This window comes from Prunus avium, chromosome 1, assembly GCF_965620075.1.
Source record: "Prunus avium chromosome 1, drPruAviu1.hap1.1, whole genome shotgun sequence".
Lineage (NCBI taxonomy): Eukaryota > Viridiplantae > Streptophyta > Magnoliopsida > Rosales > Rosaceae > Prunus > Prunus avium.
Window position 1 is genome coordinate 15,783,987 of NC_142284.1, and position 56,546 is coordinate 15,840,532.

The following is a 56,546-nucleotide window of genomic DNA, read 5'->3' on the forward strand; positions in this document are numbered from 1 at the left end:
AATGGTGATCAATCATTCAAACTAGCATATTAACTTATAAGCATAATGAATAAGAACAAAAACCATAATTGAAACTTGGAAACTAATCAAACTTGAAACTAAAGAAAAGAATTTACATAACAATGAAAATTAAAGTAGAACTTGGAAAGACTTAAAGGAAAATTTCAGCACAAAGATCTCATTATAACAATTGAAAACTAGAAAATATAACTAAGAGAATTTGAGGGAGAGAAGGGAAGGGAGCTCTAGAGAAGTGTTTGAGAGCTCCCCCCCTTGGGGTGTGTTTACAAGCTTGGGAAACCTCACTATATATAGGCCTAAGGAAGCTGAAAATCTGAATTAAGTATGGCTAATGCATACAACACTTGTTTTATAAAATCTGAAATGGTTGATGCACTTCACTAATAAATCCCACCAGCAGCCCTAGCTCATCTTCATGTCACCATGACCAAGCTTCCAACGAGAAATAATAGCTCATCCTGAGGTCAGCATGACCAGCAACTTCAAGGGCTTACGAATTGGGCTTCCCTTAAGCAAATTAAGACTTTAAGCACTCAAACTTGAAGTTCAGAATGTCTTCTTTCCAGCCATATATCATTTGGGCCAATCCAAGGTCGGAGGAGGAAGTTAAGGCCAAAACAAATTGCTAACTCATTTTGCGCGCTGATAAAATCCATCCTGAGCATGGCTCTGTGTTTGCTAGGTAACAGACTCCATATTTATCCAATGAGGCTGAATTTTGGATATGTTATATTACACACCCATTGGAACAACTTTCATGAAGAATGTGGCCTCATCCGAGCTATGTAGGTTGCTGAAATAAAGCTTGCAATATGACCTACGAAACTGGGCTGGCAGGGGACTGTAGCCAAAATTGAGTTTGTCTTTAAGCTCTTCATCCATTCATCCAAATTAGGCCCTAACATGCATGGATTGCATCATTTACTATCCAAAGCCCTCATTATTACCTAAAGCTCAATGAACTGAAAGATAAACACAAAAAGGATTAAAAGCACAAGTTTAACTCAAAAACATAACCAAATCATAAGCTAGAAGGGTACAAAATGATATGTAAATATGCACCGATCAGGGCTCCCTAAACCACTTTCTTAGCTAAAATTTCGGGAGGAATTGAAAAACCCACCTCCAACCATGCTTCCTATCTAGCTCCTAAAATAGGGAGATCTCCAGGTGCTCCTAAATCTGAGGAAAGAGAAAGGACTCCTAGTGACTCCCTATAATTAAATGCTTCTATATTTAATATTATTTTCAGCATTTATTTAATGACAACTATTTTTTATTGTTGCTTTTGTGTCTACACTTTATTCAAAATTTGAATTAAAAAATATTAAAAACATTTATGACTCTTTAAACTATAGAGTATGGTTGAAGTTGAAATTTTTTATAGAGCTCCTAAAATAGCTTTCTAGTGTTTTTAGCTAAATTTTAACTAAAAAATAGAGAGTGTGATTGTGGAAGCTCTAAATTGACTATATTACAAAAAGATAAAATGAGTAGTTATTCCATAAAAATAGGACTCATTATCAGATTTTAATTTTAATTTTAATTTTTTAATATAAAAATATAAATTGACCATATTATCCTCATTTAATTAATAATTTCAATTTTTAATATTTGCATTAACCAAGGACATTTTTTTGGTATTTTGAATATTTCATCATTCTCTAACTTTTGCTTTATATATATATATATATATATATATATATATATATATATATATATATATTTGTACCACGACCTTCTAGTTCGGGAAACATGGTCTTGTTGTCATGATTTTTTTCTGTTTGGTCCTCTTGGAATAATTTATACTACTTTACAGGGAGGAATGAGGGAGGAGAGAAGAGAGAGAGGGACAGGGACTTGTCGGTGACAGAGAGGGGTTTGGCAGTGGCTCCCCATGGAGGGAGAGAGGTAGGGACGCTGAGCGGTTGGGTTCTTCTAGTTTTTCTTTTTCTTGGGTTAATTACCGCATTATGACTTGGCATTTAGTTGGGCGAAGATGATGGGTTGATGTCGGCATAGGTTAGGTTGGTTTTGGTCCTAATCCGTAATCCAACTCATACATAGCGGCTTATGATTTCTTGGGAGCCGCTTATTATTAGGCCAACCCAATCCAACTCTTTTGTGATCAAGTTGGGCCGTTTGATTAGGTTAACCCAAAATTATGCCCACTCTTAAGTTTTGGTTACAACTCGTACATAGTGGTTTATGATTTTTGAACCCAATACCCACTCATTACTAGGCCAACTCTCTTATGACTCAGGTTGACTTATTCAATCAAGTTGACCCAAAATTGTAACCACAGAGTTAGGTTAATTGCACAAAGCAGGGTACCCATTCCTTTTCACCCACCTCCGATCCCCTCCTCGTACATTAGAATAGTATAGATATTGTATTATCAAAATAGAAAAAAAAAAAAAAAAAAAGAACCAAAATGTTGAGGGTTCTAAAGGAACGGTTGCAGCTTCTAATAGAAATGTTATTGCTGCCAAGGGAAATGATGTTCAGTTAGTTCCAAAAGACATGTTGTTGGATCTTAAGGATAGGAAAAAGGGGATGAAGGAGGTCTTAGAGGTAAGGAGAGAGTAGAGGAGTTTGATCTCTTAAAAATTGCCAGTGACAAAGAAAATTAAGTCAGAAATAAAATGAAAAACTTCGTTTGACCCCAGATTATTTCATACTTTCGGATACTCATACAACATGATGAAATCTGCTTACAATATGACGAACGTCTCAAAGTCAGTCATTACATACCACTTCCCATGAACTACTTATTCTCATAACGGTAAGGAAATTTACAGAGTTCATGAGATACAAAGAAGCATTATGACATGACAAAAGGCACATGCTCATGTGGCTTTCCATGAAGACACTGGAGGAGTTTCAGAGTTCTTCCAAGTACTAAAGTCATTCTGATATCTGTCACCTTTAACGGCATCAGCAGAAGCAAAAGATTCAAGCTCAGCCAGTTCTTCTGGTGTCAGTTTCACAGAGAGAGCTCCAATATTCTGGTTAAAATTCTCAATCTTTGTGGTTCCGGGTATCGGACACACATCATTTCCTTGGTGATGAACCCAGGCCAGTGCTAGCTGAGATGGGGTGCACCCCTTCCTTGCTGCAAGTTCACTAACCTTCTCGAATATTGTTTTATTATGCTCTAGGTTTTCGGCTTGGAACCTGGGTAGATACTGCAACCAACAAAGTAATCAAGGTTAGAATGACTTTATCCAAATGATATGATAAAGAGGAGGCACAATTCAAAGGCCCTGATAAGAAGTCAACATAACTTTGTAACACTACAATAGAGACTCCTTCAGATGTTGTTCAGAAATCCATTCTTTTCATGGCATTACAAAATATTTGAGGATTGCAGTGAAGAAGTCAACTAAGGCAGGTTCATAATGATAATGATCATAACATGTTATTCCTTTGTTTTTCTTTTTTCAACTCGAGTAACACTGTCAGACAGTGCACTGTCAATTACCAGATAATTTGTCTACCTGGGGTGAACACAAAAATACAGTTAATTTCTATGAAATAAGGAGAAGCTGATGGGCAACCTGGCTTGCATGTTTGTTTCTTCAAATTATAACAAGGGTGGGAAGTGAATTCCAAAAACAAATAAATAAATAATATTAAAAGAAATCATTCTGATTTGGCCTAATTCAACTCTGAGAATTTTTTACCTTAGAACAGGATTATATTAAGAATATTTAAGCCTTGGGACTATCTGGATAAATCAGGGATACTTGGATACAGCAATTCTAAAAAAAATTCTTTTTTCTGTGTGAACTCAACAAGAGGGTTCTAGCCTGCAAGGAGAGATTACTAAACCTAGTGAAGATCAATAACTAATTTGAGAACTTTCTAGGAGATACAAGGACATTCACAATGCTATGAATTTTCTCTAATGCGCATGCACTTGTGCACTTGAAAATCAATATCTATGTGGCATATCAACACACCTTTCGGACATCATCATTGGGAAGATTTTCAAATAACTTAGCTCCTGATGAAAAGAATCCTCTTGCTAGAGGACTGTACGCAACAATGCCGATGCCAAGTTCCCTGGGAAAATCGAAAAATGAGATTAGCATGAAATTTTACCTACTTTATAAACAAATCAGTTAGTTCCATTAAGACTCACCGGCAAGTAGGAATTATATCTTCCTCCACATCTCTTGACCACAACGACCACTCCAACTGCACAGCTGTTATTGGATGAACAGCGTGTGCTCTTCTTATTGTGGAAGCAGAGGCCTCAGATAGTCCAATGTACTTTACCTTACCTTCTTCAACTAGTTTCTTGAGTTCCCCAACCTTGTAAATGACATGATAAAGGAATTTAAGGAATGACATGCATTTCTCAAAATAATGAATCATGATGCATGCCAGTACAAAAAAGAATAATACTAACAGTCAAGCATATAAGGAAAGTAACATAGCTACTGCCTATATCCAGTGCAGAGTTCAGACATATGATAAAGATAACACACACACACACAGAACACAGCCCAAACAATTAAGACCTTTTCATCTAGTGGGGAGGGAATGGCGCAGATTGTAATAACTGAGGGTCAAACAAAGAAAAAATCAAGATGAAATGTTTTTCAGTTAAAATCAGTAAGAGGATTTACACAAACCATCATCTAAAATTGTTGATAAATAACTGAGAGTAATTCAAACTTTTATAACTAGTTCATCATCACTTGACGTTTAAAGATATAAAAATACACTCATCAATGACAACCTTTTCACGCTTGAACAACTCAACACAATGTAGTTTAGAAAATGGAACTAAAAAAGGGGTTCCAGTCAAAAGATGTGGTCAAACACAAAAGAATTGAATGGGGAATTGATAAAATTGTGAACTAATAAAATGATAGAAGAAGTTGTAGATCTTTGAATAACCATGACTTCAGTAGACCTGCGGATGCTTAGTTACTAATTTCAATTAGTCCTCCTCGAGCACCATTCTTACTAAACACACATGTCTTGTTTTCTCCATTCAATGGAAACTATATTATCATATGAAGTTATCAACACAATTGTTCTGCGATTGTAATTAAAAAGATATCAAAATTCAAGAGAGAAGAAAACAAACCGTGACTTCAATGGGTACACGGGTATCAATTCGATGCTGATAATAGAGATCAACAGAATCAACACCAAGGCGCTTCAAGCTGCTCTCAATAGCAGCTCTCACATATGCAGGGTCACCTCGAACCTCCGGCTTGTTGTCAGCAAAGCTGATACCAAACTTGGTGGCCAATTCAACCTTCTCTCGTGCCCCTCCCTTCAGAGCCTGTTCTCATCAATCCAACAAAATCCAATTCACTTCATCATCAACTCATCCAATTTAACAGCCCAAACAAACCCTAAAAGCAATTGATATAAATTAAGAGCGATTATAAGCAAAGTCAAGGTTAGTGGCGTACCTTGCCAAGAAGAATTTCGTTGGTGAAGGGGCCGTAGATGTCAGAGGTATCGAGGAAGGTGACGCCGGAGTCAATGGCATGGTGGATGAGACTGATCATGTCTGCGTCGGGCTTCGGAGCGCCATAGAAGGCAGACATGCTCATACATCCCAGGCCTTGAGCAGAGACCTCAAGGCCTTGTGAACCCAACTTGATCCTCCTCACTCCTGCCATTTGCTATCTGTGGTTGTTTCAGTTTGGTTCGTACATTTATATCTGCGGAAAGTGGAAACTTCAAACGTGCCGGCGCCAGAGCATCTCTCCCATTGACTTTTCTTGCTTTTTTTTTTTTTTTTGGATCGAAAAGATATTCATTCCACCAAAACAAAGAGGAAACAAACAGACAAGGGCTGAAGGCACATTCACACCTCAGCAAACGCAAAAGTAAAAGCAGAAACTAGGAATTAAGCAGCTAAGAAAGGAAATACAACTAACATAAACTGCGCAGGAAGCAACAGGGTATGACGTTCCAAAACAGGATGTCAAGCTCACTGAACAGTACGGGAGATCCTTAGCATCCTGGAAGGCAAGGAAGGCCATCGTTGTTAAGTACATGCACAAGAGAGGTCGGGGGTCTAGATTCCAAGACTTCCGGGCTCGACCTCGAGAGTGCCAGCGACGCCAAATGATCTGCCGCTTGGTTTCCAATTCTATTGATCCACCGCCAGGAGGACATAGCAAAGGAATTTCTAAATTCCTTGATTTTACTGAGGATGGGATATAAATTCCATCTCCCCCTCCTAATATTTCCGTTAATACATTGCACCACCTCCCTGGAATCAGATTCGAAGCAGACCTTTGAGAAACTCCTTTCAATAGCGAACCTGCACCCCTCCACTGCTGCCTGAGCCTCAGCCATAGAAGCTGAGTCCGCGAGAAAAGGGATAGCCTTAGCCCCAAGAAACTCACCATTAGCGTTTCTAGCAACAATACCAGCTCCTGCACAACATGAAGAAGATTGCCAGGATGCGTCGACATTAATTTTGACCATGTCCACCTCGGGAGCAGACCAGCCCACCGGGGAGGATAAGGGGACGACCCTTGGATTACCATTGTTCACATCAAGGGTTTCAAAATCTTTTATGCACAAATACCACCTAGACTATTACAATAGAATGTCTGGTGAGCCTAGCTACGAATATTTGGACAAATCATGCATCCACAGAGGTGCAGCAAATTGCCTAATTGCAACCTCCATGTTTCTTCACCATGACAAGCCCAAAACCAGAGATGAAGCCAATAACCCGCCAATTTGTAAACAACCACCCAGCTTAGTGTTAGTACCAAGTGCACCACAACAGTAACTGCAGGTATTTAAAGAGGTGGCTGTCGTGGGTGGAGGGGAAGATCCTAGATGGGCAGACAAATTCTTGTCCTTTTTCATTTTTTTAATTATTATTTTAGGAATTTTATTAATTTAAATTAAACTAGCCTCTCCGCACCGCACCCGATACTGCAAGAGACTTTTTTTAAAAAAAATTAAATTTATTTTAGAATTAAAAAAGATAATGGGTAATTGTGTTCTATAAAAATAAGATACATTATCTGATTTTTCTTTTAATTTTAAATTTTTTTAATATGAAAAAATGTGAATTTACCATTATTTTCTCATTTAACAGCAACCGAGGAAGGTGGTACATTAGCACTAAAAGTGAAGTATTGGTGGTAAATAGCTAAATTTGTTTTATTATGTGGTAAATGCCCACACCCCTAATAGATAGTTTAGGTGGTATTTGTACAAATTTCACTTTCTATTAATATTTGGGGAACATGGTCTTGTCGTCATGATTTATTCGGTTTGGTCCTCTTGGAATAATTTATACTACTTTACAAAGAGGGATGAGGGAAGAGAGAAGAGAGAGAGGGGGAAGGGGACTTGCCAGTGACGGAGGGGGGTTTGGCATCGGCTCCCCGTGGAAGGAGGGAGGTAGGGGCATTGAGCAGTTGGGTTCTTCTGGTTTTTCTTTTTCTTGGGTTAATTACAGCATTAGGATTGGGCATTTAGTTGGGTGACATATGGTAGGCAAATGTCGGCACAGGTTGGGTTGGTTTTGGTCCTCATACATAGTGGTTTATGATTTTTTGGGTACAAGACCCGCTTATTATTTGGCCGGCCAATCCTACTCAACTCAACGATTTTGTAATCGGGTTAGGCAGTTCGATCGAGTTAACCCAAAATTATGTCTACTCTTAAATCTTGGTTCCAACCCGTAACCCAACCCATACATAGCGGTTTATGATTTTTTGAACCCAAGACCCACTCATTACTATGCCAACCCTTTTATGATCGGGTTGAGCGATTCAATCAAGTTGACCCGAAATTGGGTCCACAGTACAGAGTTAGGTTAATCGCGCAAAGCAGGGTACCCATTCCTTGCACCCACATCCAATCCCTTACTCACGTCCGATCCACTCCTCGTACATTAGAATAGTTTAGATATCGTATTGTCAAAATACGAAGAAAAAAAAAATGGTGAACGAAAATGTTGAGGGTTCTAAACGAAATGTTGATGCTTCTAAAGGAATGGTTGCAGCTTCTAATTGAAATGTTGTTGCTGCCAAGTGAAATGATGTTCAGTTAGTTCCAAGAGACAGGTAGTTGGATCTTAAGGATAGGGAAAGGGGGATGAAGGAGGTCTTGGAGCTAAGAAGAGAGTGGAAGAATTTGACAATCTCCTTGTCTTCCCCAATTATTTGAAAAAGAACTATACCATATATACACTAAATGTATGTTTCAACCCACACGAAAAATTAGAAAGCAAAACCCTAGTTCTGGTTTCGTGGCAGGCAATGTCATTCTTTGTTGTAATCTCTTAAAAATTGCTAGTGACAAAGAAAATTAAGTCAAAGAAATAAAATGAAAAATACGGTTGGCCCCAGATTATTTCATACTTTTGGATACTCATAAAACGTGACGAAATCTGCGTACAAAATGTCAAACGTCTCAAAGTCAGTCATTACATACCACTTCACATGAACTACTTATTCTCATAACGGAAAGGAAATTCACAAAGCTCATGAGGTACAAAGAAGCATTATGACATGACAAAAGGCACATGCTCATGTGGCTTTCCATGAAGACACTGGAGGAGTTTCAGAGTTCTTCCAAGTACTAAAGTCATTGTGATATCTGTCACCTTTAACGGCATCAGCAGGAGCAAAAGATTCAAGCTCAGCCAGTTCTTCTGGTGTCAGTTTCACAGAGAGAGCACCAATGTTCTGGTTAAAATTCTCAATCTTGGTGGTTCCAGGTATCGGACACACATCGTTTCCTTGGTGATGAACCCAGGCCAGTGCTAGTTGAGATGGGGTGCACCCCTTCCTTGCTGCAAGATCACTAACCCGCTCAAATATTGTTTTATTATGCTCTAGGTTTTCGGCTTGGAACCTGGGTAGATACTGCAACCAACAAAGTAATCAAGGTTAAAATGACTTTATCAAAATGATATGACAAAGAGGAGGAACAATTCAAAGGCCCTGATAGGAGAGTTCTCGCCTGCTAGGAGAGATTACTAAAACCTGTGAGATCAATTACTAATTTGAGGACTTTCTAGGAGATAGAAGGACATTCACAATGCTACTAATTTTCTCTAATGTGCATGCACTTGTGCACTTGAAAATAAATACCTATTTGGCATATCAACATACCTTTCGGAAATCATCGTTGGGAAGATTTTCGACCAAGTTAGCTCCTGATGTGAAGAATCCTCTTCCTAGAGGACTGTATGCAACAATGCCGATGCCAAGTTCCCTGGGAAAATCGAAAAATGAGATTAGCATGAAATTTTACCTACTTTATAAACAAATCAGTTAGTTCCATTAAGACTCACCGGCAAGTAGGAATTATATCTTCCTCCACATCTCTTGACCACAACGACCACTCCAACTGCACAGCTGTTATTGGATGAACAGCGTGTGCTCTTCTTATTGTGGAAGCAGAGGCCTCGGATAGGCCAATGTACTTTACCTTACCTTCTTCAACTAGTTTCTTTAGTTCCCCAACCTTGTAAATGACATGATAAAAGAATTTAAGGAATGACATGCATTTCTCAAAATAAGTGAATCATGACGCACGCCAGTACAAAAAAGAAAAATACTAACAGTCAAGTATACAAGGAAAGTAACATAGCTACAGCCTACAAGAAATTTATGCTAAAGTTAGTGTAATTTGACTAATTTAGATATGATATATGCACTTAAATAGATACAAAAGAACCTAGTGCTCAATCATGTTAATCAAATGGTGGTTCACAAATCTCCAAACACACTTGCTTAATTCAAGATTCAAAATTTAAAAGATATGGACTCTAGATGTATAAAATACAAATTTCTCCTATATCCAGTGCAAAGTTTAGACATATGATAAAGATAATAACTGAGGGTCAAACAAAGAAAAAATCAAGATGAAATATTTTTCAGTTAAAATCTGTAAGAAGATTTACACAAACCATCATCTGAAATTGTTGATAAATAACTAAGAGTAATTCAAACTTTTATAACTAGTTCATCGTCACTTGACGCTTAAAGATATGAAAATATACTCATCGGGAGATTCTCCAATAAGTATTTTATATTAAGGATTGGTTACATACTTCTAATCTTGGCCGTTGGATTGCCTTCATTAAATATGTTGGTAGTCTCCTAGATGCAATCCAACGGCCAAGATTAGAAGTATGTAACCAATACTTAACTTAAATACTTATTGGAGTATCTCCCTACACTCATCAATGACAACCTTTTCACACTTGAACAACTCAACACAACTTAGTTTAGAAAATGGAACTAAAAAGGGGGTTCCAATCAAAAAGAGATGTGGTCAAACCATACTTCTACATTGTAGAACACAAACGAATTTGAATGCGGAATTGATAAAATTTGAATGCGGAATTGATAAAATTGTGAACTAATAAAATGATAGAAGATATTGTAGATCTTTGAATAACCATGACTTCAATAGACTTGCAGATGCATAGTTACTAATTTCAATTAGTCCTCCTCGAGCACCATTCTTACTAAACACACGTCTTGTTTTCTCAATTCAATGGAAACTATATTATCATATGAAGTATCAACCCAATTGTTCTGCGATTGTAATTAAAAAGAGATCAAAATTCAAGAGAGAAGAAAACAAACCGTGACTTCAATGGGGACGTGACTATCAATCCGATGCTGATAATAGAGATCAACAGAATCAACACCAAGGCGCTTCAAACTACGCTCAATAGCAGCTCTCACATAGGCAGGGTCACCTTGAACCTCCCTCTTGATATTATCAGTATAACTGATACCAAACTTGGTGGCCAATTCAACCTTCTCCCGTACCCCACCCTTCAGAGCCTGTTCCTCATCAATCCAAAAAAATCCAATTCACTACATCATCATCAATTACAATCAATTGAACAATCTAAACAAAACCCAAAAAGCAATTATGTGTATCATTGTCTCTCTCAGTCCTTGTGCTTCGCTTAGTAACTTAAATACAGGAACAATAGTAAACACAACCCAATTCACTTCATCATTAGTTCATCCCATTCAACAATACAACAAAACCCATAGAGCAATTTTACAAATTATTGTCTCTCTCAGTGCTTGTGCTTGATTTAGTAACTTAAAGACAAGAACAAGACTGAACAGAACCCAATTCAGTTCATCATCAAGTCATCCAATTTGAAATCTCAAACAAACCCAAAAGGCAATTGATACAAATTAAGAGCGATTATTAAGAAGCAAAGTCAAGGTTAGTGGCGTACCTTGCCAAGCAGAATTTCGTTGGTGAAGGGACCGTAGATGTCAGAGGTGTCGAGGAAGGTGACGCCGGAGTCAATGGCATGGTGGATGAGACTGATCATGTCCTCGTCGGGCTTGGGAGGGCCATAGAAGGCAGACATGCCCATACAGCCCAGGCCTTGAGCCGAGACCTCAAGGCCCTGTGAACCCAACTTGATCCTCCTCACTCCTGCTGCCATTTTGGAACTGTGGTTTTCTGTGTTTTCTGAACTCAAGCAGCAAAGTGAAGGACTGATAATACCTCTTGCTTCTCACTAGTTTTTATATATAAAGATATCTCTATCTGAAGAACAATGGGCAATGGCAGTTTGGTCAATCAATGAGCACAAACAGTTGGTGAAGTGGAGTGGTGCGTAAGGGAGTGCTTTTGCATTGATGTTTCAGCCTGACGAAGGATTATTTAAATATGAGAGATCCTCATTATTTAAATATGAGTGCAATTATGGACTTTGAATTATTGCTGCTTTCCCGCTTTATTTTATAGCTAAATTTTACCGCTTTGGTCTCAAGTCTATTGTTGGAAGGGGCAAATGTGTAACTTTCTCATACCCCATTTCTTTCCAAATTAAAGATGGAAGTTCGATTAGGGATGAGAAATTGCATTGCAACTTAAGAAAATGGGAGGAGAGAGGTTAGAGAGGTACGGACAACGAGGGTGGACATTTTGACCTCTAAATCTTGACAGGAAAAGCAAATGAACTTGGACATTTTTACCTCTAAAAAATCCAAGGAATAAGATAAAAGGCATTCAGAAACAGATCATAGCCATAAAATGCGACAAATCATATCACATTACAGTTTACAATACCTTCATTATTTCTACATAGGAATGTCAAATTTGTAGATTGCATTAATAACTCGATATGATATTGCCATGTTGGTGTTCTTTACAGGGATGATATACATGCTTGATCAAAGACTTATCTGCAACAGAACAAGAATTATAGACTCAAATCTAGAAACTAATATCATTCTGTAGATTGGTTTCATCCAATGGGCGTCATGTTCGAACGGGCTTTCCACCCATTTTATTTTGGAAATGGTCAACAGTTATAGGAATGGGCTTTCAAGAGTCATATTGCCAAAACGAACATTGTAATGGAGCTTTCAATAGCAATGATTGCATTCCATTGCAGTTAATTCCTTTGAATCAAACACCACCTAAGGGAAATTGAAGCCAATCATGTTGCATTTTCACCAGCTAATGATGCCAGCAATTGAGCTAGCATTGTAAAACTAGCATGTGTTCATATGCATAGCCAAAAACAAATTGGCTCACATATTCTCCTGCCCTTACCCCCTACACCCTAAACATCCCCACCTATTAATACACCAACCATTTAAAAATGTGAACAAAATTTGTCCATCACAATAAACTGCTTTCTATGTAACAATTCTCATTGGTCCCAATGCAAGAAGAAAAAAAGATCTTAAGGATCTCCAGTAGTTTTACATCTTCGAGTAGTAACATAGACCTTGTTCGATTTTATCATCAACAAAACAAAAAGCTCCCCTAACATAAACCTTCTTCACTTATGCATTTGTTATTTAATACTAAACATACCCAATTATAAACAGAGTGATGAAGATTATAAATAAATAAATAGAAGTATCATCACCTTTCCAGTTCACTGTATTTGATTTTCAGGCTGTGAAAAGAAATCTTTGGCATTGCGTGCTACCTCTGCTTCAACTATTGCTTCCAACACAATGTCTGATCCCTTAACATTCTCTGCCATCACAACCACTGGTTATTTATTTGGACATATATATCTAAGATGAAAAGCAAAACTATTTGCGAATTCACTGGAAAAGTTGTGGCATGTTCAGTTATACATTGGAACAATATTTGTGTGTGTCAGAACATAGGTTTATAGAAATAATTTAATGTGCAAGAGTTTTCATACTGTGCAATCAAGGATTGTATTTTCAAACATTATTTCAAGAGTATTCCTAGGGCATGTTTAAGCCAATAGCCCACCAAGTGAAGCCTCAACAATCCAGATACAGTTACCTTTAATAGAAACCAATTATATAGGGGAAATCATACACAACTAGACTAAGAGCATGAGTGACACCTTTGTTGACCAATTATACAAAGGTACACATAAAAAATGGCTAGTAATGACAACATTGATATGAAAACCATAATATATGTGCATCACACACATTCATGACCTCTATAATCAAAGATAATGAGGGCAATACACAGAATTAAATAGTGTACTTGAGAAAATTTAAATATTTGTTGTTCCTCAAGATAATGAAAAGGAAATGTCCATTCCTGGCAGCTCCCAGCAGAGTTCCCAAATTGAGACAACAAAGTAAACTAAATGATAACATCATTAAGTGTCATAACTCAGAAGATTATAACCTTTGCGATTTGGTAGCATCCCAGTGCTTTCAGCTGAAACTGGGAGGACAATGAAAAGACCACTTTCATCTTTAAGGTTTTCTTGCTCTGCACTGCTCTTTAAAGAGCCAGTCTTTACAGCATCAGATTCAGCCAACTTTGCATACGCAATTGCTTGACTATGCAAATTAGGTGAGTCTGAGGTTCTGAAAGTATCATCCTGTCAAAGATATGAATAAGGAATTCAAGATGATGCAACGTGGGCCATTTGTATGAAGAAAAGTATTATTCAAACCTTCACCACAGTATTTCTTGACTTCAGCTCCTCCTTAGGCTTCTCAAGTGAACTGTTGGCCCCTAAGAATACATATAAACTGGTAGTTAGGAGAGAAACAAAACATTACTTGCCAGCAATGTATGGCTACTAAGAATACTACCATCAATCAGAGAAGCTGGGTCTTGAGGATTATCCATCAGCCTTCGAGCCATAGGACCAGGATTCATAAGTGATATACTCCGGACTTCATAAGGAATCGACTCTAGTTGTGCAAATGCATCTTGAAGTTCTTTATGAACCTAAAGGTCAAGCAAGGGGCATAAATGAACAGATAAATCATTTGGTTCAAGGACATTGAAATTCTAATCATTACTCGATTGTGCACAATGCATGTTAGCTCACAAAGAATTGACGATAGAATGATAATTATCAAACTATCATTAATTAAGTAATTAGAAAATGTACCTGGCGGGCTTGCGACTGCTGCATAACATTATCGAATTGGCCTCTAGCTAACTGAACATACCCGATTGACCGACCCACTAACCTCCCTGCTAGCAATTCTAGGCAAATCCTTTGGTCCTACAATTTACAACCCATTAAACATCAAACCCGGTTCAATTTTTCAGTCAATATTTCCAATAAAATTACCCAATTTTTGACCTTGGCAAAGAAAAATTCTGAACCAATGCTGACAATGATAACGCTACAGCTATAACAGCCCAACTCTCTCACATGGGTACCCAAACATTTAGGTCCCATCCCATGCGAGAGAAGTCAGAAAAAGATTGAGAGTATAAAGCATTTTTCTTTTGAGATAAACACAAATAGAGAGAGAGAGAGAGAGAGAGAGAGAGAGAGAGAGAGAGAGATTGGCTGTATACCGACTAGAGCAGCTGTGGCTCTGATCAAGAGGAAGAGCTCTCCGTACGAAATACCAAACATTTTGCGCCTTACTGTATAAAACGATTTGTCTGGGTAGCTGTGGCTGTTTACATTATGATCCTGTCGTATACACAGGAACTTTTCCTATTCATCTATAATCTAAATAAATCAAAATTAATTACAGGGAAAACAAGTACAGAAGGGAGGGGTTTAACTCAGTGGTGAAAAATTTGCAGGAACATGGAAAAAAGAATTAAAGAAACATTTATGAGCTTTTTGATTCAATCCGAGAGCAGAATTCTTGATACAAGTCAAAGCTCTTTTGCCATTTTAAGAATTCCCCCTTCAATTTACAATACGCCTCCAATTCCTTCTGTTCAAACTTCAAGGAACAAGCATCAAATCTCAACTCTACAGGGCAAAGATCATCAAATAGTTCTAGTCCGACATTATCCTGATTGTCATTGGATACATGCTTCTTATCAGACACTTTAGAAATTAAGGTGTCAAACCTGTCATCCTTATAAACAGATTTCCCATGTGTATGATCCAGTGGAGATCCTTTAGCCACAACTGGCTGATATGAAAAGAAAGGTTTTGACTTTTGAGAGCTTCTCCATGTCTCGTCTCCATCATTAGCAAGGGACGTCACTGGATTATCGACAATCTCAGCCTCAGAAATAGAAACAGCCAGTTCACCGGTGACCTGCATGACCTCATCACAGCTGCGATTGATTTCTGCCTCTACTGAAAATCTACCTGAATTTTCATCTGAATTCGGACATCCATTGCGATATTCATGAAGTGCAAGCAAAACAGGAAGAGGAAGAACTGGACCCACAAGGGCATCACCAGGTTGCACTTTCTGTGACCACTTATTGCTGCGGCGTGAAGACTTCCTTAAAATGAAAGGAGGCAACTGAGATAGGTCTGGTACTACAGAGAATTCCAAAGCCACCCTATTTTTGTCCACAAGCACTTCAAGGATTTCAGAGTTGTTATAAAAGGCCAGTTGCAGAAGCTCAATGGGCAAGTCTGACCACAATCTCTTCAAAACAACCTCGTGTATGCTTGCGGGCAAGCTAATGTCATTTAAAACACTTGTAACTGCAGGAGATGATCTAAACTTACCAAAACCACAAGCATGTAACTTCTTGCATAAAGTTTCATGAAACTCTGAGCTAAAAAGTTCCTTCCCTTGATCATTATAGGGAATTTTTATTTTGTCATCTAAGACTTCATCAAGATTACCATTCAGATAACCACAGAGGTAGTCAAGTTTAAGGTACTTAAATCTCCTAGGAAATTTGTATTCCTCATCAACTAGGGAGTACAGCAAATAATCCTTAAAAAGCAAATGTTCTCCATGTGATTCTTCTACTTTTTTTACAGAATCAAATGATGCACAATATCTCTGTAATTCAAGCTTCCCTGAGGACATAAGCCTTATCAATGTAAAACCACCAAATTCATCTGGCTCAGAAAGCAGAGCAGACAGATCTTTGTTTACAATGCCGAAGCCCAAAACAATTTCTTTCTTCTGCTGCCAATCAATCCATTCAGGAAGAGCGTCTTTTGAAAACTCTTCTTTTACAAGATAGCTTCCACAATGGCACTCATGGCCTGACAATAAAAGATCTGAAGGAAGCTCCCATGCATAGAAGGATTTCCGAAGTTCTGCTATTTTCGAAGCTACTGATCCTATCGGAGCTGGGAGGGAAGGTCCATAGCAAAAGATATTAAACTCACAATTCCAAAACGACCCCACTATAATGCAAAAACCCGAGTCAGAAGCCCAATTAAATTTGTCATCCCTCGACTGTGACCTCAACTCTGACAGTCTTAAAACATCAACATAGCTTGGTTTATCAAGGCCATGAGCCCATTGCAACACCGGCATCAATGGCTTGCGCACATCACAAACAACTAACAAAGTGTCAGAAGCCAAAACAAAGTGAAAATCATCAGAACCTGCCTTCGAAAGCACAAGGAACTGCTCCTTTTCAATGGAGGCATACATATGCAACATCTCAATTTTCATCAAACACCTCACATTACACTCATGGGCCCTCAAATCAACTAAGAAAACTGCATCTGAACGTGCAACTATCAAAACTCTAGGGTGCCAACTGAACTCACAACTCAACCACCTATAATTTCGTGAACAACCCGAACCATCATCAATATCCCAGGGCACTTTCAATCTGGTCCCATTAAATTTAAAATTTGCATTCAAAGTGTGGGGGTTTTTTAGACGAGAGTCCAAATCAAACAAGAATAAATCACCATTCTCTAACAAGACCACACTCTCTTCCAATAAATGTGGACTCCAACAAGCATGTACAACACAGCAAGTCTTGAAAATCTTACTACCCAAATGAACTAAACTAACCCTACTATCTGAATTTGGACCAAAATCTCCAACCTTTACAATAAACCAATGCACAGAGTACATAGTAGAAGCCAATAAATACCCAATTGTCACACAAGAACCATTACCTCTTAAACTCGAAAACCCAGGAATCGGGTTCACCGAAATCCTCGAAATCCGATAACTAAACCACCGCCTGGAAGCGAAAACCCCTCCGTTTTCATCCACTTTGACATCAAAGGTCGAACCTTTTAACACCAACTGCAAGAACCCAACTTGGTCAAAGTTTTCACCGGTGGGGAAGAATACAACGACGGTGTTAATCTGCGGGCACTGTAGGAATTCAAGACGGTTGTAGAGGAGAGACGAGGAGACGTCGCTTTTGGGGTGGTGGGGGCCCAAGAAGGAGGCTACGGAGGGAACGGAGGAGGGAAGAGGGGCAGAGTCAGGGGGGGAAGTGAGGAGAAAACGAGGGAGAGAGAGATGAGGTAAATGAGGGAGAGGGGGAAGGAGAGAAGAGGAAGAAGAGAAAAGGAGGGTTGTGGAGTTGGGTTTAGGGTTGAAGATCAGAGGACCCAGGATGGGTTTTAGAGAAGGGTTTGAAAGGAGGAGGGGAGGCTTGAAGACTGAGGAAATTGGAAAGAGAGATTTCCATTCTTCTGGGATTATGTTCATGTCCATTGAATGAAACAGCTTTACTTCTCACGAGCCAGAACGACTGCTTGGATCTTGGAGAACTTCTGTGTGCATCGGTTGTACTGATACAACCACGCACATGACGACTGCCTGGCAAAGAAGACGATGTCTGGCTTGTCTCGGTGCCCATATAAACGAAACACACCGTTTTGTGATTAGCCTCCTTTAGTGAAACGGTGGGTTTAACACTTGGCTGCCTCTTGTCATCGTCGATGGCAACGATGGGTTTAATGGGCTAGTTTTGGTTTTATCGGTTTTATGAGGTTTGGCTTCATGGCAATGGGTGAATTATTTAAAAACTTTATCCTATGGGCCAATATAATATAATAGAAGATTATCTAACAAACAAATAAATTATTTTAATAGTATATATATAATGTTTTAATTCGATAATGCAACGATAATTGAGGACTTTAAAGCTTCTAATCTAACCTTTGCATTGTAAAATTTTAAATTTAAATAGTGTTCATTTGTATTGTATTGTATTGTATTGTATTGTATTTATTTGTGATTTTTATTTTTAGTTTTTATATATTTTTAAAGTTTTTATTTATGTATAGAGATGCATTTGAGGTAAAGCCCATTATATTCTCATGAATAGATATATCTTTTTGTGTTTATTAATGAATTCACTCGTAATCTTTAGTTTAATATGTAAGTTTTGCCCAGCCGACTTTCAAATCCTGGATCTGCCACTACATGACAAGCGTGATGTTTTTTAAAAACAATGGGAACCGGCTGTTTTGGGTAACATGTTAAAAGAAGGGAAAAAAACTACGCACGCTTTCTTCAACTTGCTCTGAACGCTTGCTCGTCCTACTCCTCTGTATTGTGGAGTTGGATAGTCTCAACGATGCAAGCCAATGGCAGAGGAGGGTCGAACCCGCTTGAATCGTCTCAGAGCTGCGTCGGCCTTTTGGACCTGCGATTGTTGTGTCGTCGTGGGAAGATGCGTTAGAGTTGTTGGGTGGTGGGCGGACACACGTTGGGACAAGAGCCCTTGGAATGCCTGAAATTTGGTTGTGGACTCTATGGACGACCCCTTGGACAGCTGCGGAGCAACCCCTTGTATGCACACCAGGTGCTCGAAGAAAGTCCCAGCTTGTCTCTGAGTCTGTGATGGCTCTGTTACACGAAGCAGAGACCGAACGCACCAAAGCTTGGTAGGGGTAGAGGAGGCAGGGGCGGTTCTACACAGGGGGCAGCTAACCATAAAAAACAAATAGGTAAATGTGTTAGCCAAGCCAACAAAGTAAACTAAATAATAACATCATTAAGTGTCATAACTCAGAAGATTATAACCTTTGCGACTTGGTAGCATCCCGGTGCTTTCAGCTGAAATTGGGAGGACAACGAAAAGACCACTTTCATCTTTAAGGTTTTCTTGCTCTGCACTGCTCTTCAAAGAGCCGGTCTTCACAGCATCAGATTCAGCTAACTTTGCATACACAGTTGCTTGACTATGCAAATTAGGTGAGTTTGAGGTTCTAAAATTATCATCCTGTCAAAGATATGTATAAGGAATTCAAGATGATGCAACATGGGCCATTTATATGAAGAAATGTGTTATTCAAACCTTCACCACAGTATTTCTTGACTTCAGCTCCTCCTTAGGCTTCTCAAGTGAAATGTTGGCCCTAAAAAGAAAACAAAACATTACTTGGCAGCAATGCATGGCTACTAAGAATACTACCATTTGATATGTATTATAATTTTTTTTTTGTGTAATTTTAATAAATTATTTTTACACATATGTTAAATTGTGATTTTCAGGAAAAGGAATATCTTCTTTCGAAAAAAAATATAATCAGTATTCATATAATTACTTAACAATATTTTGAATTCTAATACTAGGTAACACATGTAACAAACCAATACCATTATAAATGGAAACACAAACAAGTTACAACCCACCATTTCGACACATAATTTGCTTCTTCCAAGTCTCCATTTTAACACATAAAGCCAAGCAACGGAAAACTCTACTTTTCCCAATAATTCTGTCTTTCCTTCTGTTCCTTATCTTTATTTTTTCCCTCTTTTGTCATAAAAAAAAGATATATGGAAGCAAAATAGAAATGTCAGACCCAAAAAAAAAAAAAAAAAAAAAGCAAAACAAAAATGAGTATACAAAAAAAAAAAAAAAAAAAAAAAAAAAAGAAAAAAAAAAGGTGAGGAGGTGCTTTGATTTGATGCTTAACGCATCTCCAATAGTGACACATGCAATACAACTGCACTGCACAGCATGGCATTCATTCAACGTGACTCCAAAGCGTATCAACTCCAAGCTTGCACTTCACACATAAAAGCACCAAATCAAACCCAAAAAAACCAAAAACACAAACTTAAAACTCCAAATTTCCAAAACCAATAATGAAAATTACCTCAGATTCAAATTCAACAACCTGGGCCTCCCACAACCACCACCACCACCAACCCATTATCTATTGAATCCATTGAAGCCTCAATCCAAAGCCTCACGAGGAGCTGGCATAGAAGGCAACAATGGCACATGTTTTTTATGGTTTGATAATAATAACTCCACACAACCTAAATTTAGCCCCATGAGTCAAACAAAGTACGACAAATATTCAATTATGCTCATATATGCTCATATTTTTATTCTTCTCCAATATGGAGGTATTTATACAAGTACAAAGAAGTGTTAACCCTAAATAAAATAGGAAATATATCTAAATTACAATAAGGAATAAATCTCTATTACTATAGGACTAAATAATAATTGGTAAATAACCAAAATTCTAACTAAATAAGGAACCAAAATCATAACTAAGTAAGGACTCGACAACACTCCCCCTCAAGTTGGGGCAAAGATATTTCACACGCCCAACTTTACAAGCGAGTCATAGAAAACCATACTCGACATTGACCAATCAAACAATTGTAGAGAAGGCATTGTCATAAACCACGAGTGAAACAACTAACAAACCCTAACAAATAGGGCACATAGAAGAACACATAAAAGCAAATACTGAAACCCCGTGAGCACAATAGTAGGTAATGCAGAACACAGATACCTTATGAGCACAACAATAGGTAAGGCAGAACACAAGCCCTGTGAACAAGACAATAAATAAGGCAGAACACAGAAGCCCTGTGAGCACGACAATAGATAAGGCAGAACACCAGAAACCCTGTGAGCACGGCAGTAGGTAAGGTAGAACACAGAAACCCTGTGAGCACGGCAATAGGTAAAGCAGAACACAGAAGTCTTGTGAGCACGGCAGTAGATAAGGCAAAACACAGAAGCCCTGTGAGCATGACAGTAGATAAGGCAGAACACAGAAACCCTGTGAGCACAACATTAGGTAAGGCAGAACACAGAAGTCCTGTGAGCACGGCAGTAGATAAGGCAAAACACAAAAACCATGTGAGCACAACAGTAGGTAAGGTAGAACACATAAGTAGGTGAAGAAATAAAGGCATCAACATTCAGAATGGTGATGGATGGCGGGGTGGCAGCAAGGGCAGCAATAACAAGGTAGGCGGCAGCGACAGTAGCAAGGTAGACAGCGGCAGTGGGCTAGGATTATAGGCTAGATGTATAGTGCAGCGAAAATAGGTAGTGTTTAGGGTTAGGATTTTTTATGTTGTGGAGACGGATCAAAACACAACAACATGGCATCAGCAATGACCATAGCAACAGAAACCAAAGCAAACAAAGGCAACATCAACGGTGACAGTAGCGGCAACGGCAATAATAAATTCTTCCATATAAACTTTAGCTAATTCACGCAGACACAACTTCTCTTCACTCCTCCTCTCCCCTTGAAGAGAAGAGGTCTTCGGAGTCAAGAAATAAGCAACATCTTCATGGGAATATGTCAAGGTAATGGGGATACGTCGATAAACATATCCTTTTCACTCCCCCTCCCCCCCTTTGAAGATGAGGGGATGAGAGTACTTAAATTTAAAGGAGAATGCAAGCACAGGTCAGAGGAGAACCTGGCTCTAATACCATGTCAAACAAAGTAGGGAAAATATTCATATATGCTCATATATAATCATATTTTTATTCTTCTCCAATATGGAGGTATTTATACAAGTACAAAGATGTGTTAACCCTAAATAAAATAGGAAATATATCTAAATTACAATAGGAAATAAATCTCTATTACAATAGGACTAAATAATAATTGGTAAGTAACCAAAATTCTAACTAAATAAGGAACCAAAATCCTAACTAAGTAAGGACTCGCCAACACCATGGAGAACCCACTTGGCCAATTTTCTAGAGTCCACACCAATCCATGCAATTTCTATCTCCCTCCTCATTGTAGATCTCATCCTCACCATCCTTGAACTCTCCTTATCTTTTCTAACCAAGTGCAACAACTCACCAAACAAGAACAAAAAAACCACACCAGAAATTTGGTACCATTGGGTGGGCATTGCTATCCTCGCCCTGCTTTTGGTAAAGATGGTGGCTCAAGCTGTGGGGCTTGGCATGCGTACATTTCTCCTGCGGCATCATGGTTATGCCATTGACGGCGTCATTTTGATGGGTGTGCTGGTTTTAGAAGCTTTTTTTGGAGAGGAAGGGAGGGGGTTGCTTGTTATGGTAAGTTTGTGGTGTGTTGTTAGGGTTGTAGAGAGTGCCTTTGAGTTGAGTGATGAGGCCATTAAAGCACAGATTCAAAGTGTTGTTTGCCAGTATGATGAAAAGGAAGGTGGCAATCCTTGGCCTTGGAGTCACACACGCTTTTTGCGTTCATTTATGGATACTAATGGATTGTTGGAATTGAGAACTATTAGACAATTCTTTACATGGGAAAACCGGCATGATCCTGCCTCTCTTGTTAGAATCAAATTGGATCGTGGGCTTATTAATGCTCCGTGGCTCCATTTGTGGACTGACTCTTGTGTTCATGTGGAGCCTAGGATCGGCTTTGACAACTCTCCTCTGGTGCTTTATTTTGCTCCTAGAACTAGGAGGAAAAGAAAAGGCTTTCAGTTTGAAGCATATTGGGCCGATGACCCTGATTGCGATACTATTATTCAAAGGGGCTGGAATTGTGGCCAAACTGGGGATTCTTTATCTGTTTTTTCGGCTAACCTCGGAGCTTGCAGATATGAACTCCAGAAATGGAGCAAGGGGAAATTTCCACACAATCTTACTCACATTAACTTCTTGATGAAGGAGCTGGAGTTCCTGATGAAGGAGTTGGAGGTCCTTCAGTCATGTAAGTATGGGGATAATTATCGACACCAGGAAACTGCCATTTGGAATGAGTTGTTTGGCTTATGGAGCAGGGAGGAAAGCTATTAGAAACAACACTCTAGATTGAACTGGTTGACTGCAGGAGATGCGAACACAAAGTTTTTCCATATCTTAACCCTTCAGCGCAGACAACGTAACAGAATTGAGACTCTACTGAATTTGGAGGGGAATTACATCGGTGGGGACCAGGCTGTTAGGGAAGAGTTTTGTACTTTTTTTGGTGACTTGTTTAAGTCCCGGGGCCCTAGAAACTGGGGGAATATTCTAAACTGTATTCATCGTAGTATTTCTGAAGCCCAAAATATAAGGTTAACTCACCCTTTCTCTATGGAGGAAGTTCGAACTGCGGTAAAGCAACTTGGTTCTTTGAAAGCACCTGGACCTGATGACTTGCCTGGCCTTTTTTATGATTGCTTATGGGAGATTGTTCAGTGTTCTATTAATGACTTGGTATATGAGTTTTTCTCGGGTAAATGTAGACTGGATCTCCTAAATCACATGCATATTGTCCTCATCCCTAAGGTTCCCAAGCAGACCTCTATCAACCAATTCAGACCTATCAGTTTGTGCAACAACTCTTATAAGATTCTGTCTAAACTCCTAGCAAACCATCTCAAGCTCTTCCTCTCGAACTTGATTAGCTAGCATCAGAATGCCTTTGTCTCGGGGCGGCAGATACATGACAATATCCTGTTGGCCCACGAGGCTTTCCATTATTTGCACTTCAAATCATCCAGGAAGTCTTTTGAGTTGGGGTTGAAACTCGACATGAATAAGGCGTATGACCATGTGGAATGGGACTTCTTGGAGGCCACTCTCTGTCAATTTGGTTTTGACATTGGATTTCTTTGGTCATGATGTGTGTAAAAACTATCTCTTTTTCAATGATGCTGAATGGTTCCCCTGGCAATCACTTTACCCCACTAGGGGCTTGAGGCAAGGAGACCCCTTGTCTCCCTATCTATTTCTACTTGTCTCTGAAGTTTTATCTCTTAATATAATTAATTCTTTCGATATTGGTGTGATCAGGGGTATCAAATTAAGCAGGGGTTGCCCGGGTTTATCCCATCTTTTCTTCACGGACGACTCTCTGTTTTTTTTTTTTGCGAGCTACCCCTTCAAATTGTATTGCTTTCAAGGCTATTCTCGATGACTATTGTCTTGCTTCGGGCTAGGAGGTGAATTTTCACAAGTCCAGTTTATATTTTTCACCCAACACTGATAATGGCACTAGAAACATCTGCGGCAGCATCTTTAGTATCCCCGAATCCTGTGATCCGTAGCCATATCTTGGCCTCCCTACCTTCTGGGGCCGCTCAAAGGTTGATGCCTTGGCCTATGTCCTTGATCGAATCAATCAAAAGATCGCGGGTTGGAAACTTAATATGTTATCTCAAGCGGGCAGGAAGGTCCTTATCAAATCAGTTGCTACGACTATCCAGGCTTACCCCATGTGTTGCTTCTTACTGCCAACCACCCTATGTAATACAATCAATGTTGATTTGGTGAGATTTTGGTCGGGTTATGATAGGGATCATGGCAAAATTCATTGGCACTCGTGGAAGAAGCTTTGTACTCATAAAGCAGTAGGAGGAATGGGTTTTCGCGATTTACACGCTTTCAATAGGTCCTTACTCGCTAAACAATGTTGGAGAATTTTGCGAAACCCGGAGGCTCTTTAGGCTAGGATCTTGAAAGCTCGCTATTTTCCTGATTGTAGTTTCCTTGACGCAATTAAGGGTGGTCATGCGTCATAGGCCTGGAGTAGTCTCTTAGTTGGTCGTGAAATTATTGAGAATAGTGCTCACTGGCAAATTGGCAATGGTCGTTCAGTAGATGTGTGGAAGGATCGTGGGCTAATTAGCTACGGCTCTGGAAAGATTTCCCCCCTCCCCACCAATAAGCGTTTCACCCCTTTACTGGTTTCATATATCATCGATGTGGACAACATGACCTGGAACATCTCCCATATTGAGCCTTTCATTCCATCTTGTGAGGCTGCTAAAATCTATGCTACTCCCATTGGCACACCATTCACCAGTGACCGCTTGGTGTAGCCTGAGGTGAAATCAGGCAACTACTCCGTTAAAACTGGTTATTATCATATCCTCAAGGGCTCTCCTCCCATCTCTAGGGGTAGAGCATCTGCTTCTCATCTCGTGAATAAGGAAGTTTGGAGGGTTATGTGAGGGGCTCGCACCACTCTAAAAATTCAAAATTTTATGTGGCGAGCTTTATCGAACTCCATTCCCACGGGCGCTAATCTCTTTATGAGGAGACTATCCCACTCTCATATTTGTCGCTTATGTGGTCCTTTCCCTGAAACGGTGGAGCACATGCTTCTGCTTTGTCCTTGGACGAGGGCGGTTTGGTTCGATTGTCCCTTTGGGTACTCTCTTGACTTGGCTTCTATTTCTACCCTGGACTCTTGGTTAACTGGTTTTCTAAGCAATACCTTTGTTGATGGGGATCAAAGGGATTAGGGAGTCTCCCTTTTCATGTTTTGCTCCTGGGAAATTTGGAAGGCTCGCTGTAAGGCGTTATTCAAGGATCTTAGGTCCTCTCTCCAACTGGTTCTCACCCAAGCCATCAGCTGTTTGGAGAAGTTTTACCGGGCCAAGGATTTGGCAACTGTTGCCCCTCTTATTAACAATGGTGCTCCTACTTGATCGTACTGGTCTTCTCCACCGCTCCCTTTTGTCAAAATCAATATTGATGGCGCTTGGGAGGCCCAATCGGGTTTGGGTGGTATTGGAGTGGTTATCCAGTATCATACTGGCTCTTTCATTGGTGCCACTGCGCAACACTGTTATTTCTCGTCTGCGGCGGAGTGTGAAGCCCGTGCTGCGATAATGGGCCTTTCCTTTGCCTCTTCCTTACAATTGCAACATGTTGTAGTGGAAAACTAATTGTTTTGAGCTTTTTTCGTGTGTTAAGAATGGTTCTGCAACTGGTAACTGGAGATTTTATCCTTTCCTTGCTGAGTTTCATCGCTTGGAAGCTTTCTTCACCCAATGTGATTAGAACTGGATTCGTCGTGAAGCTAACGGAGTCGCTAATGATGCCGCCAAGCTAGCCAAACTGAGGTTGCACTTTTGCAATTGGGTTAATACTCCCCCACCCTCCTTGGTTTCTATCCTATCGCGAGATGGCATGCCTGCTCCCCCTGAATGTTTGCTTCGTGGTGGCTGGGGATCCAGTGTTTTACTAGTTCCCTTTGGATGTTTTAGTTTTCGTTGTTGTTAGCCTTTTTGCTTTCCCCTGTGGTTAGCTGCTCCTTTTGTGTTTGTTGTTTGCCTGTTTTGGGCTTTCTATGAAAGTATCTATTTGATTTTTATAAATTTTAAATAAAAAAAAACATCCGTATTTTAAACGAATGGAAAATGTAGCTTTTGAAGCTTTTGAAGATAATATTAAATGAAAATGTAGACATTGCTGTAATCGATTTTGGAAGCAACCGGGGGTGGTTCTAGACCATATCCTTTATGGCGGCATGGATCCGATATATGCAAATAAACCATGGACGATGCATGGTGAGTCGTTGGCTAGACCAGCAACGGAAATTCTTGATGCAACACAGGGTGATATGTCAACTATGTTGCAGGATGCTTTTGGTGTTCATGGGTTTGATGGCCTAGAGTCTCACCAAGAACCTACCCATGATGCTAAAAACTTCTATCGTTTGGTTGAGAAGGGTGAAATTGAATTATACCCTGGTTGTGACAATAGTAAACTATCATTCTTGGTTGGGCTCTATCAAATCAAGTGTTTGAGTGGCTGGTCAGATACCTCTATGCCAACCCTTTTGGCCTATCTAAAGAAGCTTTTGCCCAAGGGGGAGACTTTGCCTTCTTCATTTTTTAAGGCAAAAAAGATCATTACTGACTTGGGATTGAGTTATGAAAAAATTGATGCATGCGAGAATCATTGCATGTTACATTGGAAGGGTCATGTCAAAGATACAAGTTGTAAGGTGTGTGGGGCTAGTCGATATAAATTTAGTGTTGGTTCTAAAAGTGTTACAACCCTAAAAGTAGCAAATAACGTGTTACAGTACTTAACATTATGACCATGACTACAACGTCTTTACATGTCACGACATACTGTTGAGTCAATGGTATGGCATGCTGAACTTAGACTGGAAAAATGGGGTCCTTTGGTGTCCTGCTCACACCCGCTTGGGAAAAGTTAGACACCATATACCCTGAATTTGGTTCTGAGTCATGCAATGTTCGTTTTGGTTTGGCTTTTGCTGGGTTTAATCCTTTTGGTTTGATGAACCTATAATATAGTACTTGACCAGTTGTAATGACACTCTACAATCTTCCATCGTGGTTATGTATGAAACAACCTTATCTTATGCTCTCATTGCTTATCCCTGGTCCAAAAGCACCTAGTAATTATATAGATGTTTATCTTCAACTTTTGATCGATGAGTTGAAAACTTTGTGGGTACATGGGTTACAGACTTTTGATGCTTTCAAGAAAGAGACATTTATTATGAGTGCTACTGTGATGTGGATAATCAATGACTTCCCTGCATATGACATACTTTTCAGTTGGAGCACTGAAGGGAAGAAAGCACGCCCAAATTGTGCATATGGCACCGACTCTTCGAGGTTGAAGCATGGCAAAAAAATTTGTTACTTGGGACACTTGGGACACCGTTGATGGCTGCCGATCGTTCATAAGTATTGGACATATACTCGTTCTTTCAATGGGCACACTAAGTCATGGTTACCCCTTATTGTTATGTTAGGTGCACAATATTTGGCTTCACTAAGTGGGTTGAGGTGGCAATTTGGAATGGGGAAGCAAATACAAACTAAGCGTAAGAGAGGTAGTACAAAGGATGTTTGTGTTAGTCCTTGGAAAAAAAAAAAAAAAAGAAGCATATTTCTTTTATCTACCTTATTGGAAGGATCTTCTTATACGACACAATCTCGATGTCATGCACATCGAGAAAAATGTTACTGAGAATGTCCTTGGAACTTTATTGGGAATGGACTAAAAGAACAAAGATTCACTTAATGCCCGATTGGACCTTAAGGAGCTTAATATTAAGGAGAAATTTCACCATAAGACTATTGGGGAACGTATTGATTGTGGTACAACATTTACACTTACAAAAAATGAGAAAACGTTATTGTGCAAAGTACTAGCATCAATTAGGCTTCCAGATGGGTTTTCATCTAATATTGCTAGATGTGTGAGAGAGAAAGAGAATATACTTGTGGGGATAAAGAGTCATGACTGTCATATCATTATGTAGTACTTACTTCCAATTGGTGTACGTTGTGCCCTCTCCACGGAAGTTGTTCCAATTTTATTAGAGCTTAGCTCATTTTTTAGAATTAAAAAAGATAATGGGTAGTTGTGTTCCATAAAAATAGGATCCATTATCTAATTTTTCTTTTTTTTAATATGAAAAAGTATGAATTTACCATATTATTCTCATTTAATTAATAATTTCAATTCTTAATGTTTGCATTAACCAAGGACATTTTCTAGTATTTTGAATATTTTACCATTCTTTACCTTTTGCTTTATATATATAGATAGATGTATTTAAAAAATTAAAAAATTAAAAACAAGCCCACATCTAAGAGAAAATTTAAATGTAGCTGAGGAAGGTGGTACATTAGCACTAAAAGTGAAGTATCGGTGGTAAATAGCTAATTTTTTTTAATTATGTGGTAAATGCACATGCCCCTAATGGATAGTCTAGGTGGTATTTGTACAAATTTCCCTTTCTATTAATATTTGGGGAACATATTCTTGTCGTCATGATTTATTCGGTTTGGTCCTCTGGGAATAATTTATACTACTTTACAGAGAGGGATGAGGGAAGAGAGAAGAGAGAGAGAGGGACGGGGACTTGCCAGTGACAGAGGGGGGCATTAGGATTGGGCGTTTAGTTGGGTGACACATCGTGGGCAAATGTCAGCACGGGTTGGGTTGGTTTTGGTCCTAATCCATAATCCAACACAAACATAGCGGTTTATGATTTTTTGGATACAAGACCCGCTTATTATCAGGCCGGCCAATCCAACTCAACTCAACTCTTTTGTGATTGGGTTAGGCAGTTCGATCAGGTTAACCCAAAATTATGTCCACTCTTAAATCTTGGTTCCAATTCGTAACCCAACATGTACATAGCGGTTTATGATTTTTTGAACCCAAGACCCAATCATTACTATGCCAACCCTTTTATGATCAGGTCGAAAGATTCAATCAAGTTGAACCGAAATTGGGCCCATAGTACAGAGTTAGGTTAATCGCGCAAAACAGGGTACCCGTTCCTTACACCCACATCCGATCCCCTAATCACATCCAATCCCCTCCTCATACATTAGAATAGTTCAAATATCGTATTGTCAAAATAGAAAAAAAAAAAAAATGGTGAACGAAAATGTTGAGGGTCCTAAAGGAAATGTTGATGCTTCGAAAGGAATGGTTGCTGCTTCTAATAGAAATGTTGTTACTGCCAAGGGAAATGATGTTCAGTTAGTTCCAAGACACAGGTAGCTGGATCTTAAGGATCGGGAAAGGGGGATGAAGGAGGTCCTGGAGCTAAGAAGAGAGTGGAAGAGTTTGACAATCTACTTGTCTTCCCCATTTATTTGAAAAAGAACCATACAATATAGACACTAAATGTATGTTTCAACCCACACGAAAAATTAGAAAGCAAAACCCTAGTTCTGGTTTCGTGGCAGGCAATGTCATTCTTTGTTGTAATCTCTTAAAAATTGCTAGTGACAAAGAAAATTAAGTCAAAGAAATAAAATGAAAAACTTCGCTTGACCCCAGATTATTTCATACTTTTGGATACTCATAAAACGTGATGAAATCTGCGTACAAAATGTCGAACGTCTCAAAGTCAGTCATTACATACCACTTCACATGAACTACTTATTCTCATAACGGTAAGGAAACTCACAAAGCTCATGAGGTACAAAGAAGCATTATGACATGACAAAAGGCAATTGCTCATGTGGCTTTCCATGAAGACACTGGAGGAGTTTCAGAGTTCTTCCAAGTACTAAAGTCATTCTGATATCTGTCACCTTTAACGGCATCAGCAGAAGCAAAAGATTCAAGCTCAGCCAGTTCTTCTGGTGTCAGTTTCACAGAGAGAGCACCAATGTTCTGGTTAAAATTCTCAATCTTGGTGGTTCCGGGTATCGGACACACATCGTTTCCTTGGTGATGAACCCAGGCCAGTGCTAGTTGCGATGGGGTGCACCCCTTCCTTGCTGCAAGATCACTAACCCGCTCAAATATTGCTTTATTATGCTCTAGGTTTTCGGCTTGGAACCTGGGTAGAGACTGCAGCCAACAAAGTAATCAAGGTTAAATGACTTTATGAAAATGATATGATAAAGAGGAGGCACAATTCAAAGGCCCTGATAGGAGAGTTCTCGCCTGCTAGGAGAGATTACTAAAACTTGTGAGATCAATTACTAATTTGAGGACTTTCTAGGAGATAGAAGGACATTCACAATGCTACTAATTTTCTCTAATGTGCATGCACTTGTGCACTTGAAAATAAATATCTATTTGGCATATCAACATACCTTTCGGAAATCATCGTTGGGAAGATTTTCGATCAAGTTAGCTCCTGATGAGAAGAATCCTCTTCCTAGAGGACTGTATGCAACAATGCCGATGCCAAGTTCCCTGGGAAAATCGAAAATGAGATTAGCATGAAATTTTACCTACTTTATAAACAAATCAGTTAGTTCCATTAAGACTCACCGGCAAGTAGGAATTATATCTTCCTCCACATCTCTTGACCACAACGACCACTCCAACTGCACAGCTGTTATTGGATGAACAGCGTGTGCTCTTCTTATTGTAGAAGCAGAGGCCTCGGATAGGCCAATGTACTTTACCTTACCTTCTTCAACTAGTTTCTTGAGTTCCCCAACCTTGTAAATGACATGATAAAGGAATTTAAGGAATGACATGCATTTCTCAAAATAAGTGAATCATGATACATGCCAGTACAAAAAAGAATAATACTAACAGTCAAGTATATAAGGAAAGTAACATAGCTACAGCCTACAAGAAATTTATGCTAAAGTTTGTGTAATTTGACTAATTTAGATACGATATATGCACTTAAATAGATACAAAAGAACCTAGTGCTCAATCATGTTAACCAAATGGTGGTTCACAAATCTCCAAACACACTTGCTTAATTCAAGATTCAAAATTTAAAAGATCTGGGCACTAGAGGTAAAAAATACAAATTTCTCCTATATCCAGTGCAAAGTTCAGACATATGATAAAGATAATAACTGAGGGTCAAACAAAGAAAAAATCAAGATGAAATATTTTTCAGTTAAAATCAGTAAGAAGATTTACACAAACCATCATCTGAAATTGTTGATAAATAAATAAGAGTAATTCAAACTTTTATAACTAGTTCATCGTCACTTGACGCTTAGAGATATGAAAATACACTCATCGGGAGATTCTCCAATAAGCATTTTATGTTAAGGATTGGTTACATCTTCTAATCTTGGCCGTTGGATTGCCTTCATTAAATATGTTGGTAGTCTCTTAGATGCAATCCAACGGCCAAGATTAGAAGCATGTAACCAATACTTAACTTAAATACTTATTGGAGAATCTCCCTACACTCATCAATGACAACCTTTTCACGCTTGAACAACTCAACACAACTTAGTTTAGAAAATGGAACTAAAAATGGGGTTCCAATCAAAAAGAGATGTGGTCAAACCATACTTCTACTTCGTAGAACACAAGCGAATTTGAATGTGGAATTGATAAAATTGTGAACTAATAAAATGATAGAAGATGTTGTAGATCTTTGAATAACCATGACTTCAATAGACTGGCAGATGCGTAGTTACTAATTTTAATTAGTCCCCCTCGAGCACCATTCTTACTAAACACACATTTCTTGTTTTCTCAATTCAATGGATTATGGAAACTATATTATCATATGAAGTATCAACCCAATTGTTCTGCGATTGTAATTAAAAAGAGATCAAAATTCAAGAGAGAAGAAAACAAACTGTGACTTCAATGGGGACGCAAGTATCAATCCGATGCTGATAATAGAGATCAACAGAATCAACACCAAGGCGCTTCAAACTACCCTCAATAGCAGCTCTCACATAGGCAGGGTCACCTCGAATCTCGCTCTTGTTATCAGCAAAACTGATACCAAACTTGGTGGCCAATTCAACCTTCTCCCGTACCCCACCCTTCAGAGCCTGTTCCTCATCAATCCAACAAAATCCAATTCACTTCATCATCAATTACAATCAATTAAACAATTTAAACAAAACCCAAAAAGCAATTATGTGTATCATTGTCTCTCTCAGTCCTTGTGCTTGGCTTAGTAACTTAAATACAGGAACAATAGTGAACACAACCCAATTCACTTCATCATTAGTTCATCCCATTCAACAATACAACAGAACCCATAAAGCAATTTTACAAATTATTGTCTCTCTCAGTGCTTGTGCTTGATTTAGTAACTTAAAGACAAGAACAAGAGTGAACAGAACCCAATTCATTTCATCATCAAGTCATCCAATTTGAAATCCCAAACAAACCCAAAGGCAATTGATACAAATTAAGAGCGATTACTAAGAAGCAAAGTCAAGGTTAGTGGGGTACCTTGCCAAGCAGAATTTCGTTGGTGAAGGGACCGTAGATGTCAGATGTGTCGAGGAAAGTGACGCCGGAGTCAATGGCATGGTGGATGAGACTGATCATGTCTGCGTCGGGCTTGGGAGGGCCATAACAGGCAGACATGCCCAGACAGCCCAGGCCTTGAGCCGAGACCTCAAGGCCCTGTGAACCCAACTTGATCCTCCTCACTCCTCCTGCCATTTTGGAACTGTGGTTTTCTGTGTTTTCTGAACTGAAGCAACAAAGTGAAGGACTGATAATGCATCTTGCTTCTCACTAGTTTTTATATATAAAGATAAAAAGAAAGTGGATATAAAGATATAAAGATATAAAGATATCTCTATCTGAGCAACAATGGGCAATGGCAGTTGGGTAAATCAATGAGCACAAACAGTAGAGTTGGGGATGTGGAGTGGTAGGTGAAGCCAAAAGGGAAATTGGATTGCGTAAGGGCGTGCGTTTGCATTGATGTTATTGAGCATTCCGAACGGGGAGAGAGTGGAATGTGCTTTCAGCCTGACGAAGGATTATTCCCTGCCAATAGCGCAATGACGCGCGAAAAGAGAGAGAGAGAGAGAGAGGAATGTTCTTTCAGTCTGGCGAAGGCAGCAGCGGGTCAAGATGGGAAGGAAACAAGTGAAACAAAGTTATTTGACTTTGGAGCGTAAATTTAAGCCTAGATGACATTTTGCACTCTTGTAGTTTAGTGCCTCCTCTCCTCTGACAATGTCGTTGTCTTCCTATAAAATAAAATTAGACAACAATGTGATTGTCTTAGAAAAATTGAACAAAAATTTTCTCCCCAAAAAAAGAAGCACAAAATCATTTAAAACTACAACTAGAGATCATTGTCTGTCCGTAACTTCTATTTCTCAAGTGACATATGGCAGAACAATTTTTTGCTCCGGTTCTCACCCCAAATGGAAACCAACACTGTTCATTCTTTCTGATTCTAACAAAAAAAAATTATTCAATCCAATTTGCCCATAAGTCGGTTGGATTTCTGATTTTGGATCCTTTTTTTTTTTTTTAATACATTTTTTAAACTTTTTTGTTTTGGTACAAAACCCAATTAAAATTTTACTTTTTGGGGATTAAAAATTCAGAAATGGTCCAATTTTATACAAAGAGAGGTGATTGGGCCTAGAAAATAGAGGTGATTTGGTGTTGAGCTTGGGGATACATTAGTTATGGGTTTAGAAGTTTAGTATTGGGGTTAAATATTTTATTAAAAATACACATCCGGTCCCCTTTTTTCACTAGAAGAACCTAAATTGGAACCGAATAAAACTGGTTTGGTCCAATTTTTGATCAACTCAATTCGATTTTTGGTCAACCCAATTTGTTTTTTTTCCCAATTCGGCTCAGTTTTTCGATTTTTTGGTTTGCATGCCCACCCATACTCTATATACACAAAAAATTAAGGTTTCTTTAAAAGAAATTTTTTAGTATAAGCCATTGAGGAAGAGGGGTTTGGACAAATTCATTGGGTGTCTGGGGTCTATCCTCACATGAGTGGAGGTGGAAGAGCTTAATTAACTGAGTTATACCCTAATGGCTTGTGAAAAGTACTCTTACTTATTGTCGATATGGCATATTTTAATTCATCTGACATTGACTTGGTTTTTATGTAATGTAAGAAAAACATGGACTCACTAGAATAACGTGTGACTTTATAGTAAGATAGAAGAAGGGATCAATGGTGTGACAATTTGTAAATTTAAGGTTGCTGTTGTCATTTATATTTATTTATTTAAATAAAATAAAAAAAGAGGGACTAAACTGTTAACGGATCGAAATCAGAATGGTGGAAAGTGTAATTAACCATTATTTAAATAAGAGTGAAATGTAGTGCAATTATGGACTTTGAATTATTACTGCTTTCCCGCTTTATTGTATAGCTCTAAAAAAATCCAAGGAATAAGATAAAAGGCATTCAGAAACGGATCACGGCCATAAAATGTGACAAATCATATCATATTACAGTTTATAATATCTTCATTATTTCTACATAGGAATGTCAAATTTGTAGATTGCATTAATAACTCGATATGATATTGCCATATTGGTGTTCTTTACAGGGATGATATACATGCTTGATCAAAGACTTCTCTGCAACAGAACAAGAATTATAGACTCAAATCTATAGATTGGTTTCAGAGTGTTGATGACAGAATCCTGTTGATCAGGTCTTCAAAATTCAAATGGGAACCCATGAAAGTGAACTGGTTGAGCTCGAGGTGAGAGACCCAGAACTGAAAACCATGGAAGGGAACTCCTAGAGCTTGAGGTGTCGGCATCCAATGGGCGTCATGTTCGAACGGGCTTTCCACCCATTTTATTTTGGAAATGGTCCACCAACAGTTATAGGAATGGGCTTTCAAGAGTCATATTGCCAAAACGAACATTGTAATGGAGCTTTCAATGGCAATGATTGCATTCCATTGCAATTAATTCCTTTGAATCAAACACCACCTAAGGGAAATTGAAGCCAATCATGTTGCATTTTCACCAGCAAATAATGCCAGCAATTGAGCTAGCATTGTAAAACTAGCATGTGTTGATATGCATAGCCAAAAACAAATTGGCTCACACATATTATCCCGCCCTTACCCCCTACACCCTAAACATCCCCACATATTAATACACCAACCAGTTAAAAATGTGAACAAATTTGTCCATCACAATAAACTGCTCAATATAACAATTCTCATTGGTCCCAATGCAAGAAGAAAAAAAGATCTTAAGGATCTCCAGTAGTTTTACATCTTCGAATAGTAACATAAACCTTGTTCGATTTTATGATCAACAAAACGAAAAGTTCCCCTAACATAAATCTTCTTCACTTATGCATTTGTTATTTAATACTAAACATACCCAATTATAAACAGAGTGATGAAGATTATAAATAAATAAATAAAAGTATCGTCACCTTTCCAGTTCACTGTATTTGGTTTTCGGGCTGTGAAAAGAAATCTTTGGCATTACGTGCTACCTCTGCTTCAACTATTGCTTCCAACACAATGTCTGATCCCTTAACATTCTCTGCCATCACAACCACTGGTTATTTATTTGGACATATATATCTAAGATGAAAAGCAAAACTATTTGCGAATTCTCTGGAAAAGTTGTGGCATGTTCAGTTATACATTGGAACAATATTTGTGTGTGTCAGAACATAGGTTTATAGAAATAATTTAATGTGCAAGAGTTTTCATACTGTGCAATCAAGGATTGTATTTCCAAACATTATTTCAAGAGTATTCCTATGACATGTTTAAGCCAATAGCTCACCAAGTGAAGCCTCAACAATCCAGATACAGTTACCTTCGATAGAAACCAATTATATAGGGGAAATCATACACAACTAGACTAAGAGCATGAATGACACCTTTGTTGACCAATTATACAGAGGTACATGTAAAAAATGGCTAGTAAAGACAACATTGATATGAAAACCATAATATATGTGCAGCACACGCATTCATGACCTCTATAATCAAAGATAATGAGGGCAGTACAGAAAATTAAGTAGTGTACTTGAGAAAATTTAAATATTTGTTGTTCCTCAAGATAATGAAAAGGAAATGTCCATTCCTGGCAGCTCCCAGCAGAGTTCCCAAGTTGAGACAACAAAGTAAACTAAATGATAACATCATTAAGTGTCGTAACTCAGAAGATTATAACCTTTGCGATTTGGTAGCATCCCAGTGCTTTCAGCTGAAATTGGGAGGACAGTGAAAAGACCACTTTCATCTTTAAGGTTTTCTTGTTCTGCACTGCTCTTCAAAGAGCCAGTCTTCACAGCCTCAGATTCAGCCAACTTTGCATACGCAGTTGCTTGACTATGCAAATTAGGTGAGTCTGAGGTTCTGAAAGTATCATCCTGTCAAAGATATGTATAAGGAATTCAAGATGATGCAACATGGGCCATTTATACGAAGAAATGTGTTATTCAAACCTTCGCCACAGTATTTCTTGACTTCAGCTCCTCCTTAGGCTTCTCAAGTGAACTGTTGGCCCCTAAAAAGAAAACATATAAACTGGTAGTTAGGAGAGAAGCAAAACATTACTTGGCAGCAATGTATGGCTGCTAAGAATACTACCATCACTCAGAGGAGCCGGGTCTTGAGGATTATCCATCAGCCTTCGAGCCATAGGACCGGGATTCATAAGTGATATACTCCGGACTTCATAACGAATCGACTCTAGTTGTGCAAGTGCATCTTGAAGTTCTTTATGAACCTAAAGGTCAAGCACGGGGCATAAATGAACAGATAAATCATTTGGTTCAAGGACATTGAAATTCTAATCATTACCCAATTGTGCACAATGCATGTTAGCTCACAAAGAATTGACGATAGAATGATAATTATCAAATTATCATTAATTAAGTAATTACAAAAATGTACCTGGCGGGCTTGAGACTGCTGCATAACATTATCGAATTGGCCTCTAGCTAACTGAACATACCCGATTGACCGACCCGCTAACCTCCCTGCTGTTCTAGCAATTCTAGGCAAATCCTTCGGTCCTACAATTTACAACCCATTAAACATCAAACCCAGTTCAATTTTTCAGTCAATATTTCCAATAAAATTACCCAATTTTTGACCTTGGCAAAGAAAAATTCTGAACCAATGCTGACAATGAAAATGCTATAACAGCCCAACTCTCTCACATGGGTACCCAAACATTTAGGTTCCATCCCATGCCTAAGTCAGAAAAAGATTGAGAGAAAAATTGGAGTATAAATCATTTTTCTTTTGAGATAAACAATAAAGAGAGAGAGAGAGAGAGATTGGGCGTATACCGACTAGAGCAGCTGTAGCTCCGATCAAGAGGAAGAGCTCTCCGTACGAAATACCAAACATTTTGCGCCTTACTGTATAAAACGATTTGTCTGGGTAGCGTTCTTTCCTGATTTGCTGTTTGGGAGTTTTAAGTTTGAGCTCTGCATGTGTTTCAATGGAGAAGGAGGCTTTGATTCACCGGGAAAATACGGGATTGGGAAACTATTGGGAGAAAGAAGAAGAATTGTTGAGAAAGGGTTTCTTATTTTTACTTGCAACACATGGGATGGGAAACAAGGAGGTATCTCACAACAAATAGAATTTTGACACTTTTAAATTCCAAGTTTCAAAAGAAAAAGAAAAATTAAATAAATATTTTTTTTGGGTGGTTTTTTAATGAAAGCTAGGCATGCCTATCGCAGGTGAATAGATAGATATCTGGCACCAAAGTGTAGATATTTTGGATTGTCCAGCCATTCAATCCTCTAATGTGGCAGTCCAACAAATTGGTTTGCTGTGAATATAGCCAAATAGATGCACACACAATCAAAACCTAAATACCTAAACAGATGCAAAACTCTATCACAGAATTGAAGAGGAGCTGAATATCGAATTGGGGAAAAAAAGAAGAAAAAAGAGACAGAGACAGAGAATCTGACCTGCGTGACGGCGGCGACTGAGAGAGGCTGAGAGAAGAGCGGCGGCAGAGAGGCGTAACGTGATGGTTGAGACTGAGAGAGAGGTTTGGAAGAGGGCAGCGGTGTATGAAGGAACGAAGAAGAAACGAAATGGAAGAGAGGAAAACAAAGACAAAAAAACCTCAGTCATTCCAGTGTCTTTTTTTTGTTCCGTGTGATCCTGTGTGTGCGCACCTATGGTAGCAGTGTACACGCCCAATCAAACTTAGTCACGTATGAAAATATTTATAGGCATTTTTATGAAGTTTTGGGGTTAGGTTTGTTTTAAGAAATCAATGACAGTTTTATAATTTAAAAGAAGTTAAAAACTTTTTGTTATATTGTAACTGAGTTTTGAATGTGTTTCTAAAATTCATTTCATATATGTTTTTTTATATTTAAATTTGGGCTCCTATATTTATTATAATATTGAATCTTTAAATTTTTAAAATTAAAATAAATTTAAAATAAAAAATAAAAAAAAGCAGAAATAGTATATACAAAAAAGGTGAGGAGGTTGCTTTGATGTGATGCTTAACGCATCTCCAATAGTGACATGCAATGATGCAATACAACTGCACTGCACAGCATGATTTTCATTCAACGTGACTCCAAAGCATATCATCAACTCCAAGCTTGCACTTCAGACATAAAAGCACCAAATCAAACCCAAAAAAACCAAAACCACAAACTTAAAACTCCAAATTTCCAAAACCAATAATGAAAATTGCCTCATCTCAGATTCAAATTCAACAACCTGGGCCTCCCACAACCACCACCACAACCAACTCATTTTCTATTGAATCCATTGAAGCCTCAATCCAAAGCCTCACGAGGAGCTGGCATAGAAGGCAACAATGGCACAGGTTTTTTTGGTTTGATAATAATAATTCCACACAATTTCAAAACCTTAATTTAGCTCCATGGAGAACCCACTTGGCCAATTTTCTGGAGTCCACACCAATCCATGCAATTTCTATCTCCCTCCTCATTGTAGATCTCATCCTCACCATCCTTGAACTATCCTCATCTTTGCTAACCAAGTGCAACAACTCACCAAACAAGAACAAAAAGACCACACCAGAAATTTGGTACCATTGGGTGGGCATTGCTATCCTCGCCCTGCTTTCGGCAAAGATGGTGGCTCAAGCTGTGGGGCTTGGCATGCGTACGTTTCTCCTGCGGCGTCCCGGTTATGTTATTGACAGCGTTGTTTTGATGGGTGCGCTGGTTTTAGAAGCTTTTTTCGAGAGGAAAGGAGGGGGGCTGCTTGTTGTGGTGAGTTTGTGGCGTGTTGTCAGGGTTGTGGAGAGTGCTTTTGAGTTGAGCGATGAGGCCATTGAAGCGCAGATTCAAAGTGTTGTTTGCCAGTTTGAGATGCTGAGAGAAGAGAACAAGAGACTCGTAGAGACCATTAGTGAGCAGGACAAGATTATCGAGAAGCTCCAGGAAGATTTAGATCAATATTCTACTCACTAGTCATCACAATGCTTCACCTTATGATCAACAGTTATCATAGTATAAGGAATTTACCATTGTTTAAATTATTTGAAAGGATAGGATAATTACGAGCATATTTTTATAACGGGACGATCCAACACACTCACAACATAATTGCGTAACGATAATGGGACTAGACACAATTAGGTATTTATCTAAGTCAAAGCTGAGACATGTAGAGACAATTTCTATTAGTTTGTCCTCAAAAATTTCAAAAGTGTTTGTGAAAATTTATCCTTATGATCAAGCACATAAAATTAATTTGATTTCACATTATTTAAGCACAAAAATTTAGAAGGCTTTTTTTAATCACAAATGATCCCTAAGGTTTGTGAAATCATTAAAATGGTCCATGCCGTATCGTCAAAAATTCTGTTAAATTACTTACATGGCACGTATATGTAGCCCACATGTCCAATTATATAACGCCACATGGATTTTGAATAAAAAATTTATTTTAAAAATGGTTTATAATTTAAACTCACAAAAAATTGAAAATTAAAAGCAAATTAAAATTAAAATGTTTTTGAAAAAAGCTGCGGCAACTCTTTCGCGTCCCCTCCAGCCTCCTCCCCCTTCCGCCTCCTCCTATCTCTCTCTCTCTCTCTCCTCCACCCCGACCTAAACCCCACAGGCCCCCCTGACCCTCTCTCTCTCTCTCCATCTGGGGTGGTGGTGCTATAGGAAAACAAAATCAAATACAAAATACAAAAAATTGGCTAAGAGGTCACAAAGTTTCTTTCCTTCTTCAACAAAACCCCAATTTTTGGACATAGATTGAAAGATTAAATTGTGGCTGAAGCAAATGGCCAGGTATTCAGAGTAGGTGCCCTTATTCAATCTTGTCAACCTTGTCAGCTTGCATGAGAGAGATCGGAAACTGGCACCCCGATCTCATGCAAGTTATAGCAACCAAGGATATGGAAACTGGCCATGGGTATGGAATTTTGGGTACCCCGGCATTGACATAAGAAGGGGGAGGAGGGAAGATGGTTGAGGGGCAAGGTGGCTGCGGCGTATGGTTGGGATGGGAACTGGTGGCTGCTGGGTATCTTCAATTTTTTTCTAAAGGTTTTTAATTATTTTTCTAATGATTTATCAATTTTTAAAACATTTTAAATATTGGTCTCATAAAACAAGAGTGGTGATTTTCCGACTCCAATTTTGTCCACTTGCACTCCATTTTATAACTGAAAAAAAAGTGTAAGTGGTCAAAATGAGAGTGGGGAAATCATTACCCTAAAACAAATATTTTAAATATATATATATATATATATATATATATATATATATATATATATTTTAAATCCAAATCCACGTGGGGGTGTTCTTATTGAACATGTGGGCTCTATATACATATCGCGTAAAGAATTTAGGGCCAGTTTGGTAAAAAGAAAAGCAATTTCATTTTCACTTTCACTTATATAATTCTTGTATTTAATTTTTATTTTTTAACCTTCACACCTAAAAATTATTTTAATCATAAAATAAATAAAGTATTACTTTAAAATTGTTCAATCATTGCAATATTTAGGTGCTAGCAATAATAAATAGAACATAAAAATATAACCATGAATGAAAGGAGATTTCAAGCTAAAAGAGAAGACAATGAAATGCTCAACTTCCTTCCAATAGTAAAGTCACATTCTCTTATTGCCTTCAATACTTTTTTTTTTTAACTTGCAAATGAGTCATGAATTCTTTACCACCACCGCTTTTCTCATTCAAAACAAAATAGTACAACAATCTTAAGGTGCACACCAACATTGCACATGATATAAAAGGATAAAGAAATATCTAAAGAAAGTTCTATGTATTCCTAATTCCGAGTAAAAAGCTTTTGTTTATAGGAAACAAAACAGCCATAAGTAAACCCATCTTAACCACACAAAAGAAATTGGCAGCAAATTTAGGAAAAATAATGTCAGTGAAACCTAAAAGATGACTAGTGCTTACCTATACAATACTACACCCTGTTTATCAGAATTATATCTATATTTCAATTCACTCATATTCATTGGGCCCGCCTATCAACCAAAGTGATACAGTTCACACACCATGAAGAACACTTCAGTTGGGAAGGGAAAAAGAAAAAAATAATTGACCAAGGCACCATTAGAATACCAGTTCACAATAATGTTTAAAGCTCCCAGGCTCCTCTGGCATAATAGTTGCGAGTACAGCCGCTTCAATTGATCCAACAAGAAAAAAAAATGGAGGAAGAATGGAAGAGAGGAGAAAGTGCTCTGTAGCATGGGAAGGAGAAGACGCATGAAAAGGAGAACCTGAAATCATATTGGGGTATTTTCGGAATTTTGTAATTTTCATTAAACCTAGCGCCTCCTCAAATCTGATTATCGTATAATTATAAATTAAAAGCAGCCCATTAGCTGTTTTCCTTTATTGCTTTCTCCCACTGCAATTTTTAATAATAAGTGATTTCCTCATAGGTTACCAAATGGACTGGGCTTCCCAAATTTTTTTTAAAATCACTTATCACCCCAAATAAGCAATGCCAAACGGCCACTTAATAGAATTTTTGACAAAATCTCATGCCATGGACTATTTCAATGTATGCGTAGTAACCTTAAGGACCAACCATGTCACAAAAAAAATGTAAAGGATCAAATGTAATAATTTCGCAAACTTCAAAGACCATTTGTGATAAAAAGCCTATTTAGAAATTTGATAGTAGGTTATAATTAAAGGTGGTTGTACCGATCACTATTATTTCAAAACATGTAGTCTAAAATGTAAAAGATTATAATCGAATATTGAATTTGTATATATCCTAAGTGACTGCTTAATGACTTCTCTCCTCCAGATATGTGTGTTATTTCTTTTGTCAAATTAATTGTGTAATCAATATATTGTAATGATGTTTTGAGTAGTGTGTAGTGTTTTTTTCCACATTGTCTTCTACTTCAACGGAGAGACCTTAACACTGACGGAAATTTATTTCCTCAATTTAGGGATTATGCAATTCAAATCCTAATTGACAAATTTGCCACTCCTTCTTCCCGAAGAAAAATAAATGTTAATAAAGTAATTCTCCGAATTTAGCATCAATAGTGATCTTCTACGCATGGTTATTAGCCAATTTTAATTTTGTTTATGTATTTGAGTTATAATATTCCTTGGTTGATCATCTATACATGCATGTTGGCAATTTCAATTGTCTTGACTAGTAACTTAAGGTGTCTGTCACTAGTTATCATTCAATATCATGAACAAAGGTGGGGTATTCTTAAATCGAAGGAGCGATGACTATATGCGTGGTCTACAAGCTTTCATTGGGCATTCATTAAGGCCCCATTTGGTTCATGGGAAAGGAGATTTGGGGATGGGAAATCAATTGCTTTCCCATGTTTGGTAAATCTGGGCATGCGAAATGGTTACCTAGCACATGGGAAAGTATGGGGGAAAGTGAAGCCCTCCTCTCAACTTGGGTTTTGCTTTCCCTCCTCATGGGAAAGGTTGGGAAAATGAGCCAACATTCAATGTATCATTACATGCATTCTTTTTTTTATTTGATTTAATATGGGTATAATTGGAAAATTATACAAACTTTGTTTTCCATTCATACTCAAAACAAACATGGGAAATGAAACAAAGTGAATCTCCCGGTTACTTTCTGAAATTACCTGTAGGATGACTAAAAATGCCTAGAAAGGGGTGAATAGGCCAATTTTATATTATAATCAATAAACAAAAAATAAACTTCGGTAGCAGGATTGATATAGCTTATCAATCGTGAAACGTGCTGAACATAAAATAAAGGAACACGCAGAGAATTATTTTACGTGGTAAAAACTCCACATCTGGGGAAAATCCACAGGACTCCTTAGTCCAACACAAATCCACTATAGAATGATGATTACAATAAGTACTCACAAACTTATCCTAGACACATTCTAGATAATGTTTACCAACTTCTTCGTAACCCAACTTCTGTCACGGGATGATCTTCGACATTCCTTATGTTGAACACAATACTGGTCACAATTGCTTCAAGCTCACCAGAGGAAAACCACCACCACGGTCTTGGTGCCATCAACCGTATGAGTCACCAAACAATGCAAATGAATGCAATATGAATGATTAAAGTGTTTTAATAAATCACCAAGTAAACATGGAACACTTGATGATTTATCTCAAACATATGCACAACAGCTTTCACTTTAAAACCAAATATGTCGAAAAAGCACATGTATGAAAAGAAAGGCACCCCTTTTATTCAAAACTAGTTCTCTCTAGTAAGAGAGAAACACAAGAGTCCACCAATCCTATTCAATCATGACTTTCCAATCTGATCCAATATGAACTCTAGTTAAAAACGTCAAACAGGAGACCAAAAATACTATTCAAGCATGAATATCAGTTTTGATTCAATTTAGATGCTATGTGATGACGCCAACTAATGCAAGATGTGAGGAAACCTAATGATTTCCACTACAGCCAATCTTTTAAAACAATATCTACTTAAACAAATTAATTAGACCAATTAAATAAGAGCTGATTTCGACGTGCAAGTCATAATAGGAAAAGATAATATTTTAACTTGAATCAAAATAGAGTCCAACTAGGAAAGAATATCAAGAGATAAAATCTAATCCTATTAAAAATAGGATTAACATAAAAATACTTGATTGAAAATAACTCCAACTAGGAATCCTATAATGAATGCATGATTATGTCATGATTTACCTGAAATCAAGTTCCTCATATTGATCAAGTCATACTTTGAAAATCCGGGATTGAATTTGTTGCACCAAAACTTCCAGTAAAATATATCCACACACTAATTCCCCACCTATGCTAGAGTCTGGGAAATGACAATACAATTTTCATACTAACACTTTCCCAACATTACCAAACATGGGAAAGGAAACAAAGTGAAATCTCCAAGTTACTTTCCCAATATTACCAAACGTGGGAAAGGAATCTTCCAATTCCCATCCCTTGGGAAATGTCATAGGAAGTGATTTCCCCTCAAATTCGTTCCGTGAACCAAATGGGGCCTAAGTGTTGCAGCTTTTAAAGGTAATATTAAATGTAAATGTAGACATTACTGTAATTGATTTTGGAAGCAACTGGGGGTTGTTCTAGACCATATCCTTTATGACGGCATGGACCCGATATATGCAAATAAACCATGGACAACGCATGGTGAGTCGTTGGCTAGACCTACAATGGGAATTCCTGATGCAACATAGGGTGATATGTCAAGTATGTTGCAAGATGCTTTTGGTGTTCATGATTTTGATAGCCTAGAGTCTCACCAAGAACCTACCCATGATGCTAAAAACTTCTATCGTTTGGTTGAGGAGGGTGAAATTGAATTATACCATGGTTGTGGCAATAGTAAACTATCATTAAAAATTAGTTTTAACAAACTTGTGTAATCAACATTAAGAAGACCAAACAATTATAGCTCCCTTTCGTGGCTACATACAAAAATCAATGCTTGGAAAACGTTAACCACACCCCCTCATCAACTGCCTCTAAGTTCAGAAAATAATGATGACCACAACGTTTGCGCCATGCCCATAAAACTCTCACAAGTTGCAGTTGAGCAATTTAAAATAGAACGGAGAACATTATGTAGAATTCAAACAATTAAACATTAATACAAACAAAAACAAAAAACCACTACAATTTGTAAAATATTAATGATTATTTCAAAAAATTGCAACAGTTATGTTATGTTCAAACCATTTCCTTGTTGTACTCTTTCACGGTGAAATTGGCAAGAGGTACAATATTGGAATCATTCATAGAACAAGGAGCTACATCAAAACAACTTACTAATCTCCAATGCCCAGCACATTGTGATCTTACTATCGTCTCTTATTACAAAAACATAAGTAATAGTAGATAGGTTGACTAGTGTCTAGGAAGTGGACTCCATGCGACATCTCCAATGCCCAGCACATTGTGATCTTTGTATCGTCTCTTATTACAAAAACATAAGTAAAAGTAGATAGGCTGACTAGTATCTAGGAAGTGGAATCCATGCAACATTTCCAATGCCCTACACATTTTTACCCTTGCATATTCTTACAAATCCTTTTTCTCCATAAGTTTCTCATCCAGAATTCAGGGCTCTCCAGTATTGTTTTCCCTTAAATATTCCATGGCTAGTTAGACACATCACGTGGAATCCCTCACCGTATCCACAATTATGGCACCAACTCCAAACATCTTCCCCACATGTCAGGCATGTCTTTCCATAGAATTCTTGGGTGTCCAAGATACCCTGGAGTTAAATAGAATTTGCATAAGCAACCAGAATGAGAACCTATAGGATTCAGGTTTGTATATGAGTTTTGGATATTTTTTGTGTACTTTTTGGGTATATAATTAGTCATTTTTTGTGTTTGGAATATTTATTTTAACTTATTATGTAGGCATAATCATTAACATAACTCAACCGTGTGTAAGACGCAAATGATTCATGGGCAGCTACGCAGCACCGCACTGGCAGCTTCTTATCGAGTGCCTTTTGGATGGCTTTTTCTCCATGTATGGTTTGAAAACCATTGAGGTAAATCCTCTTTGCAAAATACTGGAAGGAAGAGAAAAAAAGGAAGAAAATGTATGAATTGACACTTTTCATAAGTTACAAAGTAATGGTTTAGTGTTTGAACATTTCTTGGTCTTTTGGCTGAAAAAGGCCAATCCTTCTCCAAATAGACCCCATCGCTGCACATAAGTTCTAGGGCCCTTCAAGTAGGATATGGTGTGTTCGGCTCATCACCACGACCAAGAGCTGAATCACGCTATGTGGGAAAAGGATAATCTTTCTCCCCGTGCGACACCTATACAATCCCTCAATAAAAGTTGTGGTTGTCATGGCCCAACATTGAGCTAGTGTTTGGTTTTTTGTTTTAGTTCCAAATGGGTACTCGCGAACGGGTGAATAACGGTTACTCTTGGGTGGATAATAGGTATTTGTCCATAGATAACGTAAACCCGTTAGCTTAAGGGGTGGCTAATGGGTCGACTCGTTTTTAACACAACTCATTAAGTCCGATCCAAATATTTATTTTTGTGTGTGAATTAGTATTGTGTTAACATGCAATGTACAATATTATTAGTTCTATCATTTAAGGGAGTAAAGTAAGATAGTTTAAGTTTCGAGGATCAATGTAAGATTTAATCATAGTTTCATATTGTTTGATGCCTTTACCTTTATAGGAGATTCATGTTCTCTTGTTCATGTGGTATCACATCTTAGTTTGTTCCTTTAAGCTTCCTTACTCGGTTTCTTTGGCTTTTGTATCTCTTAGCCTTCTGTTGTGTAGATACAGCTGCACCAAAATGGATTAAGCTGCATCCTCAACTTGTGATACTCGCAAGTGCACGAACCGTTGGTAGTATAGCATATGTAAGTGCGAGGTCGATTCCACAGGGATTGGTGATTGAATGATCCAATTTAGTTTCCCTACACAAAATAGAAACAAAAACAAAGAACATAAAACAAGGAAGAAAGAAATAAGTAACTCAAGCAAATAAGTTCCCAAGTTTAATTTAGATTAATGGATTGATTCTAGCTAAAGTATGATTAAGCCATGGTGTGTGGTCATAACCTTGTGTTCCTAATTCCCTAATTTGATCATTTGTTGTCTAACCTAAAATTAAGCATTAGGAACCCATTAAGCATAGAAGAACATTTTAAACAACCAAGCATGTATCTAATCCCTGTTGTCGAATGTCCATACATACTCTTCCTATTCATAGTTCAATTCGAATTAAAGCATGGTGTCTACTCTTAATTCAAACCAAGATAGCTAACATGCAAGCCTAAATGGTGATCAATCATTCAAACTAGCATATTAACTTATAAGCATAATGAATAAGAACAAAAACCATAATTGAAACTTGGAAACTAATTAAACTTGAATACTTAAGAAAGAATGTACATTACAAGAAAAATAAATTACAACTAAGAAAACATTAAAGAAAGCTAGAATTGAGAACTAGAAAGGAAAACTAAGAGAATTTGAGGGAGAGAAGGGAAGGGAGCTCTAGAGAAGTGTTTGAGAGCTCCCCCCCTTGGGGTGTGTTTACAAGCTTAGAGAACCTCCCTATTTATAGGCCTAGGGGAAGTGAAAATCTGAATTCAATATGGCTAATGCATACAACACTTGTTTTATAAAATCTGAAATGGTTGATGCACTTGGATTAGAAAATCTAAATTGGGTGATGCACTTGTATTAGAAAATCTTGAATTGGTTGATGCACTTCACCAATAGATCCCACCAGCAGCCCTAGCTCATCTTCATGTCACCATGACCAAGCTTCCAACCAGAAATGATAGCTCATACCTAGCTCACCATGACCAAGCATCCAACCAGCACATGCTGAGGTCAGCATGACCAGCAACTTCAAGGGCTTACAACTTGGGCTTCCCTTAAGCAAATTAAGACTTTAAGCACTCAAACTTGAAGTTCAGAATGTCTTCTTTCCAGCCATATATCATTTGGGCCAATCCAAGGTCGGAGGAGGAAGTTAAGGCCGAAACAAATTGCTAACTCATTTTCCGCGCTGATAAGATCCATCCTGAGCATGGTTCTGTGTTTGCTAGGTAACGGACTCCAGATTTATCCAATGGGGCTGAATTTTGGATATGTTATAGTACACACCAATTGGAACAACTGTCATGAAGAATGTGGCCTCATTCGAGCTATGTAGGTTGCTGAAACAAAGCTTACAATATGACCTACGAAACTGGACTGGCAGGGGGCTGTAGCCAAAATTGAGTTTGTCTTTAAGCTCTTCTTCCCTTCATCCAAATTAGGCCTTAACATGCTTGAATTGCATGAATTATGCTCTCTTGCTCTATTTGCCTACAAAACACACAAAGGAAGGCAAATAACTTAGAAGTCTAGGAAACTAAGCAAAAGAAGTAAGTAAATAGGGCATGTATATGTATGAAATTATGAGCTTAACACACCCCCAAACTTAGATTTTGCTAGTCCTCGAGCAAAACAAAAGAAAAACAAAGCTAAAAACAAAACAAAATAAGAAGTTAACTAGACCACTTTCGTAGGTAACTCGATTGCATTGAGCGTATGCAACAAGCCTTTAAACCTCTAGGCATCCCTAGTAGGAGGAGTTGTGTCTCCTGAGGGTTTAACAGATACGATACCCACAAACGTTTTTCTAACTCTACAAAACAAAATGGTTAGAAAACTTAATAGATTTGTTAGTCCTTAAGCAAAACAAAACAAAACAGAATACAAAAACGTTAACCTTCCAACCAGACAGAAATTTTAACTTCGTAGACATGGCTCAACAAGGAACAAAACAAGCACTAAGGAAGTTCTAAACATTATTCAAGTGCTACCACAATCTCAGAAAAATCATGCTCAAGGTGTGTGTGTGAAGTAGCCATGAAGATACAACTCATGCTTCTCAAACAACGATATGAATTCCTGCAAGAATGAACACAAGTTTGCCAAGCTAAACCAAGATCAATAGGACTTTACTTATGGATGTAATGGGGTTATGATAATGGTTAGACAAAGAATGGTTATGGAAACACAAGGTCTAAAGAACAAAGTAGAGCATGACATGTAAACAAGATTATTGACATTTGAAATGTAAGGCACAAAAATTGAAAAGCTCACAACACCAGATTTTGCAATTGAATCACTTCACAATTTGATTTTGACATTTACACACTTTGTATAATATTTGGCCCAATTTTGCGGCTCTTTACCCTAGATCACCTTTATTTCTCCTTATATCACCCTAGGGTCGTGACTACATTGGCCACACTTCTTTTCTCTTTTTCTTTTGATTTTTTTTTATAGCTCATTTATTGCCTTGAATACAATCTGAAATACAATCATACTCTACATGTTCCCTAGATGGTAGGATGTTTAATGGATGATAAGGTGATAGAAAGAAATGGCTAAGTGTTTGAGCACAAAGGGTTTACAATGGAATATGTATTGTATGGGTTGATGGAGGAAAAAGAAAGAGGCTTAACAAAGATGGCCTAAATCATATCTTAGTTATAAACTTGACATTCCAGTGAATCACACAAGCAAAAATGCATACAATTGGGTAAGACATGCAAGAGTTGTATAATCATGGCTAAAGTGCATAGAAAGCTCAAACATAATTATGTGAGACTTAGCTAGCAAAAGAATAAGATTCAGACCTAACACAATGCTTATCAAATTCCTAAGAGCCATATTATAAGTTAGACTCAAGATTTATCATTGGTGTGGGCAGGAAAACTGAAAATGACTCAAAGAAAAGAAACATAAAAGAAAAACGTGAGGTTTCAAATTGCTATTCTGCTCAATTTCAACATATAATCTATTTTGACATGTAACTTTCAAACCACTTGGTCAAATTTAACGTTCTTTACGTCGTTGGATTCAGCATGAAAACATGAAGGACACAGCGCGGACCAAACATTCAAAACAGTAGCAGAAAAAAAAAATTGTAGCAATGAAGAAGCCTACGTTTTCAGACACAAACACAAAAACTAAAAAAAACACTTTCCTCACCCCCAAACTTAAATGATGCATTGTCCTCAATGTTAAAGCAAAGTAAAGATGATTGAGAACATGTAAATGATAAGGGGAAAAGTTAAGAAGAAGGTTTAGAAAGAAAAAAAAAATGAATATATAAGCAACTCACGGATGACCAGTTAAGGGCCTCAGAAAACACAGCCAGGGGATCCGGGAAGATTGGAGGGGTCACAATGGTCCCGCTTAAAACCCAAACTTCTTAGACACCGAAGGTGTCGCCTAAAGAACTCCTAGACACTGTATTGACGGAAGTGCTCACTGGAGTTACCATAAGTCAGCTCATATGAAAAATATTTTTAAAGTTTTAAATTTTTTATTTTTTTAAATTTTTATAAAAAAAGAAACAGAAATTTAAAATAATAACAAGTAAAGAGAAAGGATTGAAATGCTCCCCCTTGAAGCGATTAGGTCGAGCGTGATGCATTTGGAGGTCGCGACTTCTCCCACTACTCCACACTTCCTATCTTTGAAGTTGCCATCTCTCTCCATTTTTATTGAGCTATTTACATTGCTAAAACAAACACACACAAAAACTTGAAACGGAATTAAAGGATTACGAAATAATAAAAAAAAAAAACTAAAAATGAAAAGGAAAAATCAACACAAGTCCAATTCCATGCTTCAAAGCAACAAGCACCAATGGGTTGTGTAAGCTGGGACTTAAACCCAGTTCTCTTGCTTGTTGGGCAATTGTCCTTTTCTGTTGGACTACAAACACAACTTGTCCATTAACGTCATTAACTTTAAAACTTGAAATTGTCCAGTTAAGAAAAAAAAAATTAAAGTAGGAAAGCCAAATAGAATCAAACAATGTTACCGATCCCCGGCAACGGCGCCAAAAACTTGTTGTGTAGATACAGCTGCACCAAAATGGATTAAGCTGCATCCTCAACTTGTGATACTCGCAAGTGCACGAACCGTTGGTAGTATAGCATATGTAAGTGCGAGGTCGATTCCACAGGGATTGGTGATTGAATGATCCAATTTAGTTTCCCTACACAAAATAGAAACAAAAACAAAGAACATAAAACAAGGAAGAAAGAAATAAGTAACTTGTTGTGTGGATTTCGCTGCACCAAAATGGATTAAGCTGCATCCTCAACTTGTGATACTCGCAAGTGCACGAACCGTTGGTAGTTTAGCGTATGTAAGTGCGAGGTCGATTCCACAGGGATTGGTGATTGAATGATCCAATTTAGTTTCCCTACACAAAACAGAAATGAAAAAGAAAGGAAATAAATAAAACAAGGAAGAAAGAAATAACTAACTCAAGCAGATAAGTTCCCAAGTGCAATTAGATTAATGGATTGATTCTAGCTAAAGTATGATTAAGCCATGGTGTGTGGTCATAACCTTGTGTTCCTAATTCCCTAATTTGATCATTTGTTGTCTAACCTAAAATTAAGCATTAGGAACCCATTAAGCATAGAAGAACATTTTAAACAACCAAGTATGTATCTAATCCCTGTTGTCGAATGTCCATACATACTCTTCCTATTCATAGTTCAATTCGAATTAAAGCATGGTGTCTACTCTTAATTCAAACCAAGATAGCTAACATGCAAGCCTAAATGGTGATCAATCATTCAAACTAGCATATTAACTTATAAGCATAATGAATAAGAACAAAAACCATAATTGAAACTTGGAAACTAATCAAACTTGAAACTAAAGAAAAGAATTTACATAACAATGAAAATTAAGTAGAACTTGGAAAAACTTAAGGAGAATTTCAGCACAAAGATCTCATTATAACAATTGAAAACTAGAAAGAGAAACTAAGAGAATTTGAGGGAGAGAAGGGAAGGGAGCTCTAGAGAAGTGTTTGAGAGCTCCCCCCCTTGGGGTGTGTTTACAAGCTTGGGAAACCTCACTATATATAGGCCTAAGGAAGCTGAAAATCTGAATTAAGTATGGCTAATGCATACAACACTTGTTTTATAAAATCTGAAATGGTTGATGCACTTCACTAATAAATCCCACCAGCAGCCCTAGCTCATCTTCATGTCACCATGACCAAGCTTCCAACCAGAAATAATAGCTCATCCTGAGGTCAGCATGACCAGCAACTTCAAGGGCTTACGAATTGGGCTTCCCTTAAGCAAATTAAGACTTTAAGCACTCAAACTTGAAGTTCAGAATGTCTTCTTTCCAGCCATATATCATTTGGGCCAATCCAAGATCGGAGGAGGAAGTTAAGGCCAAAACAAATTGCTAACTCATTTTGCGCGCTGATAAAATCCATCCTGAGCATGGCTATGTGTTTGCTAGGTAACAGACTCCATATTTATCCAATGGGGCTGAATTTTGGATATGTTATATTACACACCCATTGGAACAACTTTCATGAAGAATGTGGCCTCATCCGAGCTATGTAGGTTGCTGAAACAAAGCTTGCAATATGACCTACGAAACTGGGCTGGCAGGGGACTGTAGCCAAAATTGAGTTTGTCTTTAAGCTTTTCATCCATTCATCCAAATTAGGCCCTAACATGCATGGATTGCATCATTTACTATCCAAAGCCCTCATTATTACCTAAAGCTCAATGAACTGAAAGATAAACACAAAAAGGATTAAAAGCACAAGTTTAACTCAAAAACATAACCAAATCATAAGCTAGAAGGGTACAAAATGATATGTAAATATGCACCGATCAAATACCTCCAAACCTAGATTTTGCTAGTCCTCGAGCAAAACAAAAGGAAAACAAAGATAAAAACAAACAAGAAGTTAACTAGACCACTTTCGTAGGTAACTCGATTGCATTGAGCATATGCAACAAGCCTTTAAACCTCTAGGCATCCCTAGTAGGAGGAGTTGTGTCTCCTGAGGGTTTAACAGATACGATACCCACAAACGTTTTACTGACTCTGTAAAACAAGGTAATTAGAAAACTTAAAAGATTGTTAGTCTTTAAGCAAAATAAAAAACAAAAAAAACAAAAAAATTACATTAACAAAAACAAAACAAACAAAACAAAGCAAAACAAAAAAATTACAAAAATAAAAAGAACTCAAAACAATCTTTCCGAACATTTTCTGAAGAGAAATGACTCATGCACATGACTCAAAAGTTTTAACAATAAAAGCTCAATTTTAAACATTATTCACAAAGCGGCAAAGTTCAAAACATAATATGCTCAAAGTGTGGTAGTGTGATAGCCAAATGCAACAAATTCCCCAATCTTAGTTTTCACACAATTTCAAAAATCATACAAAGCACAAGTTCAACTTCAAATCTCACCAAAGTTGTCCTCTCACAAATGAATCACTCGGAAGAGGGCTATAATGCAACACTCAGTTATAAACATGAGATTAGAGTTAAACCATAAAGACTTAACTCGAAATAGAAAGATGAAGAACTTGCATTAATATGATCTCAAGAAGGATGCCAAACACTTAAAAGTAGAAAAATGAATGCAATTCAACCACATGACATTTAAGATCAATTTAAGTCTTTAACATAGGTTGTAATGGGGCCAAGGGTGTAAGGTGAGTAAGAAATGAAAGGTATGGATAAAACAAAGTCCAAGGAACTCAAAATATAAGAGCATAAAACAATTGTTTACAAGACTTCGAATCATCACAATGAGAATTTATTTTTCTTTTACATGATCAAAACTCCTTATACCTTCATTTACATTGATTCACTCATTTCCTGAACAACCACCAATTTATTTTGAAGGCCCAAAAATGAAACCCAAAAATGAAATTTCATTCAACCACCACTTAATTACAACTTTTCTCTTTTCTTTCACCAATTGTGTGATTTTTTTTTTCTTTTTCGAAATGTAACACCCATTCCCTATGAGTTCCTTAGAAAGGTAAATATTTGTTTTTCGGGCTAAGGCGAGGAAATAAAATTGGTAAATGAAAGAAAAGGTTTACATGTAGGCTTAAAATGGTTAACAATGGAAAATCATGCTTAAGCATGCATAAAAATTAGCTTGAAAGGCACAAACGATCCAAAGAGGGCCTTAATATCATTTCTTAAATGTCATGAAATCGAATTGCAAAAGAATGAATGACTTTTAAGTATTCAACCAAATCAATGAATAATGAGATCAAACAACAACTTTGATGACAAGAAAATAAGAGTATGTGTATAACACTCATGAAATGAAGCACAAGGCTCAAAAGCTCACATTTATGGTTATATAAGTCTAATTTATGCTTGATACAATTCTTTGGGTCATGCAAATCCTTTAATTGGAGAATTATGAAACAAATGGCAAGTGCAAAGAAGGTTTCGAACATATCATGCTAGAACGATGCCAAATTAATCAATTAATTAATTTTTTTTTTTTTTTACAATAAAAATTTACAAGGAAAAAAAAAAAAATAAATAATAAATAAAATTCAATTTTCATTTAAGTCATGCAAACATTTATCACAATCTCATCAAATGTGTTCGGAAAGTGAATAAAATCAAAATCAAAATCAAAATAAAAGCAAGACTTAATAAAATAAAAAAATAAAAACAAGCAAATAAAAAAAAAAATTTAATTAAATTAAGGAAAAACCAATTTTACATGCTAAACTCCAATACCCCCAAACCTAGAAATGAACATTGTCCTCAATGTTTAAAAATTAGCCACAAACAATGTCATAACAACAAATGAAAGGTATTAAAGCAAATAAAAAAAATCACAAAATCACAAAAGAAAACAAAAACAAAATAATTATAAAATAAAAATTACAACACAAACAAACAAACAAACAAAAAAATGAAACAGTAAACCCTAATCACACAATTCCGAAACCCAAAAAAAATTTTGAAGCCCAAAGCCCACAATTTCGAAACACAAACCACGGTGAATTTAACCCACTTTGAAACCAAAACAATGGTGAAAACCCGACCCACAATGAAATCTGAAGCCCACACGTTTGTTATTATTATTATTATTATTTTTTTAAATAAAATGAAACTTGAATTGGGAGAGCAAAGGCGGGATTTCTGAAAAGAAAGTGTGTGGTCCCTGATGCCTTGGTTCCTGGGAAGTCACGGGTGAAAGGGGTGAGGGACGTGTCGCCGCGCAGAAGCAGTTGTCACATCCCCCAAGCCAGAATTATTGGCTTCTTGGGTGAAGCGGGATGACTTTTTCACTAGAAGGTGGTGAAAGGTGAAAATGCAATTAAGGGGGGTTGGGAAACGAGTGCGGCGACATATAGAGATAAGCCGTAAGGGCCGCACAGAACTCAGAACCGCAATGGCTAGGGTTAGCAAAAACTAAGTCTATAAAAGGTAAAAAAAAGAAAGGGTAAAAAACACAAACTCAAAAACACACAAAAGAGAAAAGAAAGAAGATAAGAAGTGAGAAATCAAATGGCATCTTCCTACCCCTTTTCGTTGGATCTCAACCTAGCTCCACCGACTCAAACACGAGGCCAAGCAGCAGCACCAGTATGGATGCCCTACTTTGCTTCCGCACGGGGGCCTGTGACAGTAACTGACTCAATACTTCTGGACAACGATGTTGCCATTGGAGTGGGCAGAAATCTGGTGACTCCTAAAGATATACGTGTTCTGGGGACAAGGGATGACAACCGGGTCGTGAGCGATGCCCTGGCACTGAGCGTGCAGAGTACGGCAACAGTCGCAAGTTTGGGTCATCGCCTACTTGCGAAGTCCCATGAGGTAGAGGTGCTGAAAGGTCAGTTGGCGGCGGAGCGAAGTATGGTTGAGGAGTGTCAGACTGCTATAAAAAGCTTGAAAAGGGAGAGGTCAAGGATAGTGGAGGTGAATCGACACCAGCTAGAAGTATTGCGGGACGAGAATAGAAACCTATCAAAGATGGTAGAGTTGTACTCTCGCGACATGCGAAAACAGCTGGAAGACCTAGACCGACCGGGTAAACGCAAGCAAGCAGATCGTGAGAGTAGTTACGCTCAAGCTAAGATTGCGATCTTTGGGAGCTCAAGTGGTGAGCCCCAAGAGGCTGTGCATGAAGCCCAGGAAGAGGACAGCCAGAGGGCCAAACTCAAAGCTCCAATGGTCGAGACACCGAGCACTGTGAAGAAATGACTTCTACTGCATTATTGATGTTTTTATTTTAATTTAATTTATTTTTTTTTGGTTGTTTTTGTCTTTATTTTGTTTTGGAAATAAAAGAGTAAATTTGCAGAAGGAAAAAGAAAACGGAAAAGAAAGCACACTTTCCAAACTTAAATCAAACGAAGACGACAAACGGAAATGGAAGCACAGTTCCCTAACTAAAATAAAATAAAGATGGCAGCCGAAA

General features: G+C 37.8%; 8 protein-coding genes and 1 pseudogene across 13 annotated transcripts; 3 read left to right on the forward strand and 6 right to left on the reverse strand.

The window, feature by feature from the left end:
* Positions 1-2,662: 2,662 nt before the first annotated feature.
* Positions 2,663-5,818, reverse strand: LOC110746551 (putative aldo-keto reductase 2). The gene is made up of 5 exons (XM_021946808.2): positions 5,460-5,818; positions 5,126-5,326; positions 4,169-4,341; positions 3,987-4,089; positions 2,663-3,209 (listed from the first exon to the last, which is right to left on the reverse strand). The coding sequence occupies exons 1-5, from the start codon at positions 5,670-5,672 to the stop codon at positions 2,871-2,873; spliced, it is 1,029 nt and encodes a 342-aa protein (XP_021802500.2). The 5' UTR covers positions 5,673-5,818; the 3' UTR covers positions 2,663-2,870.
* Positions 5,819-8,351: 2,533 nt separating this feature from the next.
* LOC110745841 (putative aldo-keto reductase 2) lies at positions 8,352-11,655 on the reverse strand. The gene is made up of 5 exons (XM_021946024.2): positions 11,249-11,655; positions 10,632-10,835; positions 9,329-9,501; positions 9,147-9,249; positions 8,352-8,897 (listed from the first exon to the last, which is right to left on the reverse strand). Exons 1-5 carry the CDS (start codon positions 11,462-11,464, stop codon positions 8,559-8,561), a joined length of 1,035 nt encoding a protein of 344 aa, XP_021801716.2. The 5' UTR covers positions 11,465-11,655; the 3' UTR covers positions 8,352-8,558.
* Positions 11,656-12,904: 1,249 nt separating this feature from the next.
* Positions 12,905-15,052, reverse strand: LOC110745757 (uncharacterized). The gene is given in 7 exon segments (XM_021945927.2): positions 12,905-13,017; positions 13,660-13,858; positions 13,934-13,995; positions 14,076-14,214; positions 14,381-14,471; positions 14,473-14,497; positions 14,800-15,052. Coding segments are annotated over 7 exon segments (681 nt in total). The 5' UTR covers positions 14,861-15,052; the 3' UTR covers positions 12,905-12,913.
* Position 15,053: 1 nt separating this feature from the next.
* LOC148297413 (uncharacterized) lies at positions 15,054-18,051 on the reverse strand. Its single transcript, XM_088246755.1, has one exon. It carries the CDS (start codon positions 17,850-17,852, stop codon positions 15,066-15,068), a length of 2,787 nt encoding a protein of 928 aa, XP_088102881.1. The 5' UTR covers positions 17,853-18,051; the 3' UTR covers positions 15,054-15,065.
* Positions 18,052-26,635: 8,584 nt separating this feature from the next.
* On the forward strand, positions 26,636-28,381 carry LOC148297414 (uncharacterized; annotated as a pseudogene).
* Positions 28,382-29,891: 1,510 nt separating this feature from the next.
* LOC110746462 (putative aldo-keto reductase 2) lies at positions 29,892-32,982 on the reverse strand. The gene is made up of 5 exons (XM_021946721.2): positions 32,767-32,982; positions 32,157-32,357; positions 30,868-31,040; positions 30,687-30,789; positions 29,892-30,438 (listed from the first exon to the last, which is right to left on the reverse strand). The coding sequence occupies exons 1-5, from the start codon at positions 32,980-32,982 to the stop codon at positions 30,100-30,102; spliced, it is 1,032 nt and encodes a 343-aa protein (XP_021802413.2). The 3' UTR covers positions 29,892-30,099.
* A 1,760-nt stretch (positions 32,983-34,742) lies between these two features.
* LOC110746644 (uncharacterized) lies at positions 34,743-38,417 on the reverse strand. Of its 6 annotated transcripts, XM_021947035.2 has the most exons (8): positions 38,234-38,384; positions 37,595-37,735; positions 37,194-37,315; positions 36,888-37,026; positions 36,743-36,804; positions 36,469-36,667; positions 35,714-35,826; positions 34,743-35,256 (listed from the first exon to the last, which is right to left on the reverse strand). In XM_021947035.2, exons 2-7 carry the CDS (start codon positions 37,653-37,655, stop codon positions 35,723-35,725), a joined length of 687 nt encoding a protein of 228 aa, XP_021802727.2. In that variant the 5' UTR covers positions 37,656-37,735; positions 38,234-38,384; the 3' UTR covers positions 34,743-35,256; positions 35,714-35,722. The 6 variants fall into 6 exon arrangements, with proteins under 6 accessions (XP_021802727.2, XP_021802602.2, XP_021802776.2 ...); XM_021946910.2 differs by lacking the exon at positions 34,743-35,256 and having other exon boundaries at positions 35,438-35,826; XM_021947084.2 differs by lacking the exon at positions 34,743-35,256 and having other exon boundaries at positions 35,438-35,826; positions 37,595-38,088; positions 38,234-38,373.
* A 531-nt stretch (positions 38,418-38,948) lies between these two features.
* LOC110748894 (voltage-gated hydrogen channel-like protein) lies at positions 38,949-39,968 on the forward strand. The gene has a single exon (XM_021948867.2). The coding sequence runs from the start codon at positions 38,972-38,974 to the stop codon at positions 39,728-39,730; it is 759 nt and encodes a 252-aa protein (XP_021804559.2). The 5' UTR covers positions 38,949-38,971; the 3' UTR covers positions 39,731-39,968.
* Positions 39,969-42,977: 3,009 nt separating this feature from the next.
* On the forward strand, positions 42,978-45,156 carry LOC148297415 (uncharacterized). The gene is made up of 2 exons (XM_088246926.1): positions 42,978-43,070; positions 44,968-45,156. Exons 1-2 carry the CDS (start codon positions 42,978-42,980, stop codon positions 45,154-45,156), a joined length of 282 nt encoding a protein of 93 aa, XP_088103052.1.
* The last annotated feature ends 11,390 nt before the right edge of the window (positions 45,157-56,546 follow it).

What these genes read in the sequence shown, in the direction of transcription:
- LOC110746551 (XM_021946808.2), bottom strand. Translation starts at nt 5,672, where the DNA reads ATGGCAGGAGTGAGGAGGATCAAGTTGGGTTCACAAGGCCTTGAGGTC. An exon ending in ACGAAATTCTTCTTGGCAAG is followed by an intron (nt 5,327 to 5,459) that starts GTACGCCACTAA and finishes TGATGAGAACAG; the next exon opens with GCTCTGAAGGGAGGGGCACG. An exon ending in GATATAATTCCTACTTGCCG is followed by an intron (nt 4,090 to 4,168) that starts GTGAGTCTTAAT and finishes CGATTTTCCCAG; the next exon opens with GGAACTTGGCATCGGCATTG.
- LOC110745841 (XM_021946024.2), bottom strand. Translation starts at nt 11,464, where the DNA reads ATGGCAGCAGGAGTGAGGAGGATCAAGTTGGGTTCACAGGGCCTTGAG. An exon ending in GATATAATTCCTACTTGCCG is followed by an intron (nt 9,250 to 9,328) that starts GTGAGTCTTAAT and finishes CGATTTTCCCAG; the next exon opens with GGAACTTGGCATCGGCATTG. An exon ending in CCAACGATGATTTCCGAAAG is followed by an intron (nt 8,898 to 9,146) that starts GTATGTTGATAT and finishes TGTTGGTTGCAG; the next exon opens with TATCTACCCAGGTTCCAAGC.
- LOC148297413 (XM_088246755.1), bottom strand. Translation starts at nt 17,852, where the DNA reads ATGGACATGAACATAATCCCAGAAGAATGGAAATCTCTCTTTCCAATT.
- LOC110746462 (XM_021946721.2), bottom strand. Translation starts at nt 32,982, where the DNA reads ATGGCAGGAGGAGTGAGGAGGATCAAGTTGGGTTCACAGGGCCTTGAG. An exon ending in GATATAATTCCTACTTGCCG is followed by an intron (nt 30,790 to 30,867) that starts GTGAGTCTTAAT and finishes CGATTTTCCCAG; the next exon opens with GGAACTTGGCATCGGCATTG. An exon ending in CCAACGATGATTTCCGAAAG is followed by an intron (nt 30,439 to 30,686) that starts GTATGTTGATAT and finishes TGTTGGCTGCAG; the next exon opens with TCTCTACCCAGGTTCCAAGC.
- LOC110746644 (XM_088247695.1), bottom strand. Translation starts at nt 38,402, where the DNA reads ATGACTGAGGTTTTTTTGTCTTTGTTTTCCTCTCTTCCATTTCGTTTC. An exon ending in CAGTCGCCGCCGTCACGCAG is followed by an intron (nt 37,316 to 38,233) that starts GTCAGATTCTCT and finishes TGTAAATTGTAG; the next exon opens with GACCGAAGGATTTGCCTAGA. An exon ending in CAAGAAATACTGTGGCGAAG is followed by an intron (nt 36,668 to 36,742) that starts GTTTGAATAACA and finishes TATCTTTGACAG; the next exon opens with GATGATACTTTCAGAACCTC.
- LOC110748894 (XM_021948867.2), top strand. Translation starts at nt 38,972, where the DNA reads ATGAAAATTGCCTCATCTCAGATTCAAATTCAACAACCTGGGCCTCCC.
- LOC148297415 (XM_088246926.1), top strand. Translation starts at nt 42,978, where the DNA reads ATGAACAAAGGTGGGGTATTCTTAAATCGAAGGAGCGATGACTATATG. An exon ending in ATTCATTAAGGCCCCATTTG is followed by an intron (nt 43,071 to 44,967) that starts GTTCATGGGAAA and finishes GATGCAACATAG; the next exon opens with GGTGATATGTCAAGTATGTT.